The following is a 53,117-nucleotide window of genomic DNA, read 5'->3' as shown; positions in this document are numbered from 1 at the left end:
TGCCACTTCTGATTTTCTGGTGGTTAATTGGAGATAAAAGTCTTACTTTCTTGCCCAGGCTGGCTTTGAAACACAATCTTTGGACCTCAGCCTCCTGAGTAGCTAGGATTACAGGTGTGAGCCATCAGCACCAGGATTGTGAGACTTGTCTCTCCAATTCACTCCCCAAAAGCCAGAAGCAGAGTTGTGGCTTAAGTGGTAAAGTATTAGCCTTGAGCACAAAAGCTCAGGGACAGCCCCAGGACCTATGGCGTGTACATATGTGCAATAATGTATACAAGAAGAACAGAATGAAATTCAGAAAAAAACCTTAAAAGTGAGAAAGGAGGGTAAGAGAGATGGGTAAATATGATCAAAGTACATCATGCATGGTACTTTGTAAATATCACTATGAAACCCTTTGTACAATTAATATATGCTAATAAAAAACTTAAAAATAGTTCAGGGCTGGTGACTCACAGCTATAAAATTCTAGCTACTTAGGAGGCAGAGATCTGGATGAACGCTGTTAAAAGTCAACCCACACAGACAAGGCTATGAGAATCCCATCTTCAGTTAACTAGCAAAAAAGCAGGACCAGACACGTGGTTCAAACGGTAGAGTGCCAGCTAAGCAAGCTAGAGGCCCTGAGCTCAAGCCTCAGTACAGGCATAAAAACAAAAATAGACTGGGCCAAACAAAACACTTGTGGGGCTGGGAAGGTGGCTCAGTGGTAAGAGCATTTGCCTTGCATGCATGAGGCCCTGGGTTCGATTCCTCAGCACCACATAAGCAAAAAGAAAAAAAAAAGCCAGAAGTGGCTCTGTGGCACAAGTGGTAGAGTGCTAGCCTTGAGCTGAAGAGCTGAGGGACAGCGCCCAGGCCCAGAGTTCAGGCCCCACAACCGGACCCCCCCCCAAAAAAAAAAAAACACTTCTGAGGGTCAGATTTGATCTACAGGCTGCAGTTTGTGGGCAACGGAGCAACTCTGGCCTTACATAAGGCCTGTGAGCCTGGAGCTCAGCGCCGAGCAGCGTGAGGCCCGGAGGCTCTGCTCTGTCACCGTTCATAGGCATGAGGCCAGCCAGGTGGCATTCTTCCTATCTTAATTCCATTAACAGGTATTTTTGTGGGTTCCAACTACGTGCTGGTCTCTGGGGAGTCTGCAATGCAAGGCAAAGAAATAAGGAACTTATGCCACACAGACCAGTTTAGTGATGGCAGCCCGTGTAGGCGCCCAGATGGCAGTGAGAGCTTGGAGCCAGCTGTGCAGAGCAGGTAAGAGCATGGCCAGCAGGGGAAGCGTGGGCGCCAGGGCCCCTGACTGCATGCTGAAGGGGAGGGGTGAGGCAGGAGAGGCAGGGGCCCTCCATTGGCTCCCAAAGCCACCGGACCTGCTACCGGGTGAATGGGCTTATGTGTGTTGGTGGGAGTAGAAAGACCAGTAATGGAGCCACTACAATGGTCTGAGCACGGTGGTGGCCTGCAAACAGCCAGGAGGACCTGAGTGGACATTCTCTCTCTCTCTCTCTCTCTCTCTCTCTCTCTCTCTCCTCATCCCTTTTCCCTTCCCCCTCTTCTCCCTCCCTGTCTCTCTCTCCCTCCCTCCCTCTGTCTCTGTCTCTATCTCTGTTTATCTCCATTTCTCTCATGCTAGTCCTGGAGCTTGAACTCAGGACCTGAGTGCTGTCCTTGAGCTTCTTGCTCAAGGCTAGTGCTCTCCCACTTGAGCCAGGTTTCACCTCAGCTTTTTTTTTTTTTTTTTTGTCGGTCATGGGGCTTGAACTCTGGGCTTGGGCGCTGTCCCTCAGCTCTTCAGCTCAAGGCGAGTGCTCTACCACTTGAGCTACAGCGCCACTTCCGGTTTTCTAGTGGTTTATTGGAGATAGGAGTCTCACGGTCTTTCCTGCCCGGGCTGGCTTTGAACCGCGATTCTCAGATCTCAGCCTCCTGAGTAGCTAGAATTACAGGCATGAGCCACCGGCGCCCGGCTTAAAATTCTGTTATCTTTTTTTTTTTGGGGGGGGGTCCTGTCGTGGGCCTGAACTCTGGGCCTGAGTGCTGTCCCTCAGCTCTTCAGCTCAAGGCTAGCACTCTACCACTTGAGCCACAGCGCCACTTCTGGCTTTTTTCTTTTTGCTTATGTGGTGCTGAGGAATCGAGCCCAGGGCCTCAGGCATGCAAGGCAAGTGCTCTACCACTGAGCCACCTTCCCAGCCACCTCAGCTTTTTGTTTATTTGGAAATAAAGGTCTCACAGAGTTTTCTGCCCAGGCTGGCTTCAAATGGCGAGCCTCAGATCTCAGCCTCCTGAGTCGTTAGGATTAACAGGCGTGAGGCACCGGTGCCAGGCTTCAGTGGTCAGCTGTTGCCGGTACAGTGGGCAGAGGCGTTTAAGGAGCTGCAGCAAAGGTGGACACATGCTCCCAGATTTCATACTTAGCTCCTGTCCTGAGGCTCCAGAGACACTCAGGTGGGATTTGGATGATGGGGGAGAAGGCCAGACCAGCCCTTCCTGTTTTGAGGAAAATCTGGAGAAGCCAGGCTGGGATGGCAGTGTGAAGGGGATCCTGGAGGCTCAAAGGCTCATGGGAGATGTGCTGAATAGACCCTCAGGAAGGATCCCACTGCAGACACGCTTAGTGTCTAGGAACTTGAGCAAAGCTACCTGCTTTCTCAGAGCCTCGGTTTCACCTGTGAAAGTATCACTTCCTATATGAAGTGGGGCTTCTAATTCTAGTCCTGCCTCGCAGCAGTTAAGACACTGGATCAGCCAGGCACCGGGGGCTCACACCTAGAATCCTACTCAGGAGGCTGAGATCTGAGGATGGAAGTTCAAAGCCAGTGCAGGCAGGAAAATCTGTGAGACCCTTTATCTCTAAACAGCCAAACGCCCGAAGTAGAGCTGTGATTTGAAGCAGAGCTCTAGCCTTGAGCAGAAAAAGCTCAGGGACAGCACTCAGGCACAGAGTTCAAGTCCCAGTATCAACACAAAGAAGGGGGGGAAAACTGTGCTTCAAATTGGCTTTTGTCCTGAAGAACTGCAGCCTTTGCCAAGGGACTCGGCTTTACAGCAGACATGAAGCCTCTGGTTGGCTCAAACGTTAGCAGACTGTTCCATCTCTTGGGGGAATTCCTGTCTCGGGCCTCTGCGTGTGTGAGCAGGGTCACTGGGGACTGTTAGAGGGTGTCATACCCTTTGTGGTTATGGCAGAGGAGGTAGCTTTGTGCCATCTCAGCTCCCGGGGCGGAGGGCACCAAGGAGTTCGGTCGGCCATATCAGAGCCCTGTGCTTGGCTATGGCTCCCACCCTCCAAGCGCTCAAGGCCTGAAACAAGCTCACTGTCCCGCCCCTCCCCCCCACGTCATGTCCACCACCAAATCCCAGCAGCTCCCATGGCAGTGCCAAGCCACCGCTCACCTGTCCCCAGCCGCACAGCCAGCCCCCACATTTGGTGAGAACTCACGCCTCACTGGCCTCCTCTCAGCACCGTAGCACCCCGCTGGCCCTCTCCTTCCCCGGCTGCTGAAGCCCCGTCCCAGAGGAGCCTCTCCCAGGGCTCCTGTCTGCGGCATTTCCTGCCAGGTAACAGGCTTCCTGTCCCCACTCAAGTCCTTTCTTCAGAGAGGCCCCTCTGATGCCCAGCTAAACTCCCTGCCCTGATTTGATTCTGTGTTCTTGACAGTGCCTTTCACTGTGACATTTGGGTTAGTTTAAATGTTTCCTCTCCACCATTGGTAGTTCTGTATGTGGGATGCCATTTGTAATACCATTTTTTTTTTTTTTTTTTTTTTGTCCAGTCGTGGGGCCTGAACTCTGGGCCTGGGTGCTTTCCCTCAGCTCTTCAGCTCAAGGCTAGCGCTCTACCACTTGAGCCATAGTGCCACTTCCGGCTTTTTTCTTTTTGTTTATGTGGTGCTGAGGAATCGAACCCAGGGCCTCATGCATGCAAGGCAAGCACTCTACCACTGAGCCACCTTCCCAGCCCTGTAATACCATTTTAAATCACTTATTTAAATATAATTTACACGCCATTAAATCCATTATTTTGTAAAGAATACAGTTCAATGGTTGTTAAGTCTCCTGAGTCTCACAACCATTACCGCTAAGTTCAGAATTTTCTTTGCCTCAAAAGAAAATCTGGCTGGGTGCCGGTAGCGCCTATCTATAATCCTAGCTAGTCAGGAGGCTGAGATCTGAGGATCCTGGTTCAAAGCCAGCCCAGGCAAAGAAGCCCATGAGCTTCTTATCTCCAATTAGCCACAAAAACAGAAGTGGAGTTCTAGTGATAGAGCACTAGCCTTGAGCAGAGCAGCTCAGGGACAGTGCCCAAACCCCAAGTTCAAGTTCCAGGCCTGACACACAAACAACAAAGTGGTGCACATGAGTGCCTGTCACCCTCTATTCCCCAGACACCAGTGCTGGCAGCCATGGCCCATCCAGGAACCCTGGACACCCAAGAGGGCTCAAGATGGCAGGTGTGTGTCAGGGGCTTTTTAAAGAAAGGCAGCTCCACCTCTTAGGAGCCCTGGGGCTTGGTGCCAATGGCTGCTTCTGCTCTCCCACCGGGTACCCCAGCATCCGTGAGGCTGTGCCTGTCATGGTTCTGGAAACCACCTGGGGTCACAAAGCCCCAAGGAAGAGGAGAAGGAGGTTGACAGAGGCCATGCTGTCAGAGGCTGGGCCAGAGCCAGGGTTGGCCTCCCTGACCCTCAGAAGAGAGGCCAGCCTTAATAATGGTTCCGGGCCCTGGCAAGTGGTGAGACAGCCATGCAGTTATCGTCTCCCCCCGCCTTCCCCCAGACAGGGAAACCAGACAGGCTCCACGCCAGCAGCCTCCCAGGGCTGCTCTCATCCTGGCCTCTTTCATCTTAGGTTTAATTAGCCAGGCGCCCCACCCCACAGCCCTTTGGGCAGGAGTCATCACTCCCATTTTATAGATGGGGAAACTGAGGCATCTAGAGGGAAGTGGTGTGGGGCTGTCGCCTGTGAGTCAGCTGTGGAGCCAGAGCCGGGGAACCGGGACCAGGCCTTCTGGCTAGACCTGTCCCTCCCGATGGCATCCTGTCTCCATCCCTCACACCCCACCTGCCCCTCCCTGGGCAGACAGACACCTCCTTTCCAGCCTTTTACCCACCGCTCCCATGTGCAGCCGCAGCACGAGGGGGCGGGAGGGTTTGGGGCAGCCTGGAGGAAGCAGAGGCAGGTTGGCCGCGGCTGGCATAGGGGCTCAAGCGTTTCATCTTCAAAGCGGCTCATTAGAGCCAGAGGCGTCAGGCTGGTGAGGTCCGGACGCCTGAGGTTCTGTGTCTTAGAAACCAGCGGTCAGTGGGGCGCCCGCGGCCCGGGCCCCTGCTTGCTTGCTGAGCCTCAGGTCACCCATAACAGCCAGGATCTTCCGAGGCCTGGATTCAGGTGCTGGGTTCAGGGCCTGCTTGGCCCCAGGTCTCAGGTCGCCCGGCCTTGGCTCCCGTGTTGGGTGCGGGCCTGGGCTCCCGCTGCTGGCCCTGCGGTCCACCGGGCCCTGGATCCCGTTGTCTTCCCGCTTCCCTTGGGCTCAGGGCCCTGCCCCTCAGGCTTGACGCCAGCCCGCCCGCGGGACCCCTGCCGACCTCGGGCAAAGGTCAGCAGCTACTACCCCGCGATCAGGCCGTCTCCTCGCCCCCAATCCGGACGGGCTGGGGGCCGGGCTGGCGTCGGGGACGCGAAGCAGCGCTCCGCGGCGCCGGTCGGACCGGTTCGGCGGCGGCCGCACGCTCTTCCCGCGGCGCCCGCGCCTCGCGCGCCCCCCGGCGGCGGCCGGAGGACCCGCGCGCCGCACGCAGTGCGCCCGGCGGCCGGCGGGGGGCGCGCTGACGGCCTTCGTGACCCGCCCGGGCCGCTGTGCGCCCGAGGGGCTGGGATCCGGGCCCCGGTCGGGAAGCCCGGCCTACCCCGCTCCACCGCCCCTGCGCGTGCCTGCGGCGGTTTCGGGGAAGGAGGCCTGCGCGGCGGACAGTTACTCAGCCTCAGCGAAACCGGCGAGCCCACACCTGCCGGGCGGCGGGCGGGGCAGGCGGCGCCCCGTTACGCCCCGCCCCGGGCCTGCCCGGTCCCCGCCGCCCACGCGCCGGGCACCCCGCCCCACGCCGCGGGCCCGCCCTCCCGGAAGGAGCCGGCCCGGCCGGCCCGGCGCCCGCAGCGGTGAGTCAGCCGGTGAGAGGCCGGCCCGTTACCGCGGGCGGCTGCTCTGTGGGCTCGGGGCCGGCGCGGACGGGCGGTCGGGCGGCCCCGCGAGCTCTGGGCACGCGCCCGCCCGGATCGCCGGCGCTCCCGCCGTGTCAACCCGTGACCTCCCGGCTGGGCTGGGCGCCGGGGCGAGGCCCCCGCCGGGCTCGTCCAGGTGGTCCCGGTGACAGCGGCCCCGGGGCGCCCCCTGGCGGCCGCCGCTCCCCCCGCTGGGCGGCGAGCCCCGCCATGGGGCCCCAGAGCCGGGATGCCTGGGCCCAGCGCCTGGGGGCCTTCCGAGCCAGCCCTGCCGCCTTCCTGGCCGGGGCCGAGGGCGAGCACCTGGGTCGTGACCTGCTGAGTGACCTGAGGAGCGAGAAGCTGAGCGAGCCGACTAAGGTAGGCCCCGCGCGGCCCCTGCCCGTCACCCCGCGGAACCTCGTCTCCAGGCCTTTCACCTCCTCAATCCTCCACCCCAGGTTTCCCTGCTGGCCCTGAGCTTGGAGTACCCGGCCCAGCTGTGGCCTGACGCCCCTGCGGCAGAGGCGGCCGCCACCTCCCTGTTGGACACCCTCGTTCTCCTGCCCCCGCGACCCTCAGCCCTCCGACGGCCCCTGTTGCTGGCCACTACCACCGTCCTGGTGGCAGGCGGCGCCCTGGGCCCCAGCTCGGGAGCTTCCGGCCGGCTCCTGCCCCTACTGCTCGGCCTGGCCTCCGGCCGGGATGTCGGGCGAAGCTTTGGCCCCGCCTCGGAACAGCGCCCCCTGCAGGCCACGGCGTGCGAGTGCCTTCGCGAGCTGGAGAGCTGCCAGCCTGGGCTGCTGGGGGGCAGCCTTGGGCCACTGCGGAGCCTGCTGGGGCAAGGGGGTCCCGTGCAGCCCCTCAGCCTGCTGCTGGCGCTGGCGCTGCGCCACACGCTGCTGGTCCGCGGCAGGTCTGGGGCTGGACTGCACAGTCTGCTGCTGGCAGGGGTCTCCTCCGGGGGCAGCGCCTGGGACTGGACACTGGCCAAAGGAGATGCCCGCCTTCAGCCCCAGGCACCCTGCTGGCCGACAGCTGAAGGGGCGCAGGGCTCTGCAGAGGGAGAACCCAGCTCCGAAGACACCCAGGAGCTGAGAGCCACTGTGGCCCAGCTGCTGGACGCTTCCTACCTGCTCACTCCTGTGGCCCAGGCCCAGCTTCTGTGGCTTCTGGGCTGGGCCCTGCGAGGTCTGCGGACTCAGCCACCAGTGCTCTTCAAGCCACAACTGGTTCGCCTGCTGGGAACAGCGCAGCTGACCCTGCTGCACTCTATTCTGGCTCTCAAGGCAGCTTTTGGTGAGGCGCTGTTCACTGCCCAGGATGAGGCCCTGCTGCTCCACCGGCTCACCCTGGCAGCCCAGCACCCATCCCTACCCCAACCCACACATCTCTTCTACCTGCACTGTATCCTGACCTTCCCTGAGAACTGGCCGCTGGGCCCGGAGGGGGAGGAGGCTGCCCCGCTGCTGCTGGGACCCCAGCTGTGCGGCAGCCTCATGCCCAGCCTCCTGCATGAGCCGATGGCCCTCCTGGCCCGCCTGCATTTGCTGTGCCTATGCTGTGCTGAAGACGAGGACGAGGAGAAAGGCCGAGTCCAGAGCCCACAGCGGTACCTGGAGGAGCTGCTGGCTGGCTTGCGGCAGAGGGCAGCTCTGGAGGGTGGACCCCGCGCACTGGCCATTCTCTGTTTCCAGGCCTCCTACCTGGTTGCCAGCTGCCTGGCCAAGCAACCCGCAGTGGTAACACCCTTGATCCATGGACTGGCTCAACTTTACCAAGCTCGGCCTGTGCTTGCGCCCCACTTTGTGGACTTGTTGGATCAGTTGGGGCCTGAACTCAGGGAGCCCCTCAGACAGGTGCTGAGGCAGGAAGTGGTGTCCAGGCCAGTCAGGGATGAAGCTCTTCGCTGGCATCTGCACGTGCTGGCGAAGGTGGCAGGAGGGGATGCTCAGAACGCCACCCTCAGCTTCCTGAAGGCTGCAGCCGCTCACTGCACTGACTGGGGCCTGCAGCAGGCTCTGCTGGGGGTCTGCCGGGTCTTGCTGCAGACAAGCGCAGGTGCTGGCCTGGCGGATTTGCTGCAGGTGTTGGCCAGACAGCTAGAGGACCCTGATGGGAGGGATCACGCCCGTCTGTACTACATCCTTTTAGCCCACCTGGCAGGGCCCAAGTTGGGAATGGCACTGGGCCCCTCCCTTGCTGTGCCTGCACTGGCCTCATCCCTGGTGGCTGAGAACCAGGGCTTTACAGCAACACTGATGGTACAGGAGACCCCGGCCCCAATTCAGCTGAGCCTGGGGCCTCAGAGGGCAAAAGGCCCATTCCCAGTGCTCCAGCTCCAGGTGGAGACGCTGGAGCCTGTCTATTCCCTGGAGCTGCGCTTCCATGTGGAAGGACAGCTCTATGGTCCCTTGGAGGCCATCCACGTGCCCTGCCTGTGTCCTGGCCGCCCCGCCCACCCTCTGTCCCTGTCCCTGCAGCCTCGATGCCCAGCCCCTGCACAGCTGGATGTCCAGGCCCTGTTCACTACACCTGCTGGCCTCACCTGCCACGCCTGCCTGCCACCCCTGGCAGTGAGCTTCGCTGACCTCTTTCTGCCTTTCCCCCAGGCCCCCAAGGGGGCTGAATCGAACTTCTTTGAGGAGCTCTGGGACTCTTGCCTACCAAAGGGTGCAGAAAGCCGTGTGTGGTGCCCACTTGGGCCACAGAGCCTGGAGACTTTGGTGGCCCGCCACCTAGGGCCCTTTGTAGTGGTGGCACAGCCTCCCACCAGCTACCACATAGCTGTCCGGCTGCCTCCGGACTCCATGCTGCTGCTGCGGCTGGAGATGGCCCGGGGGGATGGAGTGCCCGTGGCTCTGCGGACAGATGACTGGGCTGTGCTGCCACTGGCTGGTGACTACCTCCGTGGGCTTTCAGCCTGCTGAGTGAGCCCCAGGAGCTCATGTGGAGCAGGACTATGGTCTTTGTAGGGACTGACCTTAGCTGGGCTACAAAGAGGCCATGCTTCTGGAGCTCCTGTTCCATAAAAACTTGTAACTGCCAGTAACCTTCATTGGGCTTGTTTACTCTTGAACCCTGGATAGGAACAGGCTCACTAAGGTGGGATCCTAGGCCCCAAGAAAGTTTCAGACTAATGCTGGGCATTGGTTGCTCATGAGTGTAATCCTTGCTACTCAGGAGGCTGAGATCTGAGGATTGAGTTTCGAAGCCAGCCCAGGCAGAAAGTCTTTCTAGTTTACCAGCAAAAAAAAGATAGACAATGGAGCTAGCCGTGGAATAGCATCTAGGCCGAGCTGAAGTTCCAGAACTGGCACACAAAGAAAGAAGTTGTAGATGAAACCCAAAAAATGCAGGCTCCCTAGTTCCTTCCTGCTCAGGCTGTGTCCAGAATCTCTGGAGGGCATGCGCTAAGACCACTCAGCAACACAGGAGGGAAGCGGCAGCATGGGCTTCCTTATCTGGGGGTGCTGTCTTCCAACTTGCCCAGCCCCATGGGATGGCAGACTGGCAGCCTGAATCAGCAGCTCCTCATACTGTGCTGAGTGGAGCCTGCCAGGAAGGGTTTGGGGCAGAATGGGGGTGGGGGTGATCTGTGCTAAAATCAAGCTGGCTTCTCCTAGCCTCAGCCACCTCCCCAGAAACCCAGTCTATGCTTAGGTCTCTTCTTGCATTAGAATAACTTAGTCCCGCCGGGCGCTGGTGGCTCACGCCTGTAATCCTAGCTACACAGGAGGCTGAGATCTGAGGATCTCGGTTCAAAGCCAGCCCGGACAGGAGAGACCGTGAGACTCCTATCTCCAATAAACCACCAGAAAACCGGAAGTGGCGCTGTAGCTCAAGTGGTAGAGCGCTGGCCTTGAGCTGAAGAGCTGAGGGACAGCGCCCAGGCCCAGAGTTCAAGCCCCACGACCGACAAAAAAAAAAAAAAAAAAAAGAATAACTTAGTCCCTTATATGGAGGCTAGCTATGGCTGCTAGTGCCCAGCCAATATTTTCAGGTATGTTGCTTAGTGTCAACCTTGTAGCTGCTTTCAGGGCCTCACAGATGAGGAAACCTGTAAGCCAAAGAGGTTGACCAAGATCACCAGCTGATTGGGAGTTGCATGTTGTCATCCTGTAGTGGCTTTCCCTGCCCACACATGGAACACAGTCTTCAGGGGCCACACGAGACCCCAGGATGCCTTGGACACCACAGCCAGCAGTGCTGAGTGGGAGAATGACCTTGGGCTTGAGCCCTCCTGGAGGAAGGGCCTCTTCTGGAGCCGCTGGGCTCCCAACCCTCAGGTTTCTTATGAGCCAGTCTTGCTCTCTTGGCTGGGACAGACTAGGAGAGGAAAGAAGGGGCAGAACCAGTGGAAGTGGTTATAGGTCAAAGTGCAAGGCCAGTTTTAAGCTCAAGTTGTAGAACTAACTTACTCTGTCACTGGCAAGCCATTACCAAATCAGAAAGCAGGCAGTTCAGGAAACAACGTCTCCAGCTATTTTCAGCAGAAAGGATGGAAGACAAAACCACGGGCACTTTCTTATATATTTTTGCTGGTCCTGGGGCTTGAACTCAGGGCCTAGTTGCTGTCCTTGAGCTTTTTTCTTTTTGCCAGTCCTGGGGCTTGAACTCAGATCCTGGGCACTGTCCCTGAGCTTCTTTTGCTCAAGGCTAGCACTCTACCACTTGAGCCACAGCACCACCTTTTCTGTTTATGTAGTACTGAGGAATCGAACCCAGGGCTTTATGTGTGCTAGGCAAGCACTCTACCACTAAGCCACATTCCCAGCTCATCCATGAGCTTATGTTGTTTTACCATTTGAGCCACACATCCACTTCCAGATATTTTTGGTAGTTTATTGGAGCTAAGAGTCTTATGAATTTTCTTGCCCAAGCTAGGTTTGAGCCATGATCCTCAGATTTCAGTCTCCTGAATACTTAGGATTATAGGTGTGAGCCATCTGTGCCAAGCCCTGGGGAAGGCTGGAAAGGTCGGCTTCTGGGCTACTACCACTAGGACTATTGGAACACACTGCCCTGTGTGCAGTGCTGTCCTCTCAGCACCAGGAAGCTGGACCTGCACCCTGGGATGGGGATGGACTGGTGTCACTGCCTCTCAACCCCCACAAAGCCAGAGACTTGTTGCTTTTGTTGAACTGTCAAGTTTGGGCCTCTGCCACAAAGGACAGATTCTAGCTAGGCAGGAGGCTGAGATCTGAAGATCGCAGTTCAAAAACAGCTAGAGCAGGACCGTCTGTGAGACTATGATCCATTAAACACCAAAAACGCCAGAAGTGGAGTTGTGGCTCAAGTGATGGAACACTAGCCTTAAGCACAAAAACTTGGGGACAGCCAGACCCTGGTGGCTCACACCTGTAATCCTAGCTACTCAAGGAGGCTGAGGTCTGAAGATCAGGGTTGGAAGCCAGTGGAGGCAGGAAAGCCCATGAGACTCTTACCTCAAATAAACTACTCAGAAAAAGCCAGAAGTGGCACTGAGGCTTAAGTGGTGGAGTGCTAGCTTTGAGCAAAAGAAGCTCAGGGACAGTACCCAGGCTCTGAGTACAAGCCCTAAGACCAGCACAAAAAAAGAAACAAGAAAACAAAAAAGCTAACTGCTCCATATAACAATTCAGTCATCTTCTTGTCCCATGTGTTTGCCCACTAATACATCATTTTATCCATCCACTCTTCCAGTGCTGGACACCAGGTGACCTCTAGCTTCTCCACCAAAACAGGCTATAGACTCAGTCCTGTAAGACTGCCAGTCTTCACCTACCAGTTGGATGTCCAAGGTTATGACCTATGATTCTCACCAATAGGCTATAAATTGGCGTTTCAATGATTATTTCTGGGTTTGATGGTTTCTAAGAAAGTTCACTGAAAACCAAGGAAACACTACTTAATTTTATGGGTTATGTTTCTGGAACACATCTGTAATTTCAGGACTCGGGTAAGTGGGTAGGTGTGAGGCCAGCCTGTGTGATATAGGGGGACCCGGCAGCTCTCCTCCTCTCTGAATTGGGCGATTATCAAGTGAAATGATAAACACAGAGATCTGGAGGCATGACTTAAGTGGTAGAGTGCCTTCTAGAAAGTGCCAGGGGCCTGAGTTCAGCCCAAATACTACAAACAACAGAATCCCAGCAAAATTTGTAGGATGAATAGGTATTTATAGCAAGATTTCTTGATATAAGGATAATACAAAGAGCAAGCAGGAAGTGGTAGCACATGGAAGGCAGGAAGGGAGAATACTGAGTTTAAGGCCAGTACAAGCAAAGTCGGGTATCACCCCTACACCTATTAGAATGACCAGAATCTAAAACACTGACACCATCAAATGCTAACAAGTATGTGGAGCAACAGGAACTCTCAGGCTGGCTGGAAAGTGGAAGGTAGGCACTTGGGAAGCTAATTTGTCAGTTTCTTACAAAACCAAACACTCCTACTATATGATCCAGCAATGGTACTCTTTGATATTTACTCAAACAACTTGAAAGCTTATGTCCATATAAAAACTTTTACATGTATGCCAATAACAGATTTACTCATAATTGCCCAACCTTAGCAGCAATCAAGATTTCTCTCTGTAAGCAAATGGCACATCTAAACAATTGACTATTATTCGGTACCAAAAAAGGAATGAACTATCAAACCATAAAAAGACACAGCTTAGGGGCTGGGAAGGTGGCTCAGTGGTAGAGCGCTTGCCTTGCATGCCTGAGGCCCTGGGTTCGATTCCTCAGCACCACATAAGCAAAAAGAAAAAAAGCCTTAAGTGGTGCTGTGGCTCAAGTGGTAGAGCGCTAGCCTTGAGCTGAAGAGCTGAGGGACAGCACCCAGGCCCAGAGTTCAGGCCCCACGACCGGACCCCCCCCCAAAAAAAAAAACAAAAACGACACAGCTTAGTGTGCCTTAAATGCATGTTAGTGCCCGAGGCATGGCTCAAGTGGTGGAGCACCTGCCAGCAAAGTGAGAGATCCTGAATTCAAACATCTTTATATAGTCTGGATCTTAAGCATTGTCCCCCAAGCCGGAGTGTAGCTTAGTTCAACCCTCAGCACATCCAAAAAGGTGTGGACCCCAGGGCAGTGCTTGGCCCTTCAGGGCAGTGCTCCTGGGAAGTGGAACCTCCCGGGAAGTGGGACCAGTAGGAGGTTGTTAGATCATTGAATGTGTTACTCAAAGGAGGTAATGAGACCAGAGCCCTATCTTCTCCTGTTGCAACCCACCGGGACTGGGAGCAAGGCAATAACGGAGACTAGTCCTTAGAATTGAGGTTTGGGGTACCAGAGGACCTATAGCCTTCCACCATCTTCAGATCCCAAGGTTCCATTCACCAAGGTTTTCATTGGTCTTGTATAGGGCAGCATGTGCAGAAAGTAAGGTATAAACTTCAACGTGACAATATTTTTGTATACAAGTGGTAGGTGACCACCTCATTCCGAGAGAAGAGTAAACAGCTTACAATTTGCATAAACCTTAATCTACCCCCAGCATGGAGTTAGACCACAGCCAGGATAGAAATCTGAATTCCCATTAAGCTAGGACAGATGTATTTCCAAGAAACTCAACGTTCTCAGAGTACATTGGGAAAAGGCCTTTCACACTCCCAATCCTTTCAGGGTCTCACAGCTTGGATTTTCAGGCTCTCACATTATCCCTCTTTTTTGTATAAAGGGATGAACAGGTTTGCTCTACCACATACTCTCTTTTTTTCTGATGCTGATTCTGAGGCTTGAACTCAGGGCCTGGGCACTGTCTCTGAGCTTTTGTGCCCAAAGGTAGTACTCTACCATTTGAGCCATAGCTCCACTTCTGGCCTTTTGGTGGTTAAATTGGAGATGAGTCTCAAGGACTTTCCTGCCTACACTAGTTTTGAACCATGATCCTCAGATCTCAGTTCTCTCAGTAGCTAGGATTACAAGCATGAGCCACTAGTGCCCACCCTGTCATGAAATACCCTAACAAATCAACAAATCTTAACTTGAAGGACAGAAGACTAGATGGACGCTGTAACAATTAAAGAAATAAGGTACTACTGAAGGAAAACTTTTTTTTTTTTTGAGAGTCCTGGGGCTTGAATTCTGGGCCTGGGCACTGTCCCTGAGCTTTTTTTGCTCAAGGATGGCACTTGAGCCCCTTCCAGCTTTTTCTGTGTATGTGGTACTGAGGAACTGAACCCAGGGCTTCATGCATGCGAGGCAAGCACTCTACTGCTAAGCCACATTGTCAGCATGGGCTTTTTTGAGTAGTTTATTGGAGATAAGACTCTCTTAAAGACTTTTCTGCCCAAGCTGCCTTCAAACTCCAATTTTCAGATCTCAGCCTGCTGAGTAGTTAGGATTACAGGCATGAGTCACTGACACTCGGCCTTTACATGTTTGATTTAAGGAAAAACTTGACAAAGTATGCATGTTGGGTATCTGAAGGAATATGAAGTTCAAAAGGTATTGCAAAAAATAAAAATGGCTGATAAAATCTGACTACAAAAAATAAGTTTTCTGGGGCTGGGAAGTTGGCTCAGTGGTAGAGCGCTTGCCTTGCATGCCTGAGGCCCTGGGTTCAATTCCTCAGCACCACATAAGCAAAAAAGAAAAAAGCCGGAAGTGGCACTGTGACTCAAGTGGTAGAGCGCTAGCCTTGAGCTGAAGAGCTGAGGGACAGCGCCCAGGCCCAGAGTTCAGGCCCCACGACCGGACCCCTCCCCCCCAAAAAAATTTTTTTCTGTAAAGTAATAAAAATCTCTCTCTCTCTCCCTCCCCCCACTCCTCTTTGCCAGTCCTGGAGCTTGAACTCTTTGAGCCTCTCTGTGCTGAAGGCTAGCACTCTACTACTTGAGCCACAGCACCACTTCTGGCTTTTTCTGTGTATGTGATGCTGAGGAACCGAACCGAGGGCTTCATGCATGCGAGACAAGCGCTCTACCATTCTACCACTAAGCCACATTCCCAGCCCCCAGAAAAGTTTTTCTTGTATACAGGTTTGCAAGACAACAAGTAAAATAGCTTAAGTAAATGTGAGAAAAGCGTTGGTGACCCTATTAAACTAAAAAATAACCTATCTTCCTGCCGATATAAAAAGGGCACTCTTCGCAACAGCTTTTTACAAAGCGGTTTTTTGTTTGTCTGTCTTTGTTTTTTATTGTTACAGGGAAATGCAGGAACTTGCCACTAGGGAAGCGGGCCTTTTCGGAAGACTACACTTCCCACGAGGCTGCGCGACATTGCCCGGCCTTCCGGACTACATTTCCCATGAGAGTTCGCGCCATGGCCCCAGCCTCCCGACACACCCTGCGTGCTTTACCCGCCAGCTTTGGCTTCTGCCAGGGAGCGTCAGGTGATGGAGAGCAGCGACCCTACAATCGCTGGAAGGCAGCGCGTCCACCTACGCCCCGCTACTCTGCGGGACGCAGCCCCGGTCACGCTACACCTCCTGCCCTGCGAAGTCCTGGCGAACCGGCCCGCGCCAGTGGAGCGGTTCTTCACGCCTGCCATCCGTCAAGGCCCTGACGGTGAGCCACTGGTCCACTCCTGCTCCCAGCAGTCTTTGCGCTCGTCGCGGGCGCCGCGAGGGCTCCTGGGTATCGTGGTTCGTTCGAGCGGGCGAGCGGGCGAGCGGGCGCGCTCTCCCGCAGAGCTTGTGTACCTGGCTGGCCTGATCGGGGACCCGGTCCTCCCTCCGGCAGGACTCCAGGTGTCGTTCCGGGGCCGCAGCCTCCGGGGCGAGGAGGTGGCCGTGCCCACTGGCCTCGCTGGATACGTGATGGTGACCGAGGGAAAGGGTGACGGGCTGAGGAAACAGGACTTCGCGGAGAGCCTGAAGAACGGCGGAGAGGAAGAGCAGGAGCCGCTGGAGCGGGACTTCGTGAGCCAAGGGACAGGGGAGGCCGGGGTGCGGGAGGAGCAGCAGTTCCAGTGCTGAGTGGGCCCCTTTCCAGGACCGCTTTATCGGAGCCACTGGCAGTTTCAGCCGCTTCACCCTGTGGGGCTTGGAGACCACCCCTGGCCCAGATGCCAAAGTTCATGGGGCGCTGGCTTGGCCCGACCTCGCTGCAGCGGTGAGTAAAACGGGGACCTCTTCCTCCCAGGCCTGTCCCCCTCCCGGAATCTTGTCCCTAGTGGATTTGGGGCCTTATCGCTGAAACACCATGGGATGAGACAGGGAAGGGTGGGAAGCACAGCTGTCTCCCACGTGCTCCTCGGCCGTTAAAAGGGGGTGACGTTCTGAGTATAGCTCCTTCCTGGCTAGTAGGCTCTCGAATCTTAGAATTTACTACAGTGGAGGCGACTTCCCGTTGCAGATTCACGCACAGGTGCCTGAGGACTGAGAAACAGCTTGAAAGCTACAGATCTGTTCACACCAGTAACTTCACTTCACTTTGAAGCCACTGATTATGTTCTCCCAATAAACAGCCTCTTCACAGCACCTGTGAGTCTGTGGGCACATTGGTGTCCCAAAGCCAGCTTGGTTCCTTCTTCCACAAGAACTCTTTGGTGGCTCTGGCCTATAGAGACAATTTATTGCTGGGGGCAATTAGAGCAAGGGAGGCCAGATTTTGCAGCCAGCATCCATCCCACCCCCAGCTCCTACTTTACAAAAGAAATTTTTACAATCACCAACCCTCTGTACAGTGTCCCCTGTCCCATATTACTGTACACAGCTGCTTAGCTTCCTCTGGTCTCTGGTTCAGAGCAGGCCTGGGCATGTGGCCAGTTGTCCTTGGAACTAGCTTAGCCCTGAGCTCGCCTTGATCCCGGCCCCTCCCAGGCCTGTCTTCTGGAACTGTCCTCAGCCCTGTCTCCCTTGGCTGCCTTCTCTTCCTTGGTGTGCCTCTTGGGAGCCCTGCTAGGGGCAGAATAGGCTGCCAGTCCTGTTTCTGACAGCTGTCGTGGTGCTGTGATGGGCAATGCCTGGTCACCACTTTCCTCTCTTGCTCCAGTCCTTGGGAGTGAAATGCAGACACTTGGAGTCAATTCGAAGGAGCCTCTTGAGCATAGCTCGCTCATGCCCATCCACGATGTCTTCTGACAAAGTCAGGATGTACTGTCCCTGGATAGGAGATGGGCCCAGCAGATAATCAGCCATAGCCACACAGGGCCTACAACCTACACCCTCTGGCTTACCTCCCTGGCATGCCTCCTACCTTGTAGTAATTGATGAGGTTGAGGTACTGCAGGGTGGATATGACATCCTCTTTCTTGATGCTTGTGATTTCACTGATCTCACTGGGGGAGAAGGGGGCAAAGGTCAGCTTCTCTGAGGGCCCTCATCTGTCCCCAGGACTCCCAGGGACAGACATCATGCCATGCATTGCCCAGGTACAAAGCCAAACTCACTTGATGGTGATCTGTGGCCTCTCCCCACTCTCTGACTTCAGCCCCATCAAGATCTCCAAAATGGTCTGGGACCAGTAACTTCTGTAGGATAGGAGGCCAAGATCCGAAAGGGGCTTCTCAGGGGTCCCTGTCTTCCCTTCCACTTTGGAGAGTTCATAGCCTGAAGCATTGTGGAGCAGGAGAGGGTGGGTGAGTAGTCACAAGTGTGCACACAGGCAACCACACAACAGTAGCAGCTGCAGAGTTAGGCTATTTCTCATCCTAGTCATCATGTCTGGCACTTGCAACCTTGGGTTATGTGGCTTTTCTGCTCTATCTCATACCTTTCCTCAGAAAGGTCAAGTAGGCATTCACTCTTCATCTGCAAGCTGAGCAGATGAGGAATTGAAGGCACCAAGCAGCAGCTGCAATCCAGGGGTGCTCAGAAGCCAGCGAAGGCTTATACATAAACTGGGAGAATGCAGATACAAAGGCTTATGGAGAGAAAAATATCACCAATTTTCCTTTGCTTTTCGTTCCCTTATATCCTGTTTAAGGGATGGGGGGGGGGGGGAGGTGAGGCCAGCCATCATCTGTGCCCCGTCCCGAGGATGCCTGAATTGGTGAAATCAGTCCCCCAGCTGTGACCCTGGGAGTGTCAGCTGATCTAAGATGTGGTTGTGAGGGTAGGAAAGCACATCTGGATGCTTCCCATCTCAGGGAAGGTCATTACACAAAACCAAGTAAGTGACCTGGAACTTCACAGCAGCTTCTGCCTATTTGGGCTAACTACTGGGCACTGCCAGATAGATTCTGGTGAGATCCAAAGGCTTTGTAGAGCTGAGTGGCTTCACTGCTTTTCCACAGGGACCTTTAATTTTTTGCTATGGCTCTGGTATGTCTCTAACTTACCACAGAAGCCCTTCCTCACCTGCAGCCTAACTGGCCTCATGGTGAACCTTGGAGCTTTCTGCTTTTCCACCCTTGCTACCTATCATCAGTCTTACCCTCTTCCCAGTCTACTGTGACTTGACCCAAGCATCCTGTGGTAAGACAGACCAAGAGGCTGGTGTCGAGAGAGGAAGCAAGAAGGGGAAGAGGGCACAGTGGTTTCTTACTCAGCTCTGCTGGATCCCCACTGCATGTGGTCCTCACAGATCCACTAAGGCCATATTCACCATCACAGCCCCTCCCAGGGAACATCCACCTTGTGAGCTATGTGGAATTGTGCTTTGAGGTGCCCTGTTGGACAGAGTCCACCCCCACAAAAGTCTTGACTTGACTTTTTTCTGAACTCTGGGCCTGGGCGCTGTCCCTCAGCTCTTCAGCTCAAGGCTAGCGCTCTACCACTTGAGCCACAGCGCCACTTCCGGCTTTTTTTCTTTTTGGTTATGTGGTGCTGAGGAATTGAACCCAGGGCCTCATGCATGCAAGGCAAGCGCTCTACCACTGAGCCACCTTCCCAGCCCCAAGTCTTGACTTTTTTGTGTATTCCTCTACATGTTCTACCAAGCTGAGTTTGCCACAGATGTGACCCGTTTGGGTATACCATTTGATCAATAAAAAATTTCTCAAGTGGACTATGATCTTGGTCAGGTCAGATCAGTGTCTTCACTGGGCAAACAGCTAAGAATTCTGACTCCTAGGTCAGAACGTGGATATTCCAGCACTTTGGAGAGTGCTGAGATGAATGGGGGGTGAAGTGGGGCTAGAAAGCATCCCTCCTGCCGGGCGCTGGTGGCTCACGCCTGTAATCCTAGCTACTCAGGAGGCTGAGATCTGAGGATCACGGTTCAAAGCCAGCCCGGGCAGGAGAGACCGTGAGACTCCTATCTCCAATAAAACCACCAGAAAACCGGAAGTGGCGCTGTAGCTCAAGTGGTAGAGTGCTCGCCTTGAGCTGAAGAGCTAAGGGACAACGCCCAGGCCCAGAGTTCAAGCCCCACGACCGACAAAAAAAAAAAAAAAAAAAGAAAGCATCCCTCCTGGGCTTCAAGATTTACTTGGGGGGCTGGGAAGGTGGCTCAGTAGTAGAGCTCTTGCCTCGCATGCATGAGGCCCTGGGTTTGATTCCTCAGCATCACATAAGCAGAAAAAGCCGGAAGTGGCACTGTAGCTCAAGTGGTAAAGGGCTAGCCTTGAGCTGAAGAGCTGAGGGACAGCGCCCAGGCCCAGAGTTCAGGCCCCATGACCGGACCCAAAAAAAAAAAAAAAAGATGGAACAACAAAAGGAACAGCCCAAGTCCATCTTATAATTGGTAACTTGATCAAGACTTTTTCTATGCCCTTTTTTTTTTTGGTGGTGCTGGTGTCTGAACACATAGCCTTATACTTGCTAGGCAGGTGGTCTGCCATTAGAGCTATGCCTTCAGCCCTTTTTTGCTTTATTTTTCAGAAAGAGTATTCCCACTTACTGCCTTGGACGGCAGTCCTACCTTTGCCTCCCATGTAGCTGAGATTTTAGGTGCATGCCTCTACAAGGCTTAAGATAGGATCTCAATCAATTTTTGCATGGACCAACCTTGAACCAAGTCCTCCCTCCCCTTCACCTCCCAAGTAGCTGAGATTACAGATATGCTGGGCCTTGTATTAACAGCCTTCTAAACATCTACTACCTGCAAGAGTCCTGGAGATATGAACCATGGGTCCTTGGCCAATAACTTGTATCATGGAATAAGCCCAGCCAGATGAGTAAGTTCTTAAGGGCTCCAGGCAGATGAGCCCAGTTTGGAAAAAGTTGAGTGGTGCTTAGAAAACTAGCCAAAAAGTAGTAGGGGTTGAGAACCTACTCCAGCAGGGGAGAGACCTTAGTTGAATCCCACCTCTATTTTTAGCCAGTTCCTATGGTGATTGGGCTATACTACCAGGGCTGAGAATGTCAGCAACCTGGCCTGTCTGTGAAACAGGTGAGGGTGTATTTGTTCTGGGCCTGGGCCTCTCTGTCCCTCTAGACCTGGCTGGCAGCATGCATACTCACTGAACTCAATCAGCAATTTGCCATAGCCCCGGCGCTGGTAAGGAGGCAGGGTCAAGATGCAGGCCACATTATAGTCTTCTGTGGACTCCTTCTCCTGGAAGAGAGGTACAGGTTAATAAGGGAAGGGGCCTGACTCTGGTAGGACTGAGGGACAGTCTAGGTGATAGCTGACCTTGGAGAAGTAGCCCACGATGTGAAAGCCCTTGCAGTCATACTCTGTCATCACGTAGAAGAGGAAGGGGTCTGTGTCATAGTACAGGGTCTTGTGGTCAAGGAAACACTTGGCTAAAAGACACAGGTTCTGGGAGTAACTCTGCAAAGGAAAAAGGTCTGTCATTACTTTGGGGAGCTATGACCAGGGTGGATAGGTGATGGCAGTTGCTTCCTGGGGTTTCACCTACTCCACCAGTCCGATCACTGTCACTTATTTAGGCAGGGCCATTTTTCAGCGTCTGGGAGTCCACATACCAGTTCCATACTGATGTCTAGTCACTTATAAGACATGCATGTTTCCTCTGCCCCCCCCCCCCCCCCCGTTACTTCTGCCTAAGCCTGATCTGGGGGACTCCACAGCCATCTGCTGACTTTCTTTTGTTTTAATCAAGCCACAGGCCTGGGTGCTGTTCCTGAGCTTATTTTGCTGAACGCTAACACTCTTGCATTTGAGCCACAGCTCCACTTCCTGCTTTTGGGTGGTTTACTGGAGGTAAAAGTCTCATGGACTGTTTTTTTTGTTTTGTTTTGTTTTTTTGGGTCCGGTTGTAGGGCCTGAACTCTGGTCCTGGGCGTTGTCCCTCAGCTCTTCAGCTCAAGGCTAGCGCTCTACTACTTGAGCCACAGGGCCACTTCCGGCTTTTTTTCTTTTTGGTTATGTGGTGCTGAGGAATTGAACCCAGGGCCTCATGCATGCAAGGCAAGCGCTCTACCACTGAGCCACCTTGCCAGCCCCTCTCACAGGGACTCTATGGGTTGGCTGTGGACTGTAGTCCTCATATCTCAGCCCTCTGAGTAGCTAGAATTATAGGCATGAGCCATTGGCACTGGACGCTCTCTGCTGTTTTTTTCTGTTGTTGTTGCTGGTCATGAGGCTTGAACTCTGGGCTTGGGTACTGTCCATCAGCTCTTCATCTCAAGGGGAATGCTCTGCCACTTGAGCCACAGCACCACTTCTGGTTTTTTGGTGGTTAACTGGAGATGGGCCTCATAAACTTCCCTGCCCAGGCTGGCTTTGAACTATGATCCTCAGATCTCAGCCTCCTGAATAGGTAGGATTACAGGTATGAGCCACCAGTGCCTGGCCTCTGATTTTTTAATTTTTAATTTTTTTAACTTTTGAAGAAGTCAGGGGCTGGGAAGGTGGCTCAGTGGTAAAGTGTTTGCCTAGCATGCATGAAGCCCTGGGTTTGATTCCTCAGTATCACATAAACAGAAAAAGCCAGAGGTGGTGCTGTGGCTCAAGGTAGAGTGTTAACTTTGAGCCAAAAAGAAGCTCAGGAACAGTGCCCAGGCACTGAGTTCAAACCCCAGGACTGCAAAACAAAACAAACCACAAATAAGTCAGACTCCTACCAAGTCTCAAGACTGAAACTCTGCCCATCTGGCAAGTCAAAATCCTATGGTTTTAGCTCACAGTCATTCATCTTGAAAATTAAGCCACTATCCTATATACTTGGAACAAAATAACAGTTTTGGGTGATCCCCCAGAATGACAAATAATCTGGCTGCTTTATATCCGTGGTATCAAGAGGAATTTCAGACACAGCTGCCTCCCCCCCATATTGGTGATTAAACCCAAGACCTTTGAGTGTGTTAGACAGCCATGCCACCAGCCCTTTTATTTTTTATTTTTTTTTGGGAGGGGTCCGGTCGTGGGGCCTGAACTCGGCCTGGGAGCTGTCCCTCAGCTCTTCAGCTCAAGGCTAGCGCTCTACCACTTGAGCCACAGCACCACTTCTGGCTTTTTTCATTTTGCTTATGTGGTGCTGAGGAATCGAACCCAGGGACTCATGCACGCAAGGCAAGAGCTCTACCACTGAGCCACCTTCCCAGCCCTTGTTTATATTTTGTTTCTGAGACAGAATCTTGTGAACTTGAGGCTGGCCTCAAACTTTCTTTTTTCTTTTTTGTCCGGTCCTGGGGCCTGAACTCTGGGCCTGGGAACTGTCCCTCAACTCTTCAGCTCAAGGCTAGCACTCTACCACTTGAGCCACAGCGCCACTTACCGCTTTTTTCTTTTTGCTTATGTGGTGCTGAGGAATCGAACCCAGGACCTCAGGCATGCAAGGCAAGTACTCTACCACTGAGCCACCTTCCCAGCCCCTGGCCTCAAACTTTCAGTCTTCCTGACTCCACTTCCTGAGTAGCCAGCTTGTACGTACTGGGCATATCCATGAATGCCCAGGTCCACACTTAACCAGATTTCTCACCAGGGCAGATCCCAGTCAATCTTGTGGCCCATCTTTCCCCATTGACCTGAACTGTCCCTTACCTTGCCTTACTCTCTATGCTTTCCCTTTTAGCCATAGTGACCATTGCCTTTCACACAGTATCCCGGAGGTCTGTGCATGCCTTAAGAACCCAATGATTAGAATTTCCTTACTTTCTCCTTCACATCCAGGCTCAAGGACACTCGTGAAGCCTTGATGATTACTTTTTCTAAACTCTGCTAATCTGCCCTTCGTTCATGACTTCTCAAAACAGGATGGCAGTAGCTGGCACTTATTGAGTATGTGTGTCAGTACCAGGGCTTGAACCCTTGGCCTCATATTCTCACTTGGCTTTTTCACTCAAGGCTGAAAGTCTATACCACTTGAGCCACACCTCCCCTTCTGGCTTTATGTTGAATTAGAGATAAGAATCTCACAGACTTTCCTGCCCAGGCTAGCTTCCAACCAATCATGATCCTCTAATCGCAGCCCCCTGAGTAGCCAGGATTACAGGCATGAAGCACCAGGTCTTAATATCTATTTCAGCTATGACTCTCAGAGAAGTCTAACTCTTGGTCATCTGTATCCCCCACCATCTGCCTTATGGCAGGAATTCAATAAAAACAGGCTGAATCTTCAGTTGCTCACTTGGCTTATACCAGGTCCCACTATCCTCACTCACTGACCTTGTTTTTCCGCCCATCAATCTCAAAGAAGGAGATGGTGCCTTTGCGGTAAATCTCATTGCCTGGAGGGTGCCGCAGGTCACACTTGGTCTGAGGAAGAGAGGAGGTCAGGGGCAGAGGCTGGTGTGGGGATGCTGTGAGGGAAGCCTCCTGGGACCCTTCATACCAAGTGGCGCTGCAGACACTTGAGGCTACGGCCGTATTTGAGGCAGAATTCGCACAGGTACAGGACAGGCAATGTGGTGAGCTCCTGTGGGTACGGGGAGAAGTACCACGGCTTGAGGCGGTGTCGGCCCAGCTCGATACACTCTATGTTCTTCATCCGGGTGACAATGTCGTCGTGACTCCGGTCTGACACCAAACTACCAGTCATGCGTGGTGCTGATGGTATTCCATCTGAGCTGTCCTGAGAGTCCTACCAGGGGCCAGTGGAAGAGTCCAGATTAAAGGAGACAGCTTAGCAAGAACATTGTAACTCCCAGTCCTGTGCAAGCTTCTTCCTGCAAGCCTAATGGCCGCTATGGGGAAAGTACCATAAGCCTCACCTTCCAAAATAAGGAAAACAAAGCTGAAAAACTGGTCATTCGGAAAAGATTATGCAAGAGCCAGTCTGAACCATGCTCTGCCACATTTCCAATCCTACCGTCACTACCCAATACCCTTTTTTTGTTTTTTTTATTTTTTTTGTCAGTCGTGGAGCCTGAACTCTGGGCCTGGGCGCGGTCCCTCAGCTCTTCAGCTCAAGGCTAGCGCTCTACCACTTGAGCCACAGCGCCACTTTGTCTTTTTCTGCTGAGGAATCGAACCCAGGGCCTCATGCATGCAAGGCAAGCACTCTACCACTGAGCCACCTTCCCAGCCCGCTTTGTTTAGTTTTAAACTTGACAGTGATTAGACTTTGCACCCCAGCTTCCCTCATCCACTGCTCCGTAGACACACCTCATCAGTGCCCAAGCAATTTGACTTCCGCTTCCGTCCAGGCTGAGCTGCCACTGCCCTGCGGGCTGATCCATTCTGCAGAGATGGTAAAAGAAGGAGTGGCTGTGAGATGAGCCTGAAGGAGGCTGCCAGAGAGCAGAAAGGAAGATGAGGTGATTGAGGGGACTCACCTGAGGAAACACTGAAGCTGGGGCTGTCTCGTTAGGCACTGGCGTTGCTGGTGAAACCACCTCCACCTTCCGTTTCTGCAGAGAGAAACCAAAAAAGGTGGGTCAGAAGGTAGAGAAGGTGGGACCTGAGAAGAAAGCAAGGTCCCTGGAATTGCTGAGGGTACCGTTGAGCGGTGGTTGGGTTGCAGGCAGGAGCTGGAGGAGAGCGGCTGGTCGGGCTCACCACCGGGAATGGCCTCCCGCTCCTTAGGCAGGTTGAAGCGGAGTGTGATCTGGACCGGGATTGGCAAGGTCTTCCCGCTGGCCTGGGCGGAGGCCGGCTGTAGAGATAGGTCCAGGGTCTTCCTCTGGGGTGGGGATGGTGGTGGGATGGCGAAGGGGAGGAGGGGCCCCTCATCATGGAGTGATCAAACCCCACCCAATGCTTTCTCAAGGACTCAGTAATAATCACTGGACTCTGGAAACTACATCTGCAATTTGGCCCCGTCCTTTGCAAGCTATAGTCAAGGTGGGAGTGTGCCGCCTCCTCCTGCCCATCCAGCCCCTAAGGCCAAGAGATGAGAGAAGGAAGAGGCATCAGAGAAGAGGGGAAGTGGGGGACCTACTCACCACCTCTCTCTCTGGAGAGCCGGGGCGGGACCCAGGAAGTCCGTTCTTGGTTGGGGTCTTGGCCTCTTTCTTGGGGAACTGGATCTTCTTTAGGTCCAGCCGCTCATGGGTCACCCATTCATCCAGACGTTTGTTGACTGCAGCAGTGGGAGTGGCTCAGGAGGGAATGCCAGAGGCTGCCCCTCACCCTACCCAGCAGCCCCATCCCACCCAGACCCAGAACTCACAGTCAATATAATGGACGTAGAAAAGCTTCCGGCCACTGATGTCCTTCACGCTTAGGATCTCTGCCAGGGCTATGGGAACAACACAAACAGGGGTCTCAGACCAGGCTATGAGGCTCCACCTTTCTACAACCCGAGCCCAACCCCCACGTCTGAACCTACTACTCCAGCACTTGGAAGCTCTGGCCCAAGCCCCCTCCAGGAACGAAGTGCCACCCCAGATCCTGGCCCCGCCCGGTCCACCTCGGAGCCACGCCCTCCGGAGCACTCACGCCCGCCCGCCCCAGGATTCCAGAGGCTCCTCCCTCTCCCAGGGGTTCCGAGGACTCCCTCCCGCCCCGCGCCTCGGGTTCCTTGGCCCCGCCCCTCTACGTCACTCACGCCACTCATCTTCGTTGTCCTGGTTCCGCCGCAGCACGGGTAGGCGGCAACCCTCGATTATCTCCCCCTGGGGAGACAGCGGGGCGCCAGGGTCGGCTACTGGGGGGCCTCGGGCTCTACCCACCTCCCCTGGCTCCCTCCGCCCCGCCCCAGGCACCGGACTCACCACCTCCGCCATCTTCCCTCCCTCCACTGCCACTTCCGGCCCCTCTGGGAGACGTCACTTCCGGGACTCACTGCACGGCGGGCCGGGGCCTCCTGACGCCACTCTAGAAGACAACATTTGAGAGACTCCCCGGCCCTGTTGCAAGCGGGAGGTGGCTGGCAGGAGAATGGGGGAGTCGAAATGTCCGGCCTGCCCTCGGGGGAAATTCCTACATTGTGCAGACGACTTGATTCGGTCACGTGACGCCCACCGGGCGCGACGTCGGTCACGTGTGGCGGCGCTGGTCACGTGGAGCTGGCGATTGCCCGGTGTCGGCGCGCTGGCCCCTCCAAGTGAGGCGGCCGGCTGCGGAGTGAGCCGCCTGTGCGGTGCCTGCGGTGGGCCTGGAGGGCGGGAAGTGACTCTTGGAAGCTGGTGGAGTCCTAGCGATTGGTAGGGCTTGAATTCCTTGCTAGGCCTGTAGACTTGATGGCGTGGGACTGGGGACTCCAGGAAGATTCCCAACCTTGTTTTGTACGTTGATTTTTCTCGTCTTAAAAACAATACATGGTGAACCTATTCCTAGCCACTCAGGAGGCTGAGTTCTGAGGATCGCGGTTCAAAGCCAACCGGGCAGGAAAGTCCGTGAGACTCATCTCCAATAAACCACTCGAAAACCGGAAGTGGCGCTGTAGCTCAAGCGGTAGAGCGCTCGCCTTGAGCTCTTGAAGAGCGCAGGGACAGCGCCCAAGCCCAGTGTTCAAGCCCCATGACTGACATAAAATAAAAAACAAAAATAATACATGGGCTGGGAAGGTGGCTCAGTGGTGGAGTGTTGCCTCACATGCGTGAGGATCTGGGTTCGATTCCTCAGCACTAACATAAGCAAAAAATAAAGCCAGAAGTGGCGCTGTGGCTCAAGTGGTAGGGTACTAGCTTTGGGCAGAAGAGCTGAAGGACAGCGCCCAGGCCTAGAGTTCAGGCCCCACAACCGACAAATCAATAAATAAAAAAAATTCATAGAAGCTGGGCACTGGTGCCTCTTGAATGTAATCCTAGGTACTAAGGAGGCTGAGATCAAAGCCAGCCCAGGCAGGAACATCTGTGAGACTCTTATCTCCAATTAACCACCAGAAAACAAGAAGTAGCGCTGTAGGGCTAGGAATGTGGCTCACTGGTAGAGTGCTTGCCTTGCATGCCTGAGGCCCTGGGTTCGATTCCTCAGCACCACATAAAAAGAAAAAAGCCGGAAGTGGCACTGTGGCTCAAGTGGTAGAGCGCTAGCCTTGAGCTGAAGAGCTGAGGGACAGCACCCAGGCCCAGAGTTCAGGCTCCACGACCGGACCCAAAAAAAAAAGAAGTAGCGCGGTAGCTCAAGTGGTAGAGCACTTGCCTGGAGCTGAAAAGCTGAGCGACAGCACCAGGGCCCAGAGTTCAAGCCCCATGACCGACAAAATAGAGACGGGGTGCGGGATCACACCTGTGATCCTAGCTGCACAGGAGGCTGAGCTATGAGGATCTTGGTTAGGAGTCAGCCCGGGCACAAAGTCCGCACCAGAGAAAGCTGAAGTTGGACCTGTGGCTGTATGGTAGAATGCTCAGTGACAGCACCCAGGACCTGAGTTCAAGGCCCAGGACAGGCACACACAAAAAAGAAAATTTCCTGAGACTGGCTAGGTATTGATGACTTGAATCTGTAATCCTAGCTACCCAGGCTGATCTCTGAGGGTCCTGTTACAAAGCCAGCCCAGCCCAGAAAGTTTGTGAGATTTTTTTTTTCTTTTTTGTTGGTGGTGGGGCCTAAACTGGGCTTGGGTGCTGTCCCTCAGCTCTTTAGCTCAAGGCTAGCGCTCTACCACTTGAGTCACAGCACCACTTCCAGCTTTTTTCTTTTTGTTTATGCGGTGCTGAGGAATCAAACCCAGGGCCTCATGCATGCAAGGCAAGCAGTCTACCACTGAGCCACCTTCCCAGCCCCTTTGTGAGATTCTTATCTCCAAGTAACCACCAAAAAGCCAAAAGTGGACCCGAACCAGGTGGTAGAGCCCCTTGAGAGAAAAAGTTCAAGGACCCTGAGTTCAAGCCCCCAGTATAGCACACACATGAAAGAAAAGAATAAGGAAGGGAATGAGGGAACGAGGTAGAGAAGGAAAGAAGAGAAAAAAAATGAGAATGGTCCCAAGAAGTAACATCCTTTGGAAGCAAAATAATTGCTTAAAATTTGATAATTTTTCACTGGATGCCAGTGGCTCATGCCTATAATCCTAGCTATTAAGAGGCTGGGATCTGAGGATCTTGATACAAAGCCAGCCTGGGCAGGAGAAGTCCATGAGACTCTTATCTCCAATTAAATACCAGAAAACCAGAAGTGGGGCTATGGCTCAGGTGGTAGAGCACTCCTCTTAAGCTGAAGAGCTCAGGGACAGTGCCCAGAGGTCAAGCCCCAAGAATGACCGACAAAAAAAGAAGTTATAATCAAGGGAGCCCCCATGTGCTCCTGGCCTCAGCTGTTTGGCTTCCTGCTTCCCTGCCAAGTTGTGACTTTCAGGGGGCCTCTCCAGAGGCACAACAGGGAGCCTCCTGATCTGGAGTTTTCACCCTTCAAACACCCCCTTTGTCTTTACCCTCTCCTCCCTCTTACTTTTCTTACTTTTTTTTCTCTTTCCTTTCCCTCCCTCCCTTCCTTCCTTCCTTCCACAGTACTTGGAACTGAACTCAAGAGGTGCTAGTGGTAGCATTCAGCCATACCCCTAGTTCTTTTTCCTTGATTTGTATTTCAGATAGAGTTTTATGCTTTTGCCCAGGTCCAGCTTTGGACTCCAGTCCTCCTAACTCCACCCCCTCCACCCCCCCCCCCCCAAGTAGCTGGAATTACACAAATGGGCCAGTACAACCAGCCCTTAAATGTCTTTTCTTTATCAACATTGTTCTTTAGGTATTTTGTTAAAGCAACAGAAACAGATTCAGATACCATCCTAGGAACAGAGCCACTGTTGGTATAGCACCTCTTGATATCATGGTTCTGCTGAGAAGGTGGCTCAGTGGTAGAGCGCTTGCCTTGCATGCCTGAGGCCCTGGGTTCGATTCTTCAGCACCACATAAGCAAAAAGAAAAAAGCCGGAAGTGGTGCTGTGGCTCAAGTGTTAGAGCGCTAGCCTTGAGCTGAAGAGCTGAGGGACAGCGCCCAGGCCCAGAGTTCAGGCCCCACGACTGGACCCAAAAAAAGAAAAAAAAAGAGAAAAGAAAAAAGAAAGAAAGAAAGAAAAAGATATCATGGTTCTTGGTGACAAGCGTTGCCTTTCTCCCAAGTCCCTGTGCTAACCCTCCAGGTGCCCAAGGTCAGTGAAGCTTTTAACCAATTCCCAGGTGCCCACTGGCCAACAGCCACCATTGACTCCTTTGGTCATGGCTCTAGCCCAAAAACCTGGCTTCCAAACCCCAGATTCCTCTCTGCTGCTGCTCCCCAAGGCCCATGATTCCACATATCTGTTAGAATGGGGTTAATAGGCATAAAGTCAGCGGCCTTGAGCAACTCATTCTCTCTGGGGCTCTTTCTTGTTTTCATGTCTCACCAGGGTTGAGGCTGCCTGCAACTGGGACACAGCCCCTTCCTGGGGATATGCTGAATTCTCTGCTCCTTTTTCTTTCTTCCCCCATTCCTGTTTTGGGGTGGGTTTTTTGAATCAGGATCTCACTATGTTGCTCAAGCTAGCTTTTAACTCCATATCCTCTCACCTTAACCTCAAGAGGGCTGGGATTAAAAACATATACCACCACACCAGCTTCTCCCCTTCTTTGTAAAACCTTTACTATTCTCATCCTTTCTTTATTGCCTTAGTGAGGGTGGGAGGGAGGACAGACAAGAAGGTAAAGGCTCAATAGTTGAATATTCATTTTTCCAGACTTGTTAAGGACTCTGAAAACAGCTTTGTAGCTTCCTTTGTTCCATTGTGTCCTGAGTCAGAGACTGGACAGGGAGGGTCACAGGATAACAGGAAATATGTGTCTGGGTGTGGGTGTATGTGACCCGTGATAAAATCTCAAAGTCCCTTCTCCAATTCCAAATACTTAATATACAAGGCTTGCGGAGAGATGTGGAGGAAGGCTGTGAATCTGAAAGAGCAGCCCTGACACTTGATCCTGGGCCATGGCTGGACTGGGAAAGATTTTGGAGACAATGGGGGTAGGGGAGGGATTAGAGGAGGAAAGGGCAGTACTATGGAGAAGGGAAGGTGTGAGTTTAGTGGGAAATAACCTTGGGCTTGGGGGGAAGGGCAACAGAGACTCAGCTCTGAGAGATGAACGTGGAAGTGGGGTGGGCTTGTGGTTCAGACTGCATATTTCACGTGTGGTGTTTTTCTTTCCTTTTTCCTACATGGCCAGAGTGCAGCTCTGGGATTGCCCTGCACATATGGTCACGCCAAGCCCCAGGGACACCAGGTCATCACAGCCAACCCCATGCCCTGTTCTCTGTATAGCTACCTTCTCTGAGACTGTGTTTCCAAAAGACTTTAGATCTGGAAAGACCACAAAAGGGTGAGGTATGTCATGCAAGCACTAAACTTTCTTCCTATCTCTCCCTTTAAAATGTCATCCCTATGCTTGGAGCTGGTGGCTCCTGCCTATAATCCTAACTACTCAGGAAGATGAGCTCTGAAGATCGCAGTTCAAAACCAGCCTGGGCAAGAAAGTCCGTGAGATTTTTTTGTTTTTTTGCCAGTCCTGGGGCTTAAACTCAGGGCATGGGCACTGTCTCTGAGCTTCTTTTGCTCAGGGCTAGCACTCTACCACTTGAGCCACAGCACCACTTCCAGCTTTTTCAGTGTCTGCGGTACTGAGGAATCAAATGGGCTTTATGAATGCTAGGCACTGTACCATTAAGCCACATTCCTAGCCCCTGAGAAACTCTTATCTCTAATTAACCATTAGAAAACTGGAAATGGCACTGTGGCTCAAAGTGGTAGAGTGCTAGCCTTAAGCACAAAAGCTCCGTGACAGCACTCAAGCCCCAAGTTTGAGCCCCACAACTGACAAAAAAAAAGTCACCTTTCAGGCTGGGAAGGTGGCTCGGTGGTAGAGTGCTTGCCTTGCGTACTTGAAGCCCTGGGTTCGATTCCTCATTACCGCACAAGCAGAAAAAGCTAGAAGTGGCGCTGTGGCTCAAGTGGTAGAGCACTAGCCATTGAGCAAAAGCAGCTCGGGGACAGTGCCCAGGCACTGTGTCCAAGCCCCAGGACTGACAAAAAAAGAAAGAATAAAACATTATAGAACAGGGGCTGGCCTTCCTCTCTCCTGAGAGGCAGATGTTGATTCTGCACCAGAAAGGCGTTAGGTCAGCCAAGCTGCAGAGAACTCGCAGTTGACTGAGCTAAGCTCATTGGGGTTGGAGGTGGACCCTGAGATGCTCTTTGAGTGGGACTTACTCCAGAGGAAGCACATAGGGTTCTAGAAAGATGATTAGGCTTTGCCAGAGAACCATGCAGACATACAGGTACAGAGAACAAAGGTTTATTGCCAGGAAAGAGGGCCGGCAAGACCCCTTCTCACGAGAGAGAAGTGAGAAGAAGTACCAGCTATTGTCTGAGGTGACCTATATAAGCTAGAGGTTTAGGAGGGGCTAGATGGGGCTAGGAGGCAGAGATCCTGGTGAGGACGTGTGTGGGCCAGGGGCTTCATCATGGCGGACTAGGATTTATGGCTGCTGTCTAAATAGTAGATAAGGGTCCTGCAGCTGCCCAGAGCTGAAGGTCAGTCTAAGGGGCTCTTGTTGCCTTATATGGTGGTAGCTGCCCCAGAGAAATGCCATCCCAAGATAAAGGAGGTTGGAGGATGATTATTTACTGCCTTTACTACATGGGCCTGGTGTTGCCTAGGAAGGGAGCATGCTAAGCTGTGGAGAAGGGAAGGAGTGGACTAAGCTATGGGAAGGGAGCTCATTTCGCTAACAGTTCTGGGGGCGCTTCCAGCTCTTGTGTCCCAGAAGAAGGCAACTGCAGTGGAGGTGGAAGATTTTTAATTACTATATAGTCTAGATTGGCCTCAAACTTTTTTATAAAGGTGATGTGCAGAGGGGTTACGGTATCATAAGTCAGGTAACCGGTACATTTCTTTTTAGATAATGTCACCCTGGCCTCAAACTCATGATCATTCTGCCTCTGTCTCCCCAGTGCTGGGATTTCAGGTGTGTGCTACCCTGTCCAGCTCTTTTTTTTTTTTTTTTTTTTGTCGGTTGTGGGGCTTGAACTCTGGGCTTGGGCACCATCCCTCAGCTCTAAAGGTCAAGGCGAGCACTGTACTGCTTGAGCCACAGTGCCACTTCTGGTTTTCTAGTGGTTTATTGGAGATAAGAGTCTCACGGACTTCCCTTGCCCGGGTTGGCTTTGAACCGTGATCCTCAGATCTCAGCCTCCTGAGTAGTTAGGATTACAGGCGTGAGCCACCGGCGCCCAGCTGTCTGTCCAACTCTTGAATCAGGGTTCAAGTCCTGGTCCTCCATTGAGCTGTGTGGCTTCAGCATGTCACTCAATATCTCTAAATGTGTTAGAGCACTCATAAATGGTGCTATTAATGGGCCTATCAGAAAGGCCAGCTGTTAAGTGTTAAATTCAAAGATAACGTTAGTATATTTATCTCTCATCTGGCATACAGCCATGCCCAGTAAGCATTGGCTATTGTTAAAAGTGCTGGAGATAGGCCCAGGGACTGGTTCCCAGAGGCTGGGGAAGTAGGATGGGTCATGTGCAAAGCAAATCACCAGCCAAAAGTCAGGCACATGGCTCAACTTTCTTTTTTGGTGATTGTGGGGCTTGAACTCAGGGCCTGGTCATTGTCCCTGAGCTTTTTTACTCAGAGCTGATGGTCTGCCACTTTGAGCCACAGCACCGCTTCTGGTTTTCCAGTGGTTAACTGGAGACAAGAGTCTCATGGACTTCCTGCCTGAGCTGGCCTCGAACCATGAGCCTCAAATCTCAGCCTTCTGATTAGCTAAAATTATAGGCATGTACTACTGGACCCAGCTCACTTTGTATATTTAAAATTGAAGCCACAGACTGGTGGCCACATTTGTAATCTGTGGATCATGATTCAAAGCCAGCCTGGGCAGGAAAGGTCCTGAGACTCTTATCTCCAACAAACCATGCAGAAAAAGCTCAAAGAGACACTGTGACTCAGTGGTAGAGCACTAGGTTTGAGCAAAAAAAAAAGCTCAGGGACAGCATCCAGGCCCTGAGTTCAAGCCCCAGAACCAGCACAAAAATAAGATAAAATAAATAGTTAAAGTACACTCTTCTAGAGTGATAAAATTTTGCTAGTAATTTTTTTTTGCGTCTTCTTTTTTTGGTTGTACTGAGATCAAACTCAGGGCTTTGCACTTGCTAGTTAAGTAGTATACCACTGTTCATGCATGTGGCCCAATGATGCTGTTTTGGGGAGAGCTACAGAGATACATTTTTAATTGTAGATGTTTCTTGTCTGTATCAGAAACATGGAGAGGTCTCTTGGTTCTGAAGTCCCTTCTCTAAAGATGGAGTTTTAGGAGATAGTCTGCTCTTTTCTTTTTTTTTGGGGGGGGGGGGTCCGGTCGTGGGCCTGAACTCTGGGCCTGGGCGCTGTCCCTCAGCTCTTCAGCTCAAGGCTAGCGCTCTACCACTTGAGCCACAGCACCACTTCCGGCTTTTTTCTTTTTGCTTATGTGGTGCTGAGGAATCGAACCCAGGGCCTCATGCATGCAAGGCAAGCACTCTACCACTGAGCCACCTTCCCAGCCCCTAGTCTGCTCTTTTCTATACAACAACAATCTCCAACAAACCAGCTATCTACATTGTTTATTGTCAGTGTTTATACTATCTTATTAACTTCAACTCTATTAATGAAAGCAGATCATTGGTGGAAACAGTACATTTATCAACACTGACAAATTTGTTGCTTTAAAATAACAGCTGTTCCTCCATATCCACAGGGGAATGACTCCCAGACCTTCTCAGATTCCAGAATTTCCAGATGCTAAGTTTCCCCTTCCCCCCAGTGGAATGTATTTGCACATAGTGCTGTCAATTTGGGTTATTTTAAAGACCCAGTAGAATGCAAAAGCTATGTAGATAGTTGTTCTACTGTACTGTTGGGGTGAATAATGATAAGAAAAAAGTCATTTTTCCCTAATATATACAGGTATATATATGTATTGGTTATGGTGCTTGAACTCTGGGCCTGGGTGCTGTCCCTCAGCTCTTCAGCTCAAGGCTAATACTCTACCACTGAACCACAGCACCATTTCCGGTTTTCTGGTGGTTAATTGGAGATAAAGAGACTCAAAGACTTTCCTGCTCAGGCTGGCTTTGAACTGCAATCCTCAGATCTCAGCCTTCTGAGTACTTAGGATTACAGGCATGAGCCACTGGCGCCCGGCCCTAATATTTTTTTATTATGCTAATTCTGGGACTTGAACTCAGGGCCAGGACATTGTCCTTGAGCATTTTTTTTTTTTTTTTGTCAGTCATGGGGTTTGAACTCTGAGCTTGGGTACTGTCCCTCAACTCTTCAGCTCAAAGCTAGCATTCTAGGGCTGGGAAGGTGGCTCAGTGGTAGAGCACTTGCCGTGCATGCATGAGGCCCTGGGTTCAATTCCTCAGCACCACATAAGCAAAAAGAAAAAAGCCGGAAGTGGCGCTGTGGCTCGAGTGGTAGAGCACTAGCCTTGAGCTGAAGAGCTGAGGGACAGTGCCCAGGCCCAGAGTTCAGGCCCCATGACCAGACCAAAAAAAAAAAAAAAACTAGCAGTCTACCACTTGACACACTGTACCACTTCCAGTTTTCTGAGTGGTTAATTGGAGATAAGAGTCACACAGACAGGCTGGGAAGGTGGCTCAGTGGTAGAGTACTTGCCTTGCATGCATGAGGCCCTGGGTTCGATTCCTCAGCACCACATAAGCAAAAAGAAAAAAGCCAGAAGTGGCACTGTGGCTCAAGTGGTAGAGTGCTAGCCTTGAGCTGAAGAGCTGAGGGACAGCGCCCAGGCCCAGAGTTCAGGCCCCACGACCGGACCCTTCCTCCCCCTCAAAGAAAGGAGTCTCACAGACTTTCCTGCCCGGCCTGGCTTTGAACCGTGATCCTTAGATCTCAGCCTCCTGAGTAGCTAGGATCACAGGCATGAGCCACCAGTGCCTTTGACCTTCCTTGAGCATTTTTGCTCAAGGCTAAGTACTCTACCACTTGAGCCATAACTCCATTTCTTTTCTTTTTAATATATATATAATCAGAGAGAAGAGTCTCACAGAGTTTCCTGCTAACTTGGAACCACTGTCCTCAGATCATAGCCTCCTGAGTAACTAGGATTACAGATATGATCCACTAGTGCCTATCTTCCTAATTTTATTTTTTTTGTGTGTGTTTGTCCTGGGGCTTGAACTCAGAGCCAGAGCGCTGTACCTGAGCTGCTTTTGCTCAAGGCTAGTACTCTACCATTTGAGCCACAGCACGACTTCTGGCTTTTTCTGTTTATGTGGTACTGAGGAACTGAACTCGGGGTTTCATGCATACTAGGCAAGCACTCTGCCACTAAGCCACATTCCTAGTCCCATGAGTCTTATCACCAATAAATTACTCAGAAAAAGATGGAAGGGATGCTGTGACTCAAGTGTCATAGTGCTAGCCTTAAGCAAAAAGAGGCTCAGGGACAGCACCCAGACCCTCAGTTCAAGTACCAGCACCAGCAAAAAGAATTTAAAAAAAAAAGAGAGAGCAGGATGCTTATGGCTCTCACCTGTAATCCTAACTACTCAGGAGGCTTAGATCTGAGGATCATGGTTTGAATTCAGCCTGGGCAGAAATGTCCTCAGGAGACTTTTGTTGTTGTTGTTGGTCACGGGGCTTTAATTCTGGGCCTGGGTGCTGTCCTTGAGCTCTTCAGCTCAATGCTACGGACTTCTGGTTTTTGAGTGGTTAATTGGAGATTAAGAGTCTCCTGGGGACTTTCCTGCCTGGGCTAGCTTTGAACTGCGATCCTCAGATCTCAGCCTCCTGAGTAGCTAGTATTATAAGCATGAGGGCTGGGAAGGTGGCTCAGTGGCAGAGTGCTTGCCTTGCATGCCTGAGGCCCTGGGTTCGATTCCTCAGCACCACATAAGCAAAAAGAAAAAAGCCGGAAGTGGCACTGTGGGTCAAGTGGTAGAGTGCTCGCCTTGAGCTGAAGAGCTGAGGGACAGCGCCCAGGCCCAGAGTACAGGCCCCACGACCGGACCCAAAATAAATAAATTAATTAATAAATAAGCATGAGCCACTGGTGCCTGGCTCCCCAAGACTCTTATCCCCAATTAACCACTCAAAAACCAGAAGTGGGGCTGTGGCTCAAAGTGGTAGAATGCTAAGCCTTTGAGTAAAAGAGCTCAGGGACTGCACCCAGGTCCTGAGTTCAAGCCTCACAACAGACTAAAATAGTCTCACAGACTTTCCTGCCTGGGCTGGCTTTGAATCTTGATCCTCAGATCTCAGTCTTCTGACTAACCAAGATTACAGGTGTGAGGCATCAGCACCCAACATCCTAATACTTTTGATCATGGTTTGTTCAGTCTGGATGCCAGACTCACACATGGAGGACTGACTAGATGAGTTCTAACATTGATGCTTCGCTCTAAAACTTCCCACCCCTATCGGTGCACTCAAGGCAAAAAAAAAAAAGGAATCAGAAGCAGAAAAACCGTCCATGGAGGGAAGCGTTGCCAAACTGACCCACAGTCTGTTATTTAACTTCACAAACAACTAGTGCCAAACATGTGAAGGCAGGCTCTTAAGATTAGTAGAAATAGGAGAGAACTTCTTGTGAACAGTATGGAATAAGGATTAGGCCTCCAAATAACCATTTATAGCCCTTGTCCCTCCTGAGTCCATCCATAACCAGTTCTGGTACCTGAAGTTCTGCCTACTGGAAAAATTTCTTCCTCACCAGGTTTTTATTTTTTATTTTTTTAACTGTATTTTTTTTGTCTTTTCTTTTTTTTGGTACTGGGGATCGAACCCAGGACGTTGCACTTGCTAGGCAAGCGCTTTGCCACTGAGCTACATCCCAGCCCCCTCACCAGGTTTTTACTGTGAGAGGGGCTGGAGCATAGCAACAGTCCATTTTGGTTCACTCCATTAACTAACCCATCCATGAACCGGACCTAAAGTTTTCTTCACTAGCTGGTCCTAAGGAGCCTTAAAAGGTCATAGGTCTGGGCTGAAGAAGAGATGCTGAGGCAGCAGAGATAGGTGAGGATCAGGCCACAGGCTTAGGAGACTCACTTGCGCCTTTTTTTTTTTTTTTTTTTGCCAGTCATGGTGTCTGAACTCTGGGCCTGGGCGCTGTCCCTCAGCTCTTCAGCTCACGGCTAGTGCTCTACCACTTAAGCCACAGCACCACTTCCAGCTTTTTCTGCTTATGTGGTGCTGAGGAATCGAACCCAGGGCCTCATGCATGCAAGGCAAGCACTCTACCACTAAGCCACCTTCCCAGCCCCTCACTTGTGCCTTTGAATCTTCTCAATTTTTGTGGTAGTTAATTCAAGATAAGGGTCTCACAAATTTTGCTGCTGGGGCTGGTTTTGAACCATGATCCTCAGATTTTAGCTTATTGAGTAGCTAGGATTACAGATGTGAACCGCTGGTACCTAACTAAAGCAGCCCATACTAATAGAGAATTTCAGAGCCATATGAGGTAGGACATGCCTACAATTCCAGCATTTGGGAAGTGAAGCCAGGGGGATCAAGATTTTGAGGGTAGCCTCAACAAAGTTAGACCTAATCTAATAAGCAAAATACAGACAAAATGCAAAAGTGCTGGGGCATTATTACTTAAGTAGTAGAGCAAATGTCTAGCATGTGTCAAGCACTGCATATAAACCCAGGACTTAAACTCTAGCACAACCATTCATCTACTTCTTCCCCCAGCCAAGTGGCCATTTTTCTGTTCAAATCTGGTCAAATGCAAGGACTGTGTCCACCAAGTGATCTACTCAGAAACAGACTGTAGCCTAAAGCAGAATTGCAGAAACCGAGCTAGTCAGCCCTGCAAAGGGAATGCCTTGATCTTGGAATTATATTTTTTTGTGTGCATGTGGTTCTTAGTAATGGTTTGTTATAGTACAAAACAAACAGCTTATGTTTGTATTTATTTTGTATCCCATACATCTCTGTACCATGTCTCTCTTTCTTTTCTCTCTCCTCTATTCCTTAAAAAATCGGTTGGATTGTAGCCAGGTCCTGGTGGCTCACACTTGTATTTCTAGTTACTCAGGAGGCTGAGATCTGAGGATCAAAATTCAAAGACAGCTACTTTCCCATAGGAAAGTAGGTGAGATACAACTGCAATTAACCAGAAAACCAAAAGTGGAGCTGTAAATGTAAGTGGTAGAGCACTAGTCTTTAAAAAACAAAAAACTATGGGCTGGGAAGGTGGCTCAGTGGTAGAGCGCTTGCCTTGCATGCATGAGGCCCTGGGTTTGATTCCTCAGCACCGCATAAGCAAAAAGAAAAAAGCCGGAAGTGGCGCTGTGGCTCAAGTGGTAGAGTGCTAGCCTTGAGCTGAAGAGCTGAGGGACAGTGCCCAGGCCCAGAGTTCAGGCCCCACAACTGGACCAAAAACAAACAAACAAACAAACAAAAAAAAAGACCTGCCAGGCATCAGTGGCTCACACTTGTAATCCTAGCTACTCAGGAAGCTGAGATCTGGGGATCACAGTTCAAAGCCAGCCCAGGCAAGAATGTCTGTGAAATTCTTATTATTTTCTTTTATCGGTCAAGGGGCTTGAACTCTGGGCCTGGGCGCTGTCCCTCAGCTCTTCAACTCAAGGCAAGCACTCTACCACTTGAGCTATAGCACCACTTCAGTTTTCTAGTGGTTTATTGGAGGTAAGAGTCTCACGGAGTTTCCTGCCCAAACTGGCTTTGAACTGTGATCCTGAGATCTCAGCCTCCTGAGAGACTAGGATTACAGGTGTGAGCCACCAGCGCCTGGCTTCCATGAAATTTTTAGCTCCAATAAACCACCAGAAAACTGGAAGTGGCACTTTTGCTCAAGTGGTAGAGCGCTAGCCTTGAGCTGAAGAGCTGAGGGACAGCGCCCAGACCCAGAGTTCAAGCCCCACGACCGACAAAAAAAAATAAAATAAAACAATAAACAAAAAAATAAACAAAAAAACCCCGCAACAGGCTCTGAATTCAAGTCCCACAACTGACAAAAATATTTTTTTTTTTTTGGGTCTGGTCGTGGGGCTTGAACTCTGTGCCTGGGCGCTGTCCCTCAGCTCTTCAGCTCAAGGCTAGCGCTCTACCACTTGAGCCACAGTGCCACTTCTGGCTTTTTTCTTTTTGCTTAGGTGGTGCTGAGGAATCAAACCCAGGGCCTCAGGCTTGCAAGGTAAGCTCTCTACCACTGAGCCACCTTCCCAGTCTGACAAAAATAATTTTTAAAAAATTGGGCCAGGTGCTTGTGGCTCACACCCGTAATCCTAGCTACTGAGGAGACTCAGATCTGAGGATCTCGGTTCAAAGCCAGCCCAAGCAGGAAAGTCTGTGAGACTCTTCTCTCCAATTAACCACCAGAAAACTGGAAGTGGTGCTGTGTGGCTCAAGTGGTAGAGCTCTTGCCTTGAGGTGAAGAGCTGAGGGACAGTGCCCAGGTTCAAACCCTATGACCAAAAAAAAAAAAAAAAAATTGGATTGGATAGGAGGCAGGAACTAGCAGGATGAGGGATGTTGGGGAGGACTAAAGAATATGAATATGAATATGCATGCATATATGAAAATAGGAAAATGAAATCAGTTGAAATTGACAAGAACGGGGATTGAAGGCGAGTGGTAGAGGGGGTTGACAAGGGTACATTGTCTGCATGTAGGGAAATGTTACAATGGAATAAAACTAATAGATGCTAATCAAAAATTTAATTTACAAAACCTATTGGGGCTGGGCACCAGTGGCTGACTTCTGAAATCCCAGCTGCTTTAGAAGTTGAGATCTTAGGATCACAGTTCAAAGCCAGGAAAGCCTTATGTCGTTGAGACTTTTATGTCCAGGAGACTCATCTCTAACCACCAAAAAGCTGGAAGTGGAGCTGTAGCTCTAGTCATAGAGCACTATCCTTGAGCACAAAAGTTTAGGGACAGTGCTCAGGTCTGAGTTTAAGCCCCAAGGCCAGCAAACACAAACACACCCACACCTTCCCCCCCCCCCCAATTGGAAATAGAAAAGACATTATTGGGGCTGGAGATGAGAGGCTCAGTGATAAGAGCTTGCCTAGCATGCACAAGATCTTGACTTCCATTCTGAGCACCACAAAACAAAAAACAATATTCACTTCCTATCTGTGTGACCCCTGGGCACAATCTATGCTAAGATAATAGGTGTGCATCACTACATTCAGCTCTCCAGAGAAGGGGTCTCAGGACATTTTCTGCCTCACCTAGCCTCAATCCAATATCCTCCCAAAATTCAGCCACTAATCCCAGCTGCTAGCTAGGATTATGAGCATGAGCCACACAGCTTGTGTAAATGATCACTTTGGATCACTGATTGAAAATGGTGGAAAACCAATGCAAAATTTTGGAAACTGAGGAAATACTATACCCTAATAAATCACTTTAAGGTATATGCCCAAGAGAAACTCTTGGATACATGTTCAACCAGAGATACTCACCAGGAATATTCTTAAGAAACATAGTTTGAAATAGAAAAACAAAACAAAACAGGAAATCCTATTTCCATCCTTAAGGCAAAGAGATTAATAAACTGTGGTATAGTAACACAACAAAAAGAATATCGAGCAAGGAAAAGGGAATAAAACTGAGTTGAATGAACCTTACTAGTTTAATGCAAAAAGTATAATAGAAGGACAATAATAAACTATTCTCTTCATAAAAGTTCAAAGATAGGGGCTGGGAAGGTGGCTCAGTGGTAGAGCGCTTGCCTTGCATGCCTGAGGCCCTGGGTTCGATTCCTCAGCACCACATAAGCAGAAAAAAAGCCAGAAGTGGTGCTGTGGCTTAAGTGGTAGAGTGCTAGCCTTGAGCTGAAGAGCTTGAACACACACACACACACACACACACACACACACACACACACACGTTCAAAGATAAAGCCAAACAGTATGTTTTGTTTTTGGTGGGTCAGGGGGCTTGTACTTAGGGCCTGGATACTGTCTCTGAGCTTTTGTGCACAAGGCTAGTGCTCTACCACTTTGGAGCCACAGCCTCACTTCTGGTTTTCTGGTGGTTAAATTGGAGATAAGTCTCATGGACTCTCCTGCTCAGGCTGGCTTTGAACTGTGTATGATCCTCAGATGTCAGCGTCCTGAATAGCTAGGATTACAGGCGTGAGCCACTAACACCCAGTTAAACAGTATATTTTATAGGCATGTAAAGATGTGTAATTTTTTTCTTTGAAATACATTCTTCCAGCCAGGTGCTGGTGGCTCATAAGACTTATCTCCAATTAACCACCAAAAAAACAGTAGTGGGGCCCGGTGCCAGTGGCTCACACCTGTAATCCTAGCTATTGAGGAGGCTGAGATCTGAGAATCAAGGTTCAAAGCCAGCCCAGACAGGAAACTCTTTTTTTTTTTTGTCGGTCGTGGGGCTTGAACTCTGGGCCTGGGCGCTGTCCCTCAGCTCTTCAGCTCAAGGCGAGCGCTCTACCACTTGAGCCACAGAGCCACTTCCGGTTTTCTGGTGGTTTATTGGAGATAGGAGTCTCATGGTCTTTCTTGCCCGGGCTGGCTTTGAACCGCGATCCTCAGATCTCAGCCTCCTGAGTAGCTAGGATTACAGGCGTGAGCCACCAGCGCCCGGCTAGGAAACTCTTATCACTAATAAACCACTAGGAAAGCAGAAGTGGTGCTGTGGCTCAAGGGTTAAGAGCACTGGCATTGGCACCGGGAAAGCGCCCAGGCCCAGTGACCAACAAAACAAAACAGTAGTGGGGGTGTGGCTCAAGTGGTAGAGTTCCAGCCTTGAGCAAAAAAGTTTGGGGACTGTACCCAGGCTCAGAGTTGAAGCCCAAGACCAGCACAACACAAAAACTAACAATAACAAAACCAGAATTCTGGCCGGTGGTATCCAGGACACGCGGATAAGGAACAGGTGAAAAAAATATAGATGAATGTGGTTTTATATCTGTCCCTTCAAGGGATAAAACTCGACTCTGCAATGAGTATTCATGGTATTAAGTTATAAACAGATGTCAATTTTAAAATGAGGCTCACACATGGATCAATGATGATTGTGTGTCATTAACTAGAGATTATAACTAATCCATTCGGTCGACTTGAAGTCCGCCTCCCCAAAACAGTAAAATTGCCTTTCCTAGTCGGGCCAGCCAAGGGAGAAACTAAAACGAGTGGGAGGGGCGGTAACTATTTTCACTTTTCCCTTCCTGTTTTGTCAGAGACTGGGAAAGCAAGTCAGAATTTCTAATCTTTTCCAATTCCCACATCATTTCCTAACTTAAATTGAGAGAACCTAAGTCTCCAAGTGGAGACGACTCCCGGGGCCGCCCGGGGAGGAAGCTGCGTGGGGCGCACACGCGCGCTCAGCCCGAGGAGCCGGGCATTTAGCGTGACCCCCGGGGGGCTGGGATCTTTAGGGCCACACTCCCCCAAAGTGGCAGGGAGGAAGCTCGGGGTTTACTCGTGGGCGCCCCCGAAGGCCGCAGTTTAGCGGGGCAGGTGACAGCCCCGAGCCCGGTCGCGCGCGGCGGCGATCGTGGCCCTGTACCTCGGTACCAGACGGCGCCTCGTGGGCTACCCGGGTGCCGTCCACCACCGGCCTTCGCGGGCGCAGCAGGCCCGGGCCTTTCCCCGTGCGGGGCGGGCGGCTGCAGGGCAAGCAGCCCTGGCTCGGCTCCAGACCCGGCCCGGGGTGACATCACCACACTCCTCCGTTCCGCGCGGGGGGGGGGGACCCGAAATCCCCTAAAAACAGAGTGAGTAATCGCCGGCCCGCCCTCCAGGCGGGGCGAGACCCAAGAACAAGCTGAGCAGCCGCAGCGCCAGCCGCAGGAGCGGCCTCCAGGCGGGAGCGCTTTTGTCGCCGGCGCGGTGCGCTCCGGTCCCCGGCCCCGGCTCTCCGGCTCTCCGGCTCCCCGGCTCCCCGGCTCCCGGCGGCGCGCGCGGCCTCTCCGTCCTCAGCGCGGCGCGCACTGGCTGCGGATCCCCGCGCGCGGCGGCTCGGGCAGCGGCGCAGCGCGCAGGCGCGGCCGGATTCCGGGCAGTGACGCGGCGGCGGGCGCGCGCGGCGCATTTCCGCCTCTGGCGAATGGCTCCGCTCTAGCGCGCGCCGCGGGCTCAGCTGCGACCCCGGCCCCGCCCCCGGGACCCCGGCCATGGACGGTGAGGGCGCCCTCTAACCCCACGGGGTAGCCGTGTCCGGGCGAGCGGGGCAGTGGCGGCCCCCGTACCCCGCCTTCTGCGCCGCGCGAGGTGCTGCGCAGGGAGCGGCCGGCCGGATGGTGGCGTGGGGCGGGGCGGGCAGCGAGGGGTCTGACTCAGTTTCCCTTCTCGGTGTAGGGGGAGCGTTGCGCAGTACCTCCCCGGGTGGGAGTGTGGGGGGAGCCTTGACTCACTTTTCCCCCCTCCAGGGCCCATGGGGGGGGGCAGTTCTGAGTTCGTTTCCTTGTTAGGGGAGAACGTATCTGAGCCTGCTTTCCGCGGGGGGCAGGGAAGGGGGGGTAGTGCCCTCTTTTCAGTGCCCCTTATGAAAGTGAAACTTGCCCTGACTCAGTTTCCTTTTGCAGAGTAGGCATTCCATAACCCTTCTTCTTTAGAAACAGGTGCTGCTGCTCCCTTAGTTTCACCGCAGGTTGTAGGGGCAGGTGCTGACTCCTAGAGGAGCCCGGCTCCATCAGATGCCCCTCCTTACCCTGTAAGGACTGACAGTGTCTTCCCCTTCCCTTTCAGACCTGTTTCCCCTCATCTTCCCCTCAGGTAAGTGGACAGGCCTTTGGTAGTAGCAGAGGAGGGGCTATTGGGGTTCAGGACCACAGGGGCAGCCCCTGATGCCACTGGCTGTGCCTCCAGCAGAGCCAGCCCAGGCTTCTGGCCCTTATGTGGAGATCATGGAGCAGCCCAAGCAGCGGGGCATGCGCTTCCGCTACAAGTGCGAAGGGCGCTCGGCGGGGAGCATCCCTGGTGAGAGGAGCACAGATACCACGAAGACCCACCCCACTATCAAGGTCAGCACTGACCCCCAGGGATGGGTGGGAGAACGGATGGAATGGAAGGCACCCCAGGAACCCCAGCCGACTTGCCTCTCAGGCTGCTTTATATCCATCCCCCCTCCCCCGTGTCTGAGAGCCAAGTTTGGGATTGCTGGCCTTCTAGAATACTCTGTACTTTGGACAGATCAATGGCTACACAGGACCAGGGACAGTTCGCATCTCCCTGGTCACCAAGGATCCTCCACACCGGCCTCACCCTCATGAGCTCGTGGGGAAGGACTGCCATGATGGCTTCTATGAGGCTGAGCTCTGCCCTGATCGGAGCATCCACAGGTGAGGGCCCTGCAGGCCTGAGGTGGGGAGGTCAGGGGAGGGGACTGGAGGCAGAGGGCTGGGGAGTGGTTACAAAGTTTCTCCTCTCTGGGCACAAAGTCAAATTTCTCTCTTCTTGTTCTGCCCCAGCTCTGCAAGCTGAATTCTTTGTCTTGAAATCAATCTGTGAATATATCTATTGAACTGATGGACTTTGTAACTAATGAACTACCTGTTGACAAGAATTAATTACACAAATAAATAGACAAAATTCCTTGAGAGTAATGATTTCGCTAGTAAAAAGAAAACAGGGTAGGAAGTGGGAATGTGGCTTAGTGGTTGAGTGCTTGCCTAGCATGCATGAAGTCCTGGGTTCAATTCCTCAGTACCACATACACAGAAAAAGCCAGGAGTGGTGCTGTGGGTCAAGTGATAGAGTGCTAGCCTTGAGCAAAAGCAGCTCAGGGCCAGTGCCCAGTCCCTGAGTTCAAGCCCCAGGACTGGCAAAAAAATAAAGAAAAAATAAATCAGGGTAACAGGTTGAAAGGATAACTAACCCAAGGCTGGGGAGCTGGTCTCATTCTTTTGGATTGAGAAATCAGAGAAGACCTTTTTTCTAAGACTTGGCAAGAAAGAATAGAGATGCATGAAAAAGCATTCCAAACCAAAGGAACAATGACTTTGAAGTAGGAGTGAGTTTAGTCTGATTAGGGAATGGGGAAGAAGCCCCTGTGGCCAAGAATGGGGAGCCCTGGGGTGGGGGGAGGGTGTCTTGTCCCCAAAGGTAAGGAGAAGAAAGCCTTTGAAGGCTGTGGAGTACCCCAGCAGTTACCTGTGGGTTGAGGAGGGTCCATCTGGGCCCTGCTGAGACAGGGAAGTAATTTTTTTTGGGGGGGGGGGTTACTTCAGCTTCCAGAACCTGGGTATCCAGTGTGTGAAGAAGCGGGACCTGGAACAGGCCATCAGCCAGCGCATCCAGACGAACAACAACCCCTTCCAAGGTGAGGGGCAGGGGAGAAAAGACCTGGAGCCTGTGCCCCACCCTCACTGCCATCATCTTCCCCTGGCGGTCTGTCATGCCTGTCCCTCAATGCCAAGACTCACAGTATAGATGGACTCTTCCCTCCCATACCTGCCACGCTCCCATTTTACCACTGACACACAGGCCCAGAGATGCGGAGTGACATTCTGGGTCACAGTGGAGTCAGCAATGGGACCAGAACCCGGTCTTCCTCCTCCTCCCAGGCCTTCTGTCACACCCGCGCTCAAACAGCCATCCCTGCCAGAGCTCCCTGCCCTCCTTCATCCCTTCCCTCTGCCCCTCCCTAACCCCATCTGTTTTTCTGGCAGTTCCCATAGAAGAGCAGCGTGGGGACTATGACCTGAATGCTGTGAGGCTCTGCTTCCAGGTGACAGTCCGAGACCCATCCGGCAGGCCACTCCGCCTGCCGCCTGTCCTCTCTCATCCTATCTTTGACAACCGTGAGTGGCCAGGTTGCCTAGGGAAGGGGCGAGAGGGTGGACCTGGGTAGGAGGAGGGGGCTGAGGTGGGTGTGGCCTGTGAAAGGGGCTTTGTGTAGTTGTCCAGCACGTTCATCCCCTCTTCTGGGCCCATGGTGCTGGTTGAGGACAGGGGAAGACCCAGAAGTGCCCCCCCAAGTGTCGCTCCCAGGCTGTCTGGGAGTGTGCTGGGAATCGGATGTTTTGCATATCATGTGCCCAGAGGGTGGCATGCCAGGATCTGTGCTAATGACTCTAGGAAGTGGACTCCCCGGAACTGGCCATGCTAGACAATAACATTGCAATGACAGAGGCTTCTAGGAACTTCGAGGTGAACTGAGCTGACATTGACCAATCGCAGTCTTTCAGTAACCAGCAGGATGAATGAAAATAAAAGGGCTCTGGAGCCCCAAAGACAGGAAACCAAGATAAACTGAAGGGGGGGTGGGCGGGGGGTGGGGGAGAGCTTGTTGCCAAGATGGGGGATAAACCAGATCCTGAACCTATGCTTGGGTTGGGTGGAGAAAGAGAAAGCAAGACCAGCTAATTCCCACCACAAGGACATTGATGCTTAGGTGTTAGTCACTCTTGTCTTCCCCTGGCCTGGAGTCCTACTGCGCACTGAACCTAGCAGGTGAACTAGTTGCTGCATTGGTTGGGTTCTAGGAGCAACTGGAATAGTCTGACTTTGAGCACGGAGGTGAGGTTGACAAGCTTTGGGTAATCTTGACACTGGGCTGGGCTGTTGCGACTCCAGCAGGCCACCCTGGGGACTTGTGGTGGCTCAGGGCTTCCTTCCTGATTGTCACACCCTCAGGCGCCCCCAACACTGCAGAGCTGAAAATCTGCCGAGTGAACCGAAACTCTGGGAGCTGCCTGGGCGGGGATGAGATCTTCCTGCTGTGTGACAAGGTGCAGAAAGGTACACTCGAGGGGCAGGACTGGACTCTTTGGGCTGAGCGGTGAGGGCAGGGCTGAGCAGAGGTGGTGAGTGCCATGTATCTGGCTTTCGGTGCACCCTGGTGTCTTGGACAGCAGGGTGAAGTCTCTGGAGACAAGCGCCGGAGGTTGGGGCAGCAGGTTTGGGAGGTTTCAATGCCTGACTGACCTGCTGCCCATCTCCTGCAGAGGACATTGAGGTCTATTTCACGGGACCTGGCTGGGAGGCCCGAGGCTCCTTTTCTCAAGCTGATGTGCACCGGCAAGTGGCCATCGTATTCCGGACCCCTCCCTACGCAGACCCCAGCCTGCAGGCGCCCGTGCGTGTTTCCATGCAGCTGCGGAGGCCTTCTGATCGCGAGCTCAGTGAGCCCATGGAGTTCCAGTACCTGCCAGACACAGGTACGCAGCGGGGGAGGCTGCAGCCCGCTCGCGTGGCCTCCGCCAACAAGTGGGGGCAAAACTTGAGATTTATACTGTTAATCGTTACCATGTCAGCCCCACATAACATCTTGGTCACATCCTGAGGGTCCTATAACGGTGAATTCATCAAACTGCATTTCTCAGGGTCCCCATCTCTGACACGTGTCTCCCCAGAACTCATTTCATACCTCATTTAAAATAGTGACACTCAAAGCTTACTTTGAGTAAGGTTAATTAACTACATCTGCCCCTGTTCCAAGAGTTTCAGCAAAATAATTTTAAGCTCTCCCTACGTTTTTGGGGACTGAGACTGGTCTATGCTCCTTTATCAGTGGGGACAAGGCATCTAATCACAGGTCCCTGGCTCCAGATCTGTTACTCTGCTGTGTGTCTTTTCTTTTTCCTCTCTCTTTTTTTATTAGTTTATGTTAACATAAAGGGATTTCACTGTGCTACTTCCATACATGTGTATGATGTACTGTGAGCAAATACTTCTACATAATTTTTTGTTGTTGTTGGTAGTGGTGGTCATGAGGCTTGAACTCAGGGCCTGGACTCTGTCCGTGAGTGTTTTTGCTCAAGGCTAGCACTCTACTTCTTTGAGCCACAGCACCACTTCCAGTTTTCTGGTGGTTCATTGGAGATAAGAGTCTCATGGGCTTTCCTGCCCAGGTTGGCTTTGAACCACAATCCTCATATTTCAGCCACCTGGCTCCATAATTCCTTTCTTTCTTTCTTTCTTTCTTTCTTTTCTTTCTTTCTTTCTTTCTTTCTTTCTTTCTTTCTTTCTTTCTTTCTTTCTTTCTTTCTTTCTTTCCTTCCTTCCTTCCTTCCTTCCTTCCTTCTTCCTTCCTTCTTTCTTTCTTTCTTTTTTTTTTGCCAGTCCTGGGGCTGGAACTCAAGACTTGGGTATTGTCCCTGAGCTTCTTTTGCTCAAGACTAGCCCCAGGGCTTCATACATGTGAGGCAAGCACTCTACCACTGAACCACCTTCCCAGCCCTCCAGAATTTTTTTTTTTTTTTTCCTGTTGTGGGGCCTGAACTCTGGGCCTGGGTGCTGTCCCTCAGCTCTTCAGCTCAAGGCTAGCACTCTACCACTGAGTCACCCTCCCAGCCCCACCTCCATAATTCTTATCACCCATTTTTAAACAGTTTTTAACACATCCCATTGGTGTCTCTTGTCTCTGCCATTCAAGCCAGCTGTTTTGGTTAAGCTTTATATGCTTGTGTGGTGGCAGGTGTATGCCAGATTCTTTTGTTGTTGTTGTTGTTGTTGGTTGGGGAGCCTGAACTCTGGGCCTGGGTGCTGTCCCTGAGCTCTTCAGCTCAAGGCTAGCACTCTACCACTTGAGCCACAGCGCCACATCCAGCTTTTTCTGCTTATGTGGTGCTGAGGAATCGAACCCAGGGCCTCATGCATGCAAGGCAAGCACTCCACCACTGAGCCATCTTTCCAGCCCATGTATGCCAGATTCTGTAAATACAAAGATGACTGAGCCAGATCCTTGCCCTTCACAAACTCAATCACCACACAGCCATGCAAGTCACATACTTAGTTCAAGAATGGCGGGCAAATTGCTGGGTGCTGATGGCTCACGCCTGTAATCCTAGCTACTCAGGAGGAGGAGGATCTGAGGATTGCGGTTCAAAGCCAGCCCAGGCAGGAAAGTCCGTGAGACTCTTATCTCCAATAAATCACTAGAAAACCGAAAGTGGTGCTGTGGCTCAAGCGGTAGAGCGCTCACCTTGAGCTGAAGAGCCCAAGGACAGTGCCCAGGCCCAGAGTTCAAGCCCCACAACTGACAAAAAAAAAAAAGAATGGCAGGCAAATGGAGGTCGGTGCAGAGTGCCCCTGGGAGCACGTCTGTAGGAGCCAGAACGCACAGGAGGTGACTTTTACCATAGAGAAACACCTAGAAGTGCATTTTCCAGGAAGGAGGCTCAGACATCCATGTGGATGGCTCACACCAATCCTTCCCCAGCCACCTCTAATTCAGCCCCCAGATCACACTTCCGGTGCTGTTACTGTCACTAAAGTGTCAAGCCTTTAGCAATTGGAGAGTGTCCCCCCCCCCAGAGCCGGGCTCCTGAGCTTGGCTCTACTCAGGGCCCTCCAGGGGGATATTCAGCCAACAAAGCTTTCTCAGACAGCCACGGAGTGTTGGAACTGCTGAGCTTCGATGCTACACATCTCCAGCAATTGGTCGGAAGTATGGGTGTCTTTGGGGAGCACCAGGGCCTGGCTGAAGAGTACCAGCCCCACTCTCCCTGTTACTTTCCCAGATGATCGCCATCGGATTGAGGAGAAACGCAAAAGGACATATGAAACCTTCAAGAGCATCATGAAGAAGAGTCCTTTCAGTGGTGAGGCGGGGGTAGGGAGAGCCCTGGATAGAGGCCGGGAGCAGGACCGGGACAACCTCAGGGGCTGAGAGCTAACCCAGCCTTTGCCCTGCAGGACCTACTGATCCCAGGCCTTCACCCCGGCGCATCGCTGTGCCTTCCCGAAACTCAACTGTCCCAAAGCCAGGTAAAGATTTTCTTTGGTCTCCCTGGAGCAGTGGCTCAAATTTCCACAAGCTGAAGCTGGGACACATTCTATGACAGCAATGAGCTGAGGCATCGCCTCACCCACAGGCATCTAGCGCTAGTCAGGCTCATCTGGGGAGCATGCACGTGGCGTGCATTCTTGGGTCCTGGCTCAGAATGGAGATTTTGGAAGTGTGGTGCAGGACCAGCAACTTCCTGTCCATGGAAGTCTGAGGCCCATTGCAGTAGGTAAAACCTGAATTGGATTTTTTTTTTTTTTTTTTTTTTGTACTGGTCCAGGAGCTTGATCTCAGGGCCTGGGCACTGTCCCTGAGCTTTTTTGCTCAAGGCTAGTGCTCTACCACTTGAGCCACAGCCCTTCTTCTGGCTTTTTTGGTGCTTAATTAGAGATAAAAGTCTCATAGATTTTCCTTTCCAGGCTGGCTTTGAACCATGGCTCTCAGACCTCAGACTCCTGAGTAGCTAGAATTACAGGCATCAGCCACCAGCACCTAGCACATCTTTGTGTGTGTGTGTGCGTGCGTGCGTGCGTGCGTGTGTGTGTGTGTGTGTGTGTGCGCGCGCGCGCGCCCCACTAAGAGGCTTGAACTTCGGGCCTGAGTGCTGTTCCTTAGCTTTTTTACTCAAGGCTGGTCCTCAGTCATTTGCACCACTGCTCCACTTCTGGCTTTTTGATGGTTCATAGGAGATAAGTCTCATGGACTTCCCTGCTTGGGCTAGCTTTGAACCAAGATCCTCAGATCTCAACTTTCTGGCTAGCTTGGGTTACAGGCATGAGGTACTGACAACCAGATTTGTCTTCCTCAAGATACAGATGCAGAACTGGGCTAGCTACTTCAAGCTCTCAAATGAATTAGGAAAGCAAAAAAACATAGCACTGCTAAAGTAGCAAGATGTACGTGCTGGTGGATGGCTCAAACAGTGACAAGTACCCACTGCAGGCCAGCCACTGCTCCCTGAGCGTGCCACAGATTGGGCCCACTTAGAGAAGAGCTTTAAGGGAATTGGTGGGCTTAGGTCAAGGGCTGGAAGCAGATCCAGCAAGCCAGCAAGCAGATTGAGTAAGTGGAAGGAGCTACTGTGTTGGTAGTGACTGCAAAGGGAGGGGTTGATCCTGAGCACCGTTGCCAGGGTGTGGGGTACAGAGGATGGGGTGGGTTTCTTGTGCTGTCTCTGATCCCAGTCTCTTTGTCTCTCCTCCAGCCCCCCAGCCTTACGCCTTTCCACCATCCCTCAGTACCATCAACTTTGATGAGTTTTCCCCCATGCTGTTACCTTCAGGGCAGATCCCAAACCAGGCCTCAGCTTTGGCACCTGCCCCTACCCAAGTCCTGGCCCAAACTCTGGTCCCTACATCAGCCATGGCATCAGCTCTGGGCCAGGCCCCAGCCCCTGTGCCAAGCCTACCCCCGGGCCCTCCCCAGTCTGTGGTCCCACCTGCCCCAAAGACCACCCAGGCTGGGGAAGGCACACTGTCGGAGGCCCTGCTACAACTGCAGTTCGATGCTGATGAAGACCTGGGGGCCTTGCTTGGCAACAGCACAGACCCAGCTGTGTTCACAGACCTGGCATCTGTTGACAACTCGGAGTTTCAGCAGCTGCTGAACCAGGGTGTATCCATGCCCCACCCCACAACCGAGCCCATGCTGATGGAGTACCCTGAGGCTATCACTCGCCTGGTAACCGGGTCCCAGAGGCCCCACGATCCAGCTCCTAACCCACTGGGGGCCTCAGGGCTCCCCAATGGCCTCTCAGGTGATGAGGACTTCCCCTCCATTGTGGACATGGACTTCTCAGCCCTTTTGAGTCAGATCAGCTCCTAAGAGGGTGATGCCGGCCCTACCCAGAGCACCAGGTTGCAGGGACTGAAGCCCCCCCCAAAGCACTGTGGATTCTGGGGAATGTGCTCCAACTGCCCCCACCTTCTTTGGGTGGCATCTTCTGGGGGCAGCCCATTTTATTCTTTGGCAGTGTCTCTCTCCTTTTTGGAGGTGCTTAAGCAGAAGCATTAACTTCTCTGGAAATGGGGAGGACTCTTACTCTCTCTTCCCCTGTCTTGATGGTGGGCTCCCTTCCCTGTAGGGAACTCTGGAGGCCCCTTCCCCATCCTCCAGCTTATAGTGCTCTCCTGAATAGAGGAGCAGCTGGAACTATAGCCTTCAAGGCCACAAAGCCTTATTATCAAGTGTCTTCCTCACATCACAAATTCATTTACACCACGGGCTAAAATAATGCTCCTGTTGCAGCCTCCGTGTGGCATTGCCTGACACCAGCACTTGAGGGGCTGGCCTTCCTGCCCTGTAGGTCTGTACCAGCTCTTCCTTGCTCAGCAAAGGCTGAAGTCCAGGATTCCCCAAGGGAGTGTGGAGACTTCCCTGCTCCCCCTTTTCTCAAGTGCCTTAATAGCAGGGCAAATTGTATGAGACTAGTGGAGAACAGGCTGGAAGCTCTTCAGCCAAGAAGCAAGTCTTTAACCGAAGAATCGAAGCAGTTGGACTCTCGCTCTTTCTATTCTGAACTAATAAATATGTTGCCAAGCTGGCCAGGGATTTGTGGTCTTTCAGCAAACACTGAGCTCACTGGGCTCATCCTGTCATGCAGGACACAGGCGATAGAGTCGAGTTACTATGCCGTCAACAGGGAAACCCTGAAAGACACCTGTAGTTACCGTCCAAGTTCAGGGACCAGGCAGCTGAAGCAGGGCCCCCAGTACTGCCTCGGGATGGAGCGCTTTCAGATCCTTCACGGAGGCCTTCACACTCGTTCAAGGTCTTAGGTCAACAGAGGGTGGATCTCACAGAAAAGCTAGCCAGCTTTTGGAAGCCATTCTGGTAAGAAAACAATTGGGGCAGCCTGTGAGCGCTCTGGAACGCTGCCCAAACAAGTTTGGGATTCATTTCTTGGGTGACCAAGGGGTTTACTTCTGCCTGGGAAAGGGTTGGGGGGGGGGGGTAGATCTCTGCTTATTCCATCAAAGCTCTGATCCCTGTTCTGGGAGGAGCGCTGAAATCCTAATCCACTGCCTCAGGGGGCCTCGGCCAAGGCCCGGCCATCGCCTTAGTGCTGAAGCTGGACGTCGGACATGCTTCCGGCTTTAACCTAGCGCACGCGCAGCAGCGAACTGCCTGCCTAGAGCCGGCCATCCCCC

General features: G+C 52.2%; 4 protein-coding genes across 8 annotated transcripts; 3 read left to right on the top strand and 1 right to left on the bottom strand.

Moving 5' to 3' along the window:
* The first annotated feature begins 6,004 nt into the window (after positions 1 to 6,004).
* Positions 6,005 to 9,256, top strand: LOC138818596 (AP-5 complex subunit beta-1-like). Its single transcript, XM_070009554.1, has 2 exons — positions 6,005 to 6,585; positions 6,666 to 9,256. Exons 1-2 carry the CDS (start codon positions 6,436 to 6,438, stop codon positions 9,132 to 9,134), a joined length of 2,619 nt encoding a protein of 872 aa, XP_069865655.1. The 5' UTR covers positions 6,005 to 6,435; the 3' UTR covers positions 9,135 to 9,256.
* Positions 9,257 to 15,534: 6,278 nt separating this feature from the next.
* LOC138818716 (ribonuclease H2 subunit C-like) lies at positions 15,535 to 16,620 on the top strand. Its single transcript, XM_070009774.1, has 4 exons — positions 15,535 to 15,706; positions 15,881 to 16,059; positions 16,133 to 16,252; positions 16,496 to 16,620. The coding sequence occupies exons 1-4, from the start codon at positions 15,535 to 15,537 to the stop codon at positions 16,520 to 16,522; spliced, it is 498 nt and encodes a 165-aa protein (XP_069865875.1). The 3' UTR covers positions 16,523 to 16,620.
* Positions 16,621 to 16,693: 73 nt separating this feature from the next.
* LOC138818715 (histone acetyltransferase KAT5) lies at positions 16,694 to 26,245 on the bottom strand. Of its 4 annotated transcripts, XM_070009771.1 has the most exons (14): positions 26,089 to 26,245; positions 25,923 to 25,989; positions 25,545 to 25,613; positions 25,318 to 25,454; positions 24,873 to 25,028; positions 24,709 to 24,783; positions 24,539 to 24,613; positions 23,766 to 24,014; positions 23,600 to 23,689; positions 20,660 to 20,800; positions 20,488 to 20,581; positions 17,532 to 17,691; positions 17,339 to 17,420; positions 16,694 to 17,244 (listed from the first exon to the last, which is right to left on the bottom strand). In XM_070009771.1, exons 1-14 carry the CDS (start codon positions 26,098 to 26,100, stop codon positions 17,110 to 17,112), a joined length of 1,542 nt encoding a protein of 513 aa, XP_069865872.1. In that variant the 5' UTR covers positions 26,101 to 26,245; the 3' UTR covers positions 16,694 to 17,109. The 4 variants fall into 4 exon arrangements, with proteins under 4 accessions (XP_069865872.1, XP_069865874.1, XP_069865871.1 ...); XM_070009773.1 differs by lacking the exon at positions 24,873 to 25,028 and having other exon boundaries at positions 26,089 to 26,237; XM_070009770.1 differs by having other exon boundaries at positions 25,923 to 26,115.
* A 17,090-nt stretch (positions 26,246 to 43,335) lies between these two features.
* Positions 43,336 to 52,512, top strand: LOC138818806 (transcription factor p65). 2 transcript variants are annotated; one of them, XM_070009947.1, is made up of 11 exons: positions 43,336 to 43,418; positions 43,986 to 44,012; positions 44,109 to 44,260; positions 44,430 to 44,578; positions 45,467 to 45,558; positions 45,908 to 46,039; positions 46,875 to 46,979; positions 47,186 to 47,398; positions 49,703 to 49,783; positions 49,878 to 49,949; positions 51,173 to 52,512. In XM_070009947.1, exons 1-11 carry the CDS (start codon positions 43,412 to 43,414, stop codon positions 51,790 to 51,792), a joined length of 1,650 nt encoding a protein of 549 aa, XP_069866048.1. In that variant the 5' UTR covers positions 43,336 to 43,411; the 3' UTR covers positions 51,793 to 52,512. The 2 variants fall into 2 exon arrangements, with proteins under 2 accessions (XP_069866048.1, XP_069866047.1); XM_070009946.1 differs by having other exon boundaries at positions 44,106 to 44,260.
* Positions 52,513 to 53,117: the final 605 nt, after the last annotated feature.

The sequence above is a fragment of the Dipodomys merriami genome, unplaced genomic scaffold, assembly GCF_024711535.1.
Source record: "Dipodomys merriami isolate MVZ:Mamm:240054 unplaced genomic scaffold, mDipMer1.0.p SCAF_78, whole genome shotgun sequence".
NCBI classification, from domain to species: Eukaryota; Metazoa; Chordata; class Mammalia; order Rodentia; family Heteromyidae; genus Dipodomys; species Dipodomys merriami.
This window is presented reverse-complemented; position numbering and strand designations above follow the sequence as displayed.

Coding starts and splice junctions, on each gene's coding strand:
- LOC138818596 (XM_070009554.1), top strand. CDS start 6,436: ATGGGGCCCCAGAGCCGGGATGCCTGGGCCCAGCGCCTGGGGGCCTTC. Junction 6,586..6,665: donor AGCTGAGCGAGCCGACTAAG/GTAGGCCCCGCG, acceptor CCTCCACCCCAG/GTTTCCCTGCTGGCCCTGAG.
- LOC138818716 (XM_070009774.1), top strand. CDS start 15,535: ATGGAGAGCAGCGACCCTACAATCGCTGGAAGGCAGCGCGTCCACCTA. Junction 15,707..15,880: donor CATCCGTCAAGGCCCTGACG/GTGAGCCACTGG, acceptor TCCCTCCGGCAG/GACTCCAGGTGTCGTTCCGG. Junction 16,253..16,495: donor GGCCCGACCTCGCTGCAGCG/GTGAGTAAAACG, acceptor TTCCCGTTGCAG/ATTCACGCACAGGTGCCTGA.
- LOC138818715 (XM_070009770.1), bottom strand. CDS start 26,100: ATGGCGGAGGTGGTGAGTCCGGTGCCTGGGGCGGGGCGGAGGGAGCCA. Junction 25,029..25,317: donor GCTCTCCAGAGAGAGAGGTG/GTGAGTAGGTCC, acceptor CTATCTCTACAG/CCGGCCTCCGCCCAGGCCAG. Junction 20,582..20,659: donor TCGTGGGCTACTTCTCCAAG/GTCAGCTATCAC, acceptor CCTCTCTTCCAG/GAGAAGGAGTCCACAGAAGA.
- LOC138818806 (XM_070009946.1), top strand. Junction 44,013..44,105: donor TCCCCTCATCTTCCCCTCAG/GTAAGTGGACAG, acceptor CTGTGCCTCCAG/CAGAGCCAGCCCAGGCTTCT. Junction 46,040..46,874: donor TCATCCTATCTTTGACAACC/GTGAGTGGCCAG, acceptor TCACACCCTCAG/GCGCCCCCAACACTGCAGAG.